A 66,801-nucleotide genomic window follows, 5' to 3' on the forward strand; every position below is an offset into this window, starting at 1 on the left:
TGGAGGTATTGTACGGGCGCTCAGGGGGCCCCCAGGGGTTGGGCTCCTGGAGCTGGTGTCGGGGCCCCCGGGAGTTAGGCTCCTGTAGCTATGGTTCAGGCGCTCAGGGGTTGGGCCTCAGCAGCTGGGGTTGGGGCCCCCAGGGGTTAGGCCCCTGGAGATATGGTTCGGGCGCTCAGAGGTTGGGCCCCTGGAGCTTGTGTTGGGGCCCCCAAGGGTTGGGCCCCTAGAGCTGGGGTTGTGGACCCTAGGGGTTAAGCCCCTGGAGCTAGGGTTCGGGCGCTCAGGGGTTGGGCCCCTGGAGACAGTGTTGAGGCCCCCAGGAGTTGGGCTCCTGGAGCTACGGTTCGGGCGCTCAGGGGTTTGGTCCCTGGATCTGGTGTTGGGGCCCCCAGGGGTTGGGCCCCTGGAGCTGGGGTTGGGATCCCCGGGAGTTAGGCCCCTGGAACTATGGTTCGGGAGCTCAGGGTTTGGACCCTTGGAGCTGGTGTTGGGGAGCCCAGGGGTTAGGCCCTTGGAGCTATGGTTCGGGCACTCAGGGGTTGGGTCCCTGGATCTGGTGTTGGGGCCCCCAGGGGTTGGGCCCCTGGAGCTGGGGTTGGGATCCCCGGGAGTTAGGCCCCTGGAGCTATGGTTCGGGAGCTCAGGGTTTGGACCCTTGGAACTGGTGTTGGGGAGCCCAGGGGTTAGGCCCTTGGAGCTATGGTTCGGGCGCTCAGGGGTTTTGTCCCTGGATCTGGTGTTGGGGCCCCCAGGGGTTGGGCCCCTGGAGCTGGGGTTGGGATCCCCGGGAGTTAGGCCCCTGGAGCTATGGTTCGGGAGCTAAGGGTTTGGACCCTTGGAGCTGGTGTTGGGGAGCCCAAGGGTTAGGCCCTTGGAGCTATGGTTCGGGCGCTCAGGGATTGGTCCCCTGGTGCTGGTGTTGGGGCTCCCAGGGGTTGGGCCACTGGAGCTGGTGTTGGGGCCACCAGGGCTTGGGCCCCTGGAGCTTTTGTTGGGGCCCCCAGGGGTGAGGTCCCTGGAGCTATGCTTCGGGCGCTCAGGGGTTGAGCACCTGGAGCTATGGTTTGGGCGCTCAGGGGTTGGGCCCCTGGAGCGGGAGTTTTGACCCCCAGGGGTTGGTCCCCTGGAGCGTAGGCGGGGGCCCCTAGGGGTTAGGCCCCTGGAGCTTTGGTTCTCGCGCTCAGGGGTTGGGCCCATGGAGCTATGGTTCGAGCGCTCAGAGGTTGCACCCCAGGAGCTGGTGTTGGGTCTCCCAGGGGTTGGGCTACTGGAGCTGGGGTTCGGGCCCCCAGGGGTTAGGCCCCTGGAGCTATAGTTTGGGCGCTCAGGGTTCGGGACCCTGGATCTGGTGTTGGGGCCCCCAGGGGTTGGGCCCTTGGAGCAATGGTTCGGGCGCTCAGGGGTTGGGTCCCTGGAGCTATGGTTCGGGCGTTCAGGGGTTGGGCCCCCGGAGCTGGGGTTGTGGCCCCCAGGGGGTAGGCCCCAGGAGCTATGGTTCGGGCGCTCAGGCGTTGGTCCCTTGGAGCTGGGGTTGGGGCCCCCGGGGGTTAATCCCCTGGCGCTATGGTTCGAGCGCTCAGGGGTTGGGCCCTTGGAGCTGGGGTTGGGGACTCCAGGGTTTAGGCCCCTGGAGGTATTCTTCGGGCGCTCGGTGGTTGGGCCCCTGGAGCTGGTGTTGGGGACCCAAGGGTTAGGCCCCTGGAGCTATGGTTCGGGCCCTCAGGGGTTGGCTACGGAGGTGGTATTGGGGCCCCCAGGGTTTGGGCCCATGGGGCTCGGGCGCCTGGGGGTTAGACCACTGGAGCTATGGTTCGGGCGCTCAGGGGTTGGGTCCATAGAGCTGGTGTTGTGGCCCCCAGGGGTTGGGTAACTGGAGCTGGGGTTAGGTACCCCAGGGGTTAGGCCCTTGGAGCTATGGTTCGGGCGCTCAGGGGTTGGGCCCCTGGTGCTGGTCTTGGGCCCCTGGGGCTGGTGTTGGGGCCCATCGATTAGGCCCCTGCAGCTATAGTTCGGACGCTCAGGGGTTGGGCCCCTACAGCTATGGTTCGGGGCGCTCACAGGGTTGATCCCCTGGAGATGGTGTTGGGGCCCCTAGGGGTTGGGTCCCTGGAGCTATGGTTCGGGCGCTCTGGGGTTGGGCCCCAGGAGCTGGTGTTGGGGCCCCCAGGGATTGGGCTCCTGTAGCTGGTGTTGGGGCCCCCAGGGGTTGGTACCCTGGAGCTGGTATTGAGGCCCCAGGGGGTAGGCCCCTGTAACTATGGTTCGGACGCTCAGAGTTGAGTCCTGGAGCTGGCCTTGGTGCCCCCAGGGGTTGGGCCCTTGGAGCTGGGGTTTGGGGCCCCGGGTGTAGGCTCCTGGAGCTATGGTTCGGGCGCTCAGTTGTTTGTCTCTTGGAGCTGGTGTTGGGGAGCCCAGGAGTTAGACACTTGGATCTATGCTTAGGGCACTCAGGGGTTGGGCCCCTTGAGCTGGTGTTGGAGCCCACAGTGGTTGAGCCACTGGAGCTGGTGTTGCGGCTCCCAGGGGTTGGGCCCCTGGAGCTTTTGTTGGGGCCCCCAGGGGTGAGGCCCCTGGAGCTATGGTTCGGGCGCTCAGGGGTTGGGCCCCTGGAGCTGCTGTTGGGGCCCAGGGGTTAGGCCCGTGGAGCTATGGTTCGAGCGCTCAGGGGTTGGGCCCCTGGATCTGGGGTGGTGGCCCCTAAGGGTTAGGCCCCTGGAGCCAGGGTTCGGGCGCTCAGGGGTTGGGCCCCTGGAGCTAGCGTTGAAGCCCCCAGGGTTTGGGCTCCTGGAGCTATGGTTCGGGCGCTCAGGGGTTGGGTCCCTGGATTTGGTGTTGGGGCCCCCAAGGGTTGGGCACTTGGAGCTATGGTTAGGGCGCTCAGGGGTTGGTCCCCTGGTGTTGGTGTTGGAGCCCCCAGGGGTTGGGCCACTGGAGCTGGTGTTGGGGCCCCCAGGTGTTAAGCACCTGGAGCTTTTGTTGGGGCCCCCAGGGGTGAGGCCCCTGGAGCTATGCTTCGGGCGCTCAGGGGTTGGGCACCTGGAGCTATGGTTCGGGAGCTCAGGGGTTGGGCCCCTGGAGCTGGAGTTTTGACCCGCAGGGGTTGGCCCCTGGAGCGTGGGCGGGGGTCCCTAGGGGTTAGACCCCAGGAGCTATAGTTCGGGCGCTCTGGGGTTGGGCCCCTGGAGCTGGTGTTGGGGCCCCCAGGGGTTGGGCCCCTGGAGCTATGGTTCGGGTGCTCTGGGGTTGGTCCCCTGAAGCTGGTGTTCGGGCCTCCAGGGGTTTGGCTCCTGGAGCTGGTGTTGGGGCCCCCAGAGATTGAGCCCCTGGAGCTGGGGTTGGGGCCCCCGGGGGTTAAGCCCGTGGAGCTATGGTTCGGGCGCTTAGGGGTTGGGCCCCTGAAGCTGGTGTTGGGGCCCCCAGGGGATGGGCCACTGGAGATGGGGTTGGGGCTAACGGGGGGTTAGGCCCCTGGAGCTATGGTTCGGGCGCTCAGGGGTTGGACCCCTGGTGCTGGTGTTGGGGCCCAGGGGCTAGGCCCCTGGAGCTATGGTTCGGGCGCTCAGTGGTTGGGCCCCTGGAACTATGGTTCGGGGGCTCAGGGGTTGGCCCCTGGAACTTGTGTCGAGGGCCCTAGAGGTTGGGCCCCTGGAGCTGGGGTCGGGGCCCCCGGGGGTTAGGCCCTAGGAGCTATGGTTCGGGCGCTCAGGGGTTGGGCCCCTGGAGCTGGTGTTGGGGCCCCCAGGGCTAAGGACCCTGGAGGTATTGTTCGGGCGCTCAGGGGTTGGGCTCCTGGAGCTGGTGTTGTTGCCCCCAGGGGTTGGGGCCCTTGAGCAGGGGTTGGGGTCCCTAGGGGTTAGGCCCCTGGAGCTATGGTTTGGGCGCTGAGGGGTTGGGCCCCTGGAGCTGGTGTTGGGGCCCCCAGGGGTTGGGCATGTGGACCCATGGTTCGGGCGCTCAGGGGTTAGGCCCCTTAAGCTATGCTTCGGGCGTTCAGGGTTTGGGCCCCTGGAGCTGGTGTTCCGGCCCCCAGGGATTGGGTCCCTGGAGCTGGGGTTGGGGCCCCCAGGGGTTAGTCCCCTGGAGCTATGGTACGGGAGCTCTGGGGTTGGGCCCCTGGAGATGGTGTTGGGGCCCCCAGGGGTTAGGCCCCTGGAGGCATTGTGGTGGAGCTCAGGGGTTGGGCCCCTGGTGCTGATGTTGGGGTCCCCAAGGGTTAGGCCCCTGGAGCTCTGGTTGGGGGGATCAGGGGTTGGGCCACGGAGGTGGTGTTGGGGCCCGGAGGGGTTGGGCCCCTGGAGTTAAGGTTGGGGTGCCCGGGTGTTAGGCCCCAGGAACAATGGTTCGGGCACACAGGAGTTAGGCCCCTGGGGCTCCTGTTGGGGCCCCCAGGGGTTGGGGCTTTGGACCTGGGGTTGGGGCCCCCAGGGGTTAGGCCCCTGGAGGCATTGTGGTGGAGCTCAGGGGTTGGGCCCCTGGAGCTGGTGTTCGGGCCCCAGGGGTTAGACCCCTGCAGCTATGGTTCGGGCGCTCAGGGGTTGGGCCCCTGGAGCTATGGTTCGGGCGCTCAGGGGTTGGGCCCCAGAGCTGGGGTCGAGGGCCCCAGGTTGGGCCCCTGGAGCTGGGGTTGTGGCCCCCGAGGGTTAGGCCCCTGAAGCTATGGTTCGGTGCTCACAGTTTGGGCCCCTGGAGCTGGTGTTGGGGCCCCCAGGGGTTGGGCTCCTTGAGCTGGGGTTGGGGCCGCTAGGGGTTGGCCCCTGGAGCTATGGTTCGGGTGCTCAGGGTTGGGCCCCTCGAGCTGGGGTTGGGGCCCCCAGGGGTTGGGCCCCTGGAGCTGGTGTTGGGGCCCCAGGGCTTAGACCCTTCGAGCTATGGTTCAGGTGCTCAGGGGTTGGGCCCCTCGAGCTGGTGTTGGGGCCCCCAGGGGTTAGGCCCCTGGAGGCATTGTGGTGGAGCTCAGGGGTTGGGCCCCTGGTGCTGATGTTGGGGTCCCCAAGGGTTAGGCCCCTGGAGCTCTGGTTCGGGCGCTCAGGGGTTGGGCCACGGAGGTGGAGTTGGGGCCCGGAGGGGTTGGGCCCCTGGAGTTAAGGTTGGGGTGCCCGGGTGTTAGGCCCCAGGAACAATGGTTCGGGCACACAGGAGTTAGGCCCCTGGGGCTCCTGTTGGGGCCCCCAGGGGTTGGGGCTTTGGACCTGGGGTTGGGGCCCCTAGGGGTTAGGCTCCTGGAGTTATGGTTCGGGCGCTCAGGGGTTGGGCCCCTGGAGCTGGTGTTCGGGCCCCAGGGGTTAGACCCCTGCAGCTATGGTTCGGGCGCTCAGGGGTTGGGCCCCTGGAGCTATGGTTCGGGCGCTCAGGGGTTGGGCCCCAGGAGCTGGGGTCGAGGGCCCCAGGGGTTGGGCCCCTGGAGCTGGGGTTGTGGCCCCCGAGGGTTAGGCCCCTGAAGCTATGGTTCGGGTGCTCACAGATTGGGCCCCTGGAGCTGGTGTTGGGGCCCCCAGGGGTTGGGCTCCTTGAGCTGGGGTTGGGGCCGCTAGGGGGTTGGCCCCTGGAGCTATGGTTCGGGTGCTCAGAGGTTGGGCCCCTCGAGCTGGGGTTGGGGCCCCCAGGGGTTGGGCCCCTGGAGCTGGTGTTGGGGCCCCAGGGCTTAGACCCTTCGAGCTATGGTTCAGGTGCTCAGGGGTTGGGCCCCTCGAGCTGGTGTTGGGGCCCCCAGGGGTTGGGCCCCTGGAGCTGGGGTTGGGGCCCCCGGGGTTTAGGCCCCTGGAGGTATGATTCGGGCGCTCAGGGGTTGGGCCCATGGAGCTGGTACTGGGGCCCCAGGGGTTGGGCCCCTGGAGATGGGGTTGGGGCCCCTAGGGGTTGGGTCCCTCGAGCTATGGTTCGGGCGCTCAGGGGTTGGGCCCCTGTAGCTGGTGTTGGGACCCCCAGGGGTTGAGTCCCTGGAACTGGTGTTGAGGCCACAGGGGTTAGGCCCCTGGAGCTATGGTTCGGGCCTTCAGGCGTTGGGACCCTGGAACTGGTGTTGAGGCCCCCAGGGATTGGAACCCTGGAGCTATGGTTCGGGTGCTCTGCGATTATGCCCCTGGAGCTATGGTTCGGGCGCTCAGGGGTTGGTCCCCTGGAGCTGGTGTTGAGGCCCCCAGGGGTTGGACCCCTGGAGCTATGGTTCGGGTGGTCTGGGTTTCGGCCCCTGGAGCTGGGGTTGGGGCCCCTTGGGGTTAGGCCCCTGGAGCTATGGTTCGGGTGCTCTGGGGTTCGGCCCCTGGAGCTGGTGTTGGGGCCCTAGGGGTTAGGCCCCTGGAGCTATTGTTCGGTCGCTCAGGGGTTGGGCTCCTGGAGCTATGGTTCGGGCGCTCTGGGGTTGGGCCCCTGGAACTGGTGTTGGGGTTCCCAGTGGTTGGGCTGTTGGAGCTGGTGTTTGGGCCCCCAGGGGTTGGGCTCCTCTAACTGGGGTTGAGGCCCCCGGGGGTTAGGCCCCTGGAGCTATGGTTCAGGCGCTCAGGGGTTGGTCCCCTGGAGCTGGTGTTGAGGCCCCCAGGGGTTGGACCCCTGGAGCTATGGTTCGGGTGGTCTGGGTTTCGGCCCCTGGAGCTGGGGTTGGGGCCCCTTGGGGTTAGGCCCCTGGAGCTATGGTTCGGGTGCTCTGGGGTTCGGCCCCTGGAGCTGGTGTTGGGACCCTAGGGGTTAGGCCCCTGGAGCTATTGTTCGGTCGCTCAGGGGTTGGGCTCCTGGAGCTATGGTTCGGGCGCTCTGGGGTTGGGCCCCTGGAACTGGTGTTGGGGTTCCCAGTGGTTGGGCTCCTGGAGCTGGTGTTTGGGCCCCCAGGGGTTGGGCTCCTCTAACTGGGGTTGAGGCCCCCGGGGGTTAGGCCCCTGGAGCTATGGTTCGGGCGCTCAGGGGTTGGGCCCATGGAGCTGGGGTTGGGGCCCCAGGGGATTGGCCCCTGGAGCTATGGTTCGGGCGCTCAGAGGTTGGGCCCCTGGAGCAATGGTTCGGGCGCTCAGGGGGGGCTCCTGGAGCTGGTGTTGGGGCCCCCAGAGGTTTCCCCCCTGGAACTGGCTTTGGGGCCCCCAGGGGTGAGGCCCCTGGGGCTATGGTTCGGGCGCTCAGGGGGTGGGCCCTTGGAGCTGGGGTAGGGGCCCCCTGGGGTTAGGCCCCTGGAACTATGGTTCGGGCGCTCTGGGGTTGGGCCCCTGGAGCTGTGGTTGGGCCCCCGGGGTTTAGGCCTCTGGAGCTATGGTTCGGGCGCTCAGGGGTTGGGCCCGTGGAGCTGGTTTTGGGGCCCCAGGGGTTAGGCCCCTGGAGCTATGGTTCAGGCGCTCAGGGTTTGGGCCCCTGGAGCTGGTGTTGGGGCCCCGATTGGTTGGGCCCCTGGAGCTATGGTTCGGGCGCTCTGGGGTTGGGCCCCTGGAGCTGGTGTTGGGGCCCCCAGGGGTTGAGCTACTGGAGCTGGGGTTGGGGCCCCCGGGAGTTAGGCCCCTGGAGCTATGGTTCGGGTGCTCAGGGTTTGGGCCTCTCAACTTGGTGTTGGGGACCCCAGTGGTTGGGCCCCTGTTGCTGGTGTTTGGGCCCCAGGGGTTAGGCCCCTTCCGCTATGTTTCGGACGCTCAGGGGTTTGTCCCCTGGAGCTATGGTTCGGGCGCTCAGGGGTTGGGCCCCTGGAGCTGGGGTCGAGGGCCCCAGGGGTTGGGCCCCTGTAGCTGGGGTTGGGGCCCCCGGGGGTTAGGCCCCTGAAGCTATGGTTCGGGCGCTCAGAGGTTGGGCCCCTGGAGCTGGTGTTGGGGCCCCCAGGGGTTGGGCCCCTGGAGCTGCGGTTGGGGCCGCTTGGGGGTTGGTCCCTGGAGCTATGGTTCGGGCGCTCAGGGGTTGGGCCCCTGGAGCTTGTGTTGGGGCCCCCAGGCGTTGGGCCCCTGGAGCTGGTGTTGGGGCCTCAGGGTTTAGACTCTTGGAGTTATGGTTCAGGCGCTCAGGGGTTGGGTACCTGGAGCTGGTATTGGGGCCCGCAGGGGTTGGGCCCCTGGAGCTGGTGTTGGGGCCCCAGGGGTTTGGCCCCTGGAGATGGGGTTGGGGCCCCTAGGGGTTGGGCCCCTAGAGCTATGGTTCGGGCGCTCAGGGGTTGGGCCCCTGGAGCTGGTGTTGGGGCCCCCAGGGGTTGGGCCGCTGGAACTGGTGTTGGGGCCCCAGGGGTTAGGCCCCTGGAGCTATGGTTCGGGCGTTCAGGCGTTGGGACCCTGGAGCTGGTGTTGAGGCCCCCAGGGATTGAAACCCTGGAGCTATGGTTCGGGTGCTCTGCGATTATGCCCCTGGAGCTATGGTTCGGGCGCTCAGGGGTTGGTCCCCTGGAGCTGGTGTTGAGGCCCCCAGGGATTGGACCCCTGGAGCTATGGTTGGGATTCTCTGGGGTTGGGCCCCTGGAGCTGGGGTTGGGGCCCCTTGGGGTTAGGCCCCTGGAGCGATGGTTCGGGTGCTCTGGGGTTCGGCCCCTGGAGCTGGTGTTGGGGCCCTAGGGGTTAGGCCCCTGGAGCTATTTTTCGGTCGCTCAGGGGTTGGGCTCCTGGAGCTATGGTTCGGGCGCTCTGGGGTTGGGCCCCTGGAACTGGTGTTGGGGTTCCCAGTGGTTGGGCTCCTGGAGCTGGTGTTTGGGCCCCCAGGGGTTGGGCTCCTCTAACTGGGGTTGAGGCCCCCGGGGGTTAGGCCCCTGGAGCTATGGTTCGGGCGCTCAGGGGTTGGGCCACTGGAGCTGGGGTTGGGGCCCCAGCGGTTTGGCCCCTGGAGATATGGTTCGGGCGCTCAGAGGTTGGGCCCCTGTAGCAATGGTTCGTGCGCTCAGGGGGGGGCTCCTGGAGCTGGTGTTGGGGCCCCCAGAGGTTGTCCCCCTGGAACTGGGTTTGGGGCCCCCAGGGGTCAGGCCCCTGGGGATATGGTTCGGGCGCTCAGGGGTTGGGCCCCTGGAGCTGGGGTGGGGGCCCCCTGGGGTCAGGCCCCTGGTACTATGGTTCGGGCGCTCTGGTGTTTGGCCCCTGGAGCTGGTGTTGGGGCCCCCAGGTTTTAGGCCCCTGGAGGTATTGTTCGGGCGCTCAGGAGTTCAGCCCCTGGAGCTCGTGTTGGGGCCCCTAGGGGTTAGACCCCTGGAGCTATGGTTTGCGCGCTCAGGGGTTGGGCCCCTCGAGCTGGTGTTGGAGCCAACAGGGGTTGGGCCCCTGGAGCAGATTTTGGGGCCCCAGGGGTTAGGCCCCTGGAGCTATGGTTCGGGCGTTCAGGGGTTGGCCCCTGGTGCTGGTGTTGGGGCCCTCAGTGGTTAGACCCGTGTAACTATGGTTCGGGCGCTCAGGGGTTGGCCCCTGGAGCTGGTGTTGGGGTCCCCAGGGGTTAGGCCCCTGGCGGTGTTGTTCGGATGCTCAGGGGTTTTGCCCCTGGAACTGGTGTTGGGGCCCACAGAGATTGGGCCCCTGGAGCTGGTTTTTGCGCCAACAGGGATTGGGCCCTTGCAGCTGCGGTGGCTGCCCGCAGGGGTTTGGGACCTGGAGGTATGGTTCGGGCGCTCAGGATTTGGGCCCCTGGAGGTGGTGTTGGGGACCCCAGGTGTTAAGCCCCTGGCGGTATTGTTCGGGCGCTCAGGGGTTGGTCCCCTGGAGCTGGTGTTAGGGGCCCCAGGGGTCGGGTCACTATAGCTATGGTTCGGGCGCTCTGGGGTTGGGCCCCTGGAGCGTTTGTTGGGGCCCCCAGGGTTTGGACCCCTGGAGCTGGTGTTGGGGCCCCAGGGGTTAGGCCACTGGAGCTATGGTTTGGGCGCTCAGGGCTTGGGCCCCTGGAGCTGGTGTTGCAGCCCCCAGGGTTTGGGCCCATGGAGCTGGGCTTGGGGCCCCGGGGGGTCAGGCCCCTAGAGGTATGGTTCGGGCGCTCAGGGGATGGACCCTTGGAGCTGGTGTTGGGGAGCCCAGGGGTTAGGCCATTGGAGCTATGGTGAGGGCTTTCAGGGGTTGGGCCCCTGGAGCTGGTGTTCGGGCCCCCATGGGTGAGGCCCCTGGAGCTATGGTTCGGGCGCTCAGGGGTTGGACCCCTGGAGCTATGGTTCGGGCGCTCAGGGGTTGGGCCCCTGGAGCTCGTGTTGGGGCCCCCAGGGGTTAGACCACTGGAGCAATGGTTTGGGCGCTCAGGGGTTGGGTCCATGGAGCTGGTGTAGGGGCCCCCAGGGGTTGGGCCCCTGGAGCTGGGGTTGGGGCCCCCGGGGGTTAGGCCCCTGGAGCTATGGTTCGGGCGCTGAGGGGTTGGACCCCTGGAGCTGGTGTTGGGGCCCCCAGGGGTTGGGCCCCTGGAGCTGGTGATGGGCCTAAAGCGGTTAGGCTCCTGGAGCTATGGTTCGGGCGCTCAGGGGTTGGGCCCCTGGAACTGGTGTAGGGTCTTCGAGGGGCTGGGACCCTGGAGCTGGTGTTGGGCCCCCAGGGGTTAGGCCCCTGGAGCTATGGTTTGGGCGCTGAGGGGTTGGGCCCCTGGAGCTATGGTTCGGGCGGTCAGGGGTGGGCCAGTGGAGCTGGGGTCGAGGGACCCAGGGGTTGAGCCCCTGGAGCTGGGGTTGGGGCCCCCGGGGGTTAGGCCCCTGGCGCTATGGTTCGGGCACACAGAGGTTGGGCCTTTTTTGCTGGGGTGGGGCCCCCCAGGGGTTAGGCTCCTGGAGCTATGGTTCGGGCGCTCAGAGGTTGGACCCCTGGAGCTGGAGGTGGGGCCCCCAGGGATTAGGCCCCTGGAGGTATTGTTCGGGCGCTCGGGTGTTGGGCTTCTGGAGCTGGTGTTGGAGCCCCAGGGGTTGGGTCACTGGAGCTGGTGTTGGAGCCCCCAGGGGTTGGGCCCTTGTATCTAGTGTTGGGGCCCCCAGGGGTGTGGCCCCTGGAGTTATGGTTCGGGCGCTCAGGAGTTGGGCCCCTGGAACTATGGTTCGGGTGGTCTGGGGTTGGGCACCTGGAGCTGGTGTTAGGACCCCCAGGATTTGGGCCCGTCGCGCTAGTTTTGGGGCCCCCAGGGTTTGGGCCCCTGGAGCTGGTGTCGGAGCCCCCAGGGGTTAGGCCCCTGGAGCTATGGTTCGGCGCTGAGTTGTTGGTCCGCTGGAGCTGGTGTTGGGTCCACAGGGGTTGGGCCCCTGGAGCCTGTGTTGGGGCTCCCAGGGTTTGGGCCACTGGAGCTGGTGTTGGGGTCCCCAGTGGTTGGGTCCCTGGAGCTGGTGTTGGGGCCTCCAGGGGTGAGGCCCCAGGAGCTATAGATCTGGCGCTCAGGGGTTGGGCCCCTGGAGCTATGGTTCTGGCGATCTCGGGTTGGGCCCCTGGAGCTGGTGTTCGGGCCCCCAGGGTTGAGCTCCCGGAGCTGGTGTTCGGGCCCCCGGGGTATGGTTCGGTCGCTCAGGGTTTGGGCTCCTGGAGCTGGGGTTGGGGCCCCCAGGGGCTAGGCCCCTGGAGGTATGGTTCGGGCGCTTAGGGGTTGGACCCTTGGAGCTGGTGTTGGGGAGCCCAGGGGTTAGGCCCTTGGAGCTATGGTGAGGGCGCTCAGGGGTTGGGCCCCTGGAGCTGGTGTTGGGGCTTCCAGGGTTTGGGCCACTGGAGCTGGTGTTGGGGTCCCCAGTGGTTGGGTCCCTGGAGCTGGTGTTGGGGCCTCCAGGGGTGAGGCCCCAGGAGCTATGGTTCGGGCTCTCAGGGGTTGGGCCCCTGGAGCTATGGTCTTGGCGATCTTGGGTTGGGTCCTTGGAGCTGGTGTTCGGGCCCCCAGGGTTGGGCTCCTGGAGCTGGTGTTCGGGGCCCCGTGTTTGGACCCCTGGAGTTGGGGTTGGGGCCCCCGGGGATTGGGCCCCTGGAGCTGGGGTTGGCGCTCCTAGGGTTTAGGCCCTTGGAGCTATGGTTCGGGCGCTCAGGGGTTTGGCACCTGGAGCTATGGTTCGGGCGCACAGAGGTCGGGCCCCTGGAGCTGGGTTTGAGGGCCCCAGGCGTTGGGCCCCTGGAGCTGGTGTTGGGGTCCCCGGGGGTTAGACCCCTGGAGCAATGGTTTGGGCGCTCAGGGGTTGGGCCCCTGGAGCTGGTGTTGGGGCCCCCAGGGGTTAGGCCCCTGTAGGTATTGTTCGGGCGCTCAGGGGTTGGGCCCCTGGAGCTGGTGTTGGGGACCCCAGGGGTTTGTTTTCCTGGAGCTGGTGTTGGGGCCCCAGGGTTTAGGCCCCTGGAGCTATGGTTCGGGTGCTCAGGGGTTGGGCCCGTGGAGCTATGGTTCGGGCGCTCAGGGGTTAGGCCCCTGGAGCTGGGGTCGAGGGTCCCAGTGGTTGGGCTGCTAGAGCTGGTGTTGGGGCCCCCGGGGGTTAGGCCCCTGGAGCTATGGTTCGGGCGCTCAGGGGTTGGGCCCCTGGAGCTGGTGTTGGGACCCCCAGGGGTTTGGCCCCTGGAGCTGGGGGTCGAGCGCTGAGGGTTTGGGCCTCTGGAGCTGGAGTTGGGGCACCTAGAGGTTTGGCCCTTGGAGCTGGGGTTGGGCCCCCAGGGTTCAGGCGCCTGGATCTCAGGTTTGGGTGCTCAGGGGTTGGGCTCCTGGAGCTGGTGTTGGGGCTCCCAGGGGTTAGCCCCTGGAGCTTGGGTTGGGGTTCCCAGGGGTCAGGCCATGTCAAGTATGTTTCGGGCGCTCAGGGGTTGGGCCTCTTGGAGCTGGGGTTGGGGCCCCCATGCGTTAGGCCCCTGGAGCTATGGCTCGGACGCATAGGGGTTGGGCCCCTGGGGCTGGGGTTGAGGCCCCCAGCGGTTAGGCCCCTGGAACTACGGTTCGGGTGCTCAGGGGTTGGGCTCCTGGAGCTGGTGATGGGGCCCACAGGGGTTAGGTCCCTGGAGCTATGGTTCGGGCGCTCAGGGGTGGGTTCCTGGAGCTGGTATTGGGGACCTCAGGGGTTAGGCCCCTGGAAATATGGCTCGAGTGCTCAGGGGTTGGGCCCTTGGAGCTAGGGTCGAGGGCCGCAGGAGTTTGGTCCCTGGAGCTGTGGTTGGGGCTGACAGGGGTTTGGCCCCTGGAGCTGGTGTTGAGGTCTCCAGGGTTTAGGCCCCTGGAGCTATGGCTCGAACGCTCAGGGGTTGGGCCGCTGGAGCTTGGGCTGGGGCCCCCAGGGGTTGGGCCCCTGGAGCTGGTGTTGGGGCCCCAAGTGGTTGGGCCCCTGGAGCTATGGTTCGGGCGCTCCGGGGTTGGGCTCTTGGAGCTGGGAACGAGTGCCTCAGGGGTTAGGCCTCTGGAGCTGGGGCTGGGGCCCCTGGGGGTTAGGCTCATGGAGCTGGTGTTGGGGCCCCCAGGGTTTGGGCCTCTGGAACCTCGGGTTTGGGCCCCCAGGGGCTGGGCCCATGGAGCTAGGGTTGGGGCCCCCAGGGGTTGGGCCCCTGGAGTTATGGTTCGGGTACTCCGGAGTAGGGCCCTTGGATCTGGGGTCGAGGGCCCCAGGGGTTGGGCCCCTGGAGTTGGTGTTGAGGCCCCCAGGGGTTAGGCCTCTGGAGCTATGGTTCGGGAGCTCAGGGGTTGGGCTCCTGGAGCTGGGGTTGGGACCCCCAGGGGTTGGGCCCCTAGAGTTGGGGTTGGGGCCTGCAGGGGATAGACCCCTGGAGCTATGGTTCGGACGCTCAGGGGTTGGGCCCCTGGAGCTGGGGTTGGTGCCCCCAGGGGTTGGGCCCCTGGAGCTATGGTTAGGGCTCTCAGGGGTTGGGCCCTTGGAGCTGGGGTTTTGGCGCCCAGGGGTTGGGCTCCTGGAGTTGGTGTTGGGGCCCCCAGGGGTTAGGCCCCTGGAGCTATGGTTCGGGTGATCAGGGGTTCAGAATCTGGAGTTGGGGTTGGGACCCACAGGTGTAGGCCCCTGGAGCTATGTTTCGGGCCCCCACAGGTTAGGCCCCTGGAGCTATGGCTCGGGCGCTCAGGGGTTGGGCCCTTGGAGCTGGGGTTGGGACACCCAGGGGATGGGCGCCTGGAGGTGGGGTTGGGGCTCCCAGGGGTTAGGACCCTGGAGCTATCATTCGGGCGCTCAGGGGCTGGGCCCCTGGAGCTGGGGTTGGGGACCCCAGGGTTTAGGACCCCAGGGTTTAGCTATGGTTCGAGGGCTCAGGGGTTGGTCCGCTGGAGCTGGGGTTGGTGTCCCCAGGGGTTGGGCCCCTGGAGCTGGGGTTGGGGCCCCCAGGGGTTGGGCCTCTGGAACTGTGGTTGTGGCCCCCAGGGGTTGGGCCCCTGGAGAAATGGTTCGGGTGCTACGGGTTTCGGCCCTTGGAGCTGGGGTCGAGTGCCTCAGGGGTTAGGCCCCTGGACCTGGGGTTGGGGCCCCCAGTTGTTAGGCCCATGGAGCTGGTGTTGGGACCCCCAGGGGCTGGGCCCCTGGAGCTCGGGCTTGGGCCCCCAGGGGTTGGGCCCCTGGAGCTGTGGTTGGGGCCCGCAGGGGTTGGGCCCCAGGAGCTATTGTTTGGGTGCTCAGGGGTTGGGTCCTTGGATCTGGAGTCGAGTGCCCCAGGGGGTTGGGCCCCTGGAGCTGGGGTTTGGACCCCCAGGGGTTGGGCCCCTTGAGCTGGGGTTGGGGCCCCCAGGGGTTAGGCCCCTGTAGCTATGGTTCGGGCGCTCAGGGGTTAGGCCCCTGTAGTTATGGTTTGGGCGCTCAGGGGTTGGGCCCCTGGAGCTGAAGTTGGCATCTTCAGGGGTTGGGCTCCTGTAGCTGGGGTTGGGGCCCCCAGGGCTTGGGCCCGTGGAGTTATTGTTCGGGCGCTCAGGGGTTGGGCCCTTGGAGCTTGGGTCGAGGGCCCCAGGGGTTGTGCCCCTGGAGCTGGGGTTGGGGCCCCTAGGAGTTAGACCCCTTGAGATGGTGTTGGGGCCCCCAGGGGTTTGGCCCCTGGAGCTAGGGTTGAGGTCCCCAGGGGTTAGGCTCCTGGAGCTATGGATTGGGCGGGCAGGGGTTGGGCCCCTGGAGGTGGGGTTGGGGCCCCCTGGGGTTGGGACCCTGAAGCTGGGGTTGGGGCCCCCAGGGGTTAGGCCCCTTGAGCTATGGTTCGGGCGCTCAGGGGTTGGGCCCCTGGAGCTTTGGTTGGGGCCCCCAGGTGTTGGGTCCCTGGAGCTATGGTTAGGGCGCTCAGGGGTTGGGTCCTTGGAGCTGGGGTTTGGGCGCCCAGGGGTTGGGCCTCTGGAGGTGGGGTTGGGGCCCCCGGGGGTTAGGCCCTTGGAGCTATGGTTCTGGCCCCCACGGGTTAGGCCCCTGGAGCTATGGTTAGGGGGTTCAGGGGTTGGGCCCCTGGAGCTGGGGTTGGGGCCTCCAGGGGTTAGGCCCCTGGAGCTATGCTTTGGGCGCTCAGGGGTTGGGTCTGTGGAGCTGGGGTTGGAACCCCCAGGGGTTGGGCCCGTGGAGCTGGGGTTGGGGCCCCCGGGGGTTAGGCCCTTGGAGCTATGGTTCTGGCCCCCACGGGTTAGGCCACTGGAGCTATGGTTCGGGCGCTCAGGGCTTGGGCCCCTGGAGCTCGTGTTGCAGCCCCCAGGGTTTGGGCCCATGGAGCTGGGCTTGGGGCCCCGGGGGGTCAGGCCCCTAGAGGTATGGTTCGGGCGCTCAGGGGATGGACCCTTGGAGCTGGTGTTGGGGAGCCCAGGGGTTAGGCCATTGGAGCTATGGTGAGGGCTTTCAGGGGTTGGGCCCCTGGAGCTGGTGTTCGGGCCCCCATGGGTGAGGCCCCTGGAGCTATGGTTCGGGCGCTCAGGGGTTGGACCCCTGGAGCTATGGTTCGGGCGCTCAGGGGTTGGGCCCCTGGAGCTCGTGTTGGGGCCCCCAGGGGTTAGACCACTGGAGCAATGGTTTGTGCGCTCAGGGGTTGGGTCCATGGAGCTGGTGTAGGGGCCCCCAGGGGTTGGGCCCCTGGAGCTGGGGTTGGGGCCCCCGGGGGTTAGGCCCCTGGAGCTATGGTTCGGGCGCTGAGGGGTTGGACCCCTGGAGCTGGTGTTGGGGCCCCCAGGGGTTGGGCCCCTGGAGCTGGTGATGGGCCTAAAGCGGTTAGGCTCCTGGAGCTATGGTTCGGGCGCTCAGGGGTTGGGCCCCTGGAACTGGTGTAGGGTCTTCGAGGGGCTGGGACCCTGGAGCTGGTGTTGGGCCCCCAGGGGTTAGGCCCCTGGAGCTATGGTTCGGGCGCTGAGGGGTTGGGCCCCTGGAGCTATGGTTCGGGCGGTCAGGGGTGGGCCAGTGGAGCTGGGGTCGAGGGACCCAGGGGTTGAGCCCCTGGAGCTGGGGTTGGGGCCCCCGGGGGTTAGGCCCCTGGCGCTATGGTTCGGGCACACAGAGGTTGGGCCTTTTTTGCTGGGGTGGGGCCCCCCAGGGGTTAGGCTCCTGGAGCTATGGTTCGGGCGCTCAGAGGTTGGACCCCTGGAGCTGGAGGTGGGGCCCCCAGGGATTAGGCCCCTGGAGGTATTGTTCGGGCGCTCGGGTGTTGGGCTTCTGGAGCTGGTGTTGGGGCCCCAGGGGTTGGGTCACTGGAGCTGGTGTTGGAGCCCCCAGGGGTTGGGCCCTTGTATCTAGTGTTGGGGCCCCCAGGGGTGTGGCCCCTGGAGTTATGGTTCGGGCGCTCAGGAGTTGGGCCCCTGGAACTATGGTTCGGGTGGTCTGGGGTTGGGCACCTGGAGCTGGTGTTAGGACCCCCAGGATTTGGGCCCGTCGCGCTAGTTTTGGGGCCCCCAGGGTTTGGGCCCCTGGAGCTGGTGTCGGAGCCCCCAGGGGTTAGGCCCCTGGAGCTATGGTTCGGCGCTGAGTTGTTGGTCCCCTGGAGCTGGTGTTGGGTCCACAGGGGTTGGGCCCCTGGAGCCTGTGTTGGGGCTCCCAGGGTTTGGGCCACTGGAGCTGGTGTTGGGGCCTCCAGGGGTGAGGCCCCAGGAGCTATAGATCTGGCGCTCAGGGGTTGGGCCCCTGGAGCTATGGTTCTGGCGATCTCGGGTTGGGCCCCTGGAGCTGGTGTTCGGGCCCCCAGGGTTGAGCTCCCGGAGCTGGTGTTCGGGCCCCCGGGGTATGGTTCGGTCGCTCAGGGTTTGGGCTCCTGGAGCTGGGGTTGGGGCCCCCAGGGGCTAGGCCCCTGGAGGTATGGTTCGGGCGCTTAGGGGTTGGACCCTTGGAGCTGGTGTTGGGGAGCCCAGGGGTTAGGCCCTTGGAGCTATGGTGAGGGCGCTCAGGGGTTGGGCCCCTGGAGCTGGTGTTGGGGTCCCCAGTGGTTGGGTCCCTGTAGCTGGTGCTGGGGCCTCCAGGGGTGAGACCCCAGGAGCTATGGTTCGGGCTCTCAGGGGTTGGGCCCCTGGATCTATGGTCTTGGCGATCTCGGGTTGGGTCCTTGGAGCTGGTGTTCGGGCCCCCAGGGTTGGGCTCCTGGAGCTGGTGTTCGGGCCCCCGTGTTTGGACCCCTGGAGTTGGGGTTGGGGCTCCCGGGGATTGGGCCCCTGGAGCTGGGGTTGGCGCTCCTAGGGTTTAGGCCCTTGGAGCTATGGTTCGGGCGCTCAGGGGTTTGGCACCTGGAGCTAAGGTTCGGGCGCACAGAGGTTGGGCTCCTGGAGCTGGGTTCGAGGGCCCCAGGCGTTGGGCCCCTGGAGCTGGTGTTGGGGCCCCCGGGGGTTAGGCCCCTGGCGCTATGGTTCGGGCACACAGAGGTTGGGCCTTTTTTGCTGGGGTGTGGCCCCCCAGGGGTTAGGCTCCTGGAGCTATGGTTCGGGCGCTCAGAGGTTGGACCCCTGGAGCTGGAGGTCCGGCCCCCAGGGATTAGGCCCCTGGAGGTATTGTTCGGGCGCTCGGTGTTGGGCTTCTGGAGCTGGTGTTGGGGCCCCAGGGGTTGGGTCACTGGAGCTGGTGTTGGAGCCCCCAGGGGTTGGGCCCTTGTATCTAGTGTTGGGGCCCCCAGGGGTGTGGCCCCTGGAGTTATGGTTCGGGCGCTCAGGAGTTGGGCCCCTGGAACTATGGTTCGGGTGGTCTGGGGTTGGGCACCTGGAGCTGGTGTTAGGACCCCCAGGATTTGGGCCCGTCGCGCTAGTTTTGGGGCCCCCAGGGTTTGGGCCCCTGGAGCTGGTGTCGGAGCCCCCAGGGGTTAGGCCCCTGGAGCTATGGTTCGGCGCTGAGTTGTTGGTCCCCTGGAGCTGGTGTTGGGTCCACAGGGGTTGGGCCCCTGGAGCCTGTGTTGGGGCTCCCAGGGTTTGGGCCACTGGAGCTGGTGTTGGGGCCTCCAGGGGTGAGGCCCCAGGAGCTATAGATCTGGCGCTCAGGGGTTGGGCCCCTGGAGCTATGGTTCTGGCGATCTCGGGTTGGGCCCCTGGAGCTGGTGTTCGGGCCCCCAGGGTTGAGCTCCCGGAGCTGGTGTTCGGGCCCCCGGGGTATGGTTCGGTCGCTCAGGGTTTGGGCTCCTGGAGCTGGGGTTGGGGCCCCCAGGGGCTAGGCCCCTGGAGGTATGGTTCGGGCGCTTAGGGGTTGGACCCTTGGAGCTGGTGTTGGGGAGCCCAGGGGTTAGGCCCTTGGAGCTATGGTGAGGGCGCTCAGGGGTTGGGCCCCTGGAGCTGGTGTTGGGGTCCCCAGTGGTTGGGTCCCTGTAGCTGGTGCTGGGGCCTCCAGGGGTGAGACCCCAGGAGCTATGGTTCGGGCTCTCAGGGGTTGGGCCCCTGGATCTATGGTCTTGGCGATCTCGGGTTGGGTCCTTGGAGCTGGTGTTCGGGCCCCCAGGGTTGGGCTCCTGGAGCTGGTGTTCGGGCCCCCGTGTTTGGACCCCTGGAGTTGGGGTTGGGGCTCCCGGGGATTGGGCCCCTGGAGCTGGGGTTGGCGCTCCTAGGGTTTAGGCCCTTGGAGCTATGGTTCGGGCGCTCAGGGGTTTGGCACCTGGAGCTAAGGTTCGGGCGCACAGAGGTTGGGCTCCTGGAGCTGGGTTCGAGGGCCCCAGGCGTTGGGCCCCTGGAGCTGGTGTTGGGGCCCCCGGGGGTTAGGCCCCTGGCGCTATGGTTCGGGCACACAGAGGTTGGGCCTTTTTTGCTGGGGTGTGGCCCCCCAGGGGTTAGGCTCCTGGAGCTATGGTTCGGGCGCTCAGAGGTTGGACCCCTGGAGCTGGAGGTGGGGCCCCCAGGGATTAGGCCCCTGGAGGTATTGTTCGGGCGCTCGGTGTTGGGCTTCTGGAGCTGGTGTTGGGGCCCCAGGGGTTGGGTCACTGGAGCTGGTGTTGGAGCCCCCAGGGGTTGGGCCCTTGTATCTAGTGTTGGGGCCCCCAGGGGTGTGGCCCCTGGAGTTATGGTTCGGGCGCTCAGGAGTTGGGCCCCTGGAACTATGGTTCGGGTGGTCTGGGGTTGGGCACCTGGAGCTGGTGTTAGGACCCCCAGGATTTGGGCCCGTCGCGCTAGTTTTGGGGCCCCCAGGGTTTGGGCCCCTGGAGCTGGTGTCGGAGCCCCCAGGGGTTAGGCCCCTGGAGCTATGGTTCGGCGCTGAGTTGTTGGTCCCCTGGAGCTGGTGTTGGGTCCACAGGGGTTCGGCCCATGGAGCCTGTGTTGGGGCTCCCAGGGTTTGGGCCACTGGAGCTGGTGTTGGGGTCCCCAGTGGTTGGGTCCCTGGAGCTGGTGTTGGGGCCTCCAGGGGTGAGGCCCCAGGAGCTATAGATCTGGCGTTCAGGGGTTGGGCCCCTGGAGCTATGGTTCTGGCGATCTCGGGTTGGGCCCCTGGAGCTGGTGTTCGGGCCCCCAGGGTTGAGCTCCCGGAGCTGGTGTTCGGGCCCCCGGGGTATGGTTCGGTCGCTCAGGGTTTGGGCTCCTGGAGCTGGGGTTGGGGCCCCCAGGGGCTAGGCCCCTGGAGGTATGGTTCGGGTGCTTAGGGGTTGGACCCTTGGAGCTGGTGTTGGGGAGCCCAGGGGTTAGGCCCTTGGAGCTATGGTGAGGGCGCTCAGGGGTTGGGCCCCTGGAGCTGGTGTTGGGGCTTCCAGGGTTTGGGCCACTGGAGCTGGTGTTGGGGTCCCCAGTGGTTGGGTCCCTGGAGCTGGTGTTGGGGCCTCCAGGGGTGAGGCCCCAGGAGCTATGGTTCGGGCTCTCAGGGGTTGGGCCCCTGGAGCTATGGTCTTGGCGATCTTGGGTTGGGTCCTTGGAGCTGGTGTTCGGGCCCCCAGGGTTGGGCTTTTGGAGCTGGTGTTCCGGGCCCCGTGTTTGGACCCCTGGAGTTGGGGTTGGGGCCCCCGGGGATTGGGCCCCTGGAGCTGGGGTTGGCGCTCCTAGGGTTTAGGCCCTTGGAGCTATGGTTCGGGCGCTCAGGGGTTTGGCACCTGGAGCTATGGTTCGGGCGCACAGAGGTTGGGCCCCTGGAGCTGGGTTCGAGGGCCCCAGGCGTTGGGCCCCTGGAGCTGGTGTTGGGGTCCCCGGGGGTTAGACCCCTGGAGCAATGGTTCGGGCGCTCAGGGGTTGGGGCCCTGGAGCTGGTGTTGGGGCCCCCAGGGGTTAGGCCCCTGTAGGTATTGTTCGGGCGCTCAGGGGTTGGGCCCCTGGAGCTGGTGTTGGGGACCCCAGGGGTTTGTTTTCCTGGAGCTGGTGTTGGGGCCCCAGGGTTTAGGCCCCTGGAGCTATGGTTCGGGTGCTCAGGGGTTGGGCCCGTGGAGCTATGGTTCGGGCGCTCAGGGGTTAGGCCCCTGGAGCTGGTGTCGAGGGTCCCAGTGGTTGGGCTGCTAGAGCTGGTGTTGGGGCCCCCGGGGGTTAGGCCCCTGGAGCTATGGTTCGGGCGCTCAGGGGTTGGGCCCCTGGAGCTGGTGTTGGGACCCCCAGGGGTTTGGCCCCTGGAGCTGGGGGTCGAGCGCTGAGGGTTTGGGCCTCTGGAGCTGGAGTTGGGGCACCTAGAGGTTTGGCCCTTGGAGCTGGGGTTGGGCCCCCAGGGTTCAGGCGCCTGGATCTCAGGTTTGGGTGCTCAGGGGTTGGGCTCCTGGAGCTGGTGTTGGGGCTCCCAGGGGTTAGCCCCTGGAGCTTGGGTTGGGGTTCCCAGGGGTCAGGCCATGTCAAGTATGTTTCGGGCGCTCAGGGGTTGGGCCTCTTGGAGCTGGGGTTGGGGCCCCCATGCGTTAGGCCCCTGGAGCTATGGCTCGGACGCATAGGGGTTGGGCCCCTGGTGCTGGGGTTGTGGCCCCCAGCGGTTAGGCCCCTGGAACTACGGTTCGGGTGCTCAGGGGTTGGGCTCCTGGAGCTGGTGATGGGGCCCACAGGGGTTAGGCCCCTGGAGCTATGGTTCGGGCGCTCAGGGGTGGGTTCCTGGAGCTGGTATTGGGGACCTCAGGGGTTAGGCCCCTGGAAATATGGCTCGAGTGCTCAGGGGTTGGGCCCTTGGAGCTAGGGTCGAGGGCCGCAGGAGTTTGGTCCCTGGAGCTGTGGTTGGGGCTGACAGGGGTTTGGCCCCTGGAGCTGGTGTTGAGGTCTCCAGGGTTTAGGCCCCTGGAGCTATGGCTCGAACGCTCAGGGGTTGGGCCGCTGGAGCTTGGGCTGGGGCCCCCAGGGGTTGGGCCCCTGGAGCTGGTGTTGGGGCCCCAAGTGGTTGGGCCCCTGGAGCTATGGTTCGGGCGCTCCGGGGTTGGGCTCTTGGAGCTGGGAACGAGTGCCTCAGGGGTTAGGCCTCTGGAGCTGGGGCTGGGGCCCCTGGGGGTTAGGCTCATGGAGCTGGTGTTGGGGCCCCCCAGGGTTTGGGCCTCTGGAACCTCGGGTTTGGGCCCCCAGGGGCTGGGCCCATGGAGCTAGGGTTGGGGCCCCCAGGGGTTGGGCCCCTGGAGTTATGGTTCGGGTACTCCGGAGTAGGGCCCTTGGATCTGGGGTCGAGGGCCCCAGGGGTTGGGCCCCTGGAGTTGGTGTTGAGGCCCCCAGGGGTTAGGCCTCTGGAGCTATGGTTCGGGAGCTCAGGGGTTGGGCTCCTGGAGCTGGGGTTGGGACCCCCAGGGGTTGGGCCCCTGGAGCTATGGTTAGGGCTCTCAGGGGTTGGGCCCTTGGAGCTGGGGTTTTGGCGCCCAGGGGTTGGGCTCCTGGAGCTGGTGTTGGGGCCCCCAGGGGTTAGGCCCCTGGAGCTATGGTTCGGGTGATCAGGGGTTCAGAATCTGGAGTTGGGGTTGGAACCCACAGGTGTAGGCCCCTGGAGCTATGTTTCGGGCCCCCACAGGTTAGGCCCCTGGAGCTATGGCTCGGGCGCTCAGGGGTTGGGCCCTTGGAGCTGGGGTTGGGACACCCAGGGGATGGGCGCCTGGAGGTGGGGTTGGGGCTCCCAGTGGTTAGGACCCTGGAGCTATCGTTCGGGCGCTCAGGGGCTGGGCCCCTGGAGCTGGGGTTGGGGACCCCAGGGTTTAGGACCCCAGGGTTTAGCTATGGTTCGAGGGCTCAGGGGTTGGTCCGCTGGAGCTGGGGTTGGGGTCCCCAGGGGTTGGTCCCCTGGAGCTGGGGTTGGGGCCCCCAGGGGTTGGGCCTCTGGAACTGTGGTTGTGGCCCCCAGGGGTTGGGCCCCTGGAGCTATGGTTCGGGTGCTACGGGTTTCGGCCCTTGGAGCTGGGGTCGAGTGCCTCAGGGGTTAGGCCCCTGGACCTGGGGTTGGGGCCCCCAGTTGTTAGGCCCATGGAGCTGGTGTTGGGACCCCCAGGGGCTGGGCCCCTGGAGCTCGGGCTTGGGCCCCCAGGGGTTGGGCCCCTGGAGCTGTGGTTGGGGCCCGCAGGGGTTGGGCCCCAGGAGCTATTGTTTGGGTGCTCAGGGGTTGGGTCCTTGGATCTGGAGTCGAGTGCCCCAGGGGGTTGGGCCCCTGGAGCTGGGGTTGGGGCCCCCAGGGGTTTGGCCCCTGGAGCTAGGGTTGAGGTCCCCAGGGGTTAGGCTCCTGGAGCTATGGATTGGGCGGGCAGGGGTTGGGCCCCTGGAGGTGGGGTTGGGGCCCCCTGGGGTTGGGACCCTGAAGCTGGGGTTGGGGCCCCCAGGGGTTAGGCCCCTTGAGCTATGGTTCGGGCGCTCTGGGGTTGGGCCCCTGGAGCTTTGGTTGGGGCCCCCAGGTGTTGGGTCCCTGGAGCTATGGTTAGGGCGCTCAGGGGTTGGGTCCTTGGAGCTGGGGTTTGGGCGCCCAGGGGTTGGGCCTCTGGAGGTGGGGTTGGGGCCCCCGGGGGTTAGGCCCTTGGAGCTATGGTTCTGGCCCCCACGGGTTAGGCCCCTGGAGCTATGGTTAGGGGGTTCAGGGGTTGGGCCCCTGGAGCTGGGGTTGGGGCCTCCAGGGGTTAGGCCCCTGGAGCTATGCTTTGGGCGCTCAGGGGTTGGGTCTGTGGAGCTGGGGTTGGAACCCCCAGGGGTTGGGCCCGTGGAGCTGGGGTTGGGGCCCCCGGGGGTTAGGCCCTTGGAGCTATGGTTCTGGCCCCCACGGGTTAGGCCCCTGGAGCTATGGTTCGGGCGCTCAGGTGTTGGGCCCGTGGAGCTGGGGTTGGTGCCCCCAGGGGTTTGGCCTCTGGAGCTATGGTTTGCGCGCTCAGGGTTTGCGCCCTTGGAGCTGGGGTCGAGGGCCCCAGGGGTTAGGCCCCTGAAGCTAGGTTTGGGGCCCCTGGAGCTATGGCTTGGGCGCTCAGGGGTTGGGACCCTGGAGCTGGGGTTGGGGCTCCCAGTGGTTAGGCCCCTGGAGCTGGGGTTCAGGGCCCCATGGGTTCGGCCCATAGAGTTGGGGAGGGGGCCCCAGGGATTGGGACCCTAGAACTATGGCTGGGGACTCCCAGGGGTTTTGCTCGTGGAGCTAGGGTTGGTGGACACCAGTTTTTGGGCCCCCGGAGCTACGATTCGTGCCCCAAGGTGTTTAGCCCCTGTAGCTGGGGTTGATTGCCCCAGGGGTTAGGCCGCTGGAGCTGGGGTTGGGGAACTCAGGGGTTGGATCCTGGAGCTGGGGTTGAGGGCCCAAGGGGTAGTGCCGCTGTAGCTACAGTTGGGGCTCCCAGGGTTTTGGCCCCTGGAGCTGGGCTTGGGGCCCCCAGAGGTTGGTTCCCTGTAGCTGGGGTTGAGGGCCCAGGGGTTGGTCCCCTGGAGCTGGGGTTTGGGCTCCCAGGGGTTGGGCCCCTGGAGCTGGGGTTGGGGCTCCCAGGGGTTGGGACCCTGGAGCTACGTTTGGGGCCACCAGGGGATTGGCCCCTGGAGCTGGGGTTGGGGCCCCCAGGGGTTGGGCCCCTGGAGATGGGGTTGAGGGTCCCGGGGTTGTGCCCGTAGAGCTGAGGTTGAGGTCCCCAGAGCTTGGGCCCGTGGAGCTACGTTTCGGGCTCCCAGGGGTTGGGCCCCTGGAGCTCTGGTTGAGGGCTCCAGGGGTTGGGCCCCTGAAGCTAGGGAGGGGGCCCCCACGGGTTGGGATTCTGGAGCTGGGGTTGAAGGCCCCAGGGGCTTGGCCCCTGGAGCTATTGTTGGGGCCCCAAGGGTTTGGGCCTCTGGAGCTGGGGTTCGGGCCCCCTGGGCTTGGGCCCCTGGAGCTGGGGTTGAGGGTCGCAGGGGTTGAGCCCCTGGAGCTGGGATTGGGGCCTACAGGGTTTTGGCCCCTGGAGCTGGGGTTGTGGGCCCTAGGGTCTGGGCCTTTGGATCTGGGGTTGGAGCCTCCAGGTGTTGGGCCCCTGGAGGTGGGGTTGGGGCCTCCAGGGGTTTGGCTGCTGGAGCTACCGTTGGGGCCCCTCGCGGTACGGTCCTTGGAGCTGGGGTGGGAGCCCCGAGAGTTCGGCTCGTTGAGTTGGGGTTGGGGCCCTCAGGGGTTGGGCCGCTGGAGCTGGGCCTGGGCCACTCAGGTTTTGGGCGCGTGGAGCTACCGTTAGGGCCTCGAGGGGTTGGGCCCCTTGAGCTGGGGTTCAGGCCCCCAGGGGTCGGGCTTGAGCATCTATGGTTGAGGGCCCCAGGGGTTGGGCCACTGGAGCTAGGGTTGTGGCTCCTAGGGTTGGGCCCCTAGAGCTGGGGTTGGGGCCCCCAGGGGTTGGGCCTCTGGATCTGGGGTTGGGGCCCCCATGGGCTGGGCCCCTGGAGCTGGGATTGGGGCCACCAGGGGTTAGGCCTCTGGAGCTATGGTTCGGACGCTCAGGAATTGGGCTCCTGGAGCTGGGGTTGGGGCCCCCACGGGTTGGGCCCCTAGAGTTGGGGTTGGGGCCCCCAGGGGATAGACCCCTGGAGCTATGGTTCGGGCGCTCAGGGGTTGGGCCCCTGGAGCTGGGGTTTGGGCCCCCAGGGGTTGGGTCCTGGAGCTATGTTAGGGCGCTTAGGGGTTGAGTCCTTGGAGCTGGGGTTGTGGCGCCCAAAGGTTGGGCCCCTGGAGCTGGGGTTTGGTTCCCCAGGGGTCATGACCCTGGAGCTATGGTTTGGGCCCTCAGGGTTTGGGTCCCTGGAGCTGGGCTTGCCGCCCCAGGGGTTAGGCCCCTGAAGCTATGGTTCGGGCGCTCAGGGGTTGGGCCCCTGAAGCTGGGGTTCGGGCCCCCAGGGGTTGGGCACCTGGAGCTGAGGTTGAGGCCCCCAGGGGTTAGGCCCCTGGAGCTGGGGTTGGGACCCGCAGGGGTTAGGACCCTGGAGCTATGGTTCGGGCGCTCAGGGGTTCAGCCCCTGGAGCTGGGGTTGGGGCCTCAAGGGGTTGAGCCCCTGGAGCTGGTGTTGGGGCCCCCAGGGGTTAGGCCCCTGGAGTTATGGTTCGGGCGCCCAGGGATCGGGCCCCTGGAGCTGGAGTTGGGGCCCCTAGGGGTGAGGCCCCTGGAGCTATGGTACTGGCGTTCAGGGGTTGGGCCCCCGGAGCTGGGGTTGGGGCCCCAAGGGGTTGGGCCCCTGGAGCTGGGGTTCGGGCCCTCAGGGTTTAGGCCATTGGAGCTATGCTTCGGGCGATCAGGGGTTTTGTACCTGCAGCTGGGGTTGCGGCCCTCAGGGGGTGCGCCCCTGGAGCTGGGGTTGGGGCCCCCAGGGGTTAGGCCGCAGGAGCTATGGTTTATGTGCTCAGGGTTTGGGCCCCTGGAGCTGGAATTGGGGCCCCCAGGGGTTGGGACCCTGGAGCTGGGGTTGGAGCCCCCAGGGGTTAGGCCTCAGGAGCTATGTTTTGGGCGTTCATGGGTTGGGCCCTTGAAGCTGGTGTCGATTGACCCAGGGGTTGGCCCCTGGAGCTTGGGTTGGTCCCCCAGGGGTTAGGCCCGTGGAGCTATGGTTCGGGCGCTCAGAGGTCGGGCTCTTGGAGCTGGGGTGGAGGGCCCCAGGGGTTGGGCCGCTGGAGCTGGGGTTGGGGCCCCCAGGGGTTGGGACCCTGGAGCTGGTGTTTGGGCCCCCAGGGGTTAGGCCCCTGGAGCTATGGTTCGGGTGCTCAAGGGTTGGGCCCTTGGAGATGGGGTCGAGGGCCCCAAGTGTTGAGCCCCTGGAGCTTGGGTTGGGGTCCCCAGGGGTTGGGCCCCTGGAGTTGGGGTTGGGGCCCCTAGGGGTTAGGCCCCTGGAGCTATGCTTCGGGTGGTCAGGGGTTTGGCCCCTGGAGCTGGTGTTGGGGCCCCCAGGGGTTAGGCCCCTGGAGCTATGGTTCGAGTGACCAGGGGTTGGGCACCTGGAGCTGGTGTTTGAGCCCCCAGGGGTTAGGCCTCTGGAGCTGGGGGTCGAGCGCTGAGGGTTTCGGCCTCTGGAGCTGGGGTTGGGGCACCTAGAGGTTGGGCCCCTGGAGCTGGGGTTGGGGCCCCCAGCATTCAGGCCCCTGGAGCTCAGGTTCGGGTGCTCAGGGGTTGGGCTCCTGGAGCTGGTGTTGGGGCCCCCAAGGGTTAGACCCTGGAGCTGGTGTTGGGGCCCCCAAGGGTTAGACCCTGGAGCTTGGGTTGGGGTCCCCAGGGGTCAGGCCATGTCAAGTATGTTTCGGGCGCTCAGGGTTTGGGCCCCTGGAGCTGGGGTTGGGGCCCCCACGCGTTAGGCCCCTGGAGCTATGGTTCGAGCGCATAGAGGTTGGGCCCCTGGGGCTGGGGTTGAGGCCCCCAGCGGTTAGACCCCTGGAACTATGGTTCGGGCGCTCAGGGGTTGGGCTCCTGGAGCTGGTGATGGGGCCCCCAGGGGTTAGGTCCCTGGAGCTATGGTTCGGGCGCTCAGGGGTGGGTTCCTGGAGCTGGTATTGCGGACCCCAGGGGTTAGGTCCCTGGAAATATATCTCGGGCGCTCAGGGGTTGGGCCCTTGGAGCTGGGGTCCAGGGCCGCAGGGATTGGGTCCCTGGAACTGTGGTTGGGGCTCCCAGGGGTTGGGCCCCTGGAGCTGGTGTTGAGGTCTCCAGGGTTTAGGCCCCTGGAGCTATGGCTCGAGCGCTCAGGGGTTGGGCCGCTGGAGCTTGGGCTGGGGCCCCCAGGGGTTGGGCCCCTGGAGCTGGTGTGGGGGCCCCAAGGGGTTGGGCCCCTGGAGCTATGGTTCAGGCGCTCCGGGGTTGGGCTCTTGGAGCTGGGAACGAGTGCCTCAGGGGTTAGGCCTCTGGAGCTGGGGCTGGGGCCCCCGGGGGTTAGGCCCATGGAGCTGGTGTTGGTGCCCCCAGGGTTTGGGCCTCTGGAGCTCGGGTTTGGGCCCCCAGGGGCTGGGCCCCTGGAGCTAGGGTTGGGGCCCCCAGGGGTTGGGCCACTGGAGTTATGGTTCAGGCACTCCGGGGTTGGGCCCTTGGATCTGGGGTCGAGGGCCCCAGGGGTTGGGCCCCTAGAGCTGGGGTTGGGGCCCCCAGGGGTTGGGCCCCTGGAGCTAGGGTTGGGGCCCCCAGGGATTAGGCCCCTGGAGCTATGGTTCGGGCGCTCAGGGGTTGGGCCTCTGGATCTGGGGTTGGGGCCCCCATGGGCTGGGCCCCTGGAGCTGGTGTTGAGGCCCCCAGGGGTCAGGCCTCTGGAGCTATGGTTCGGACGCTCAGGGGTTGGGCTCCTGGAACTGGGGTTGGGCCCCTAGAGTTGAGGTTGGGGCCCCCAGGGGATAGACCTCTGGAGCTATGGTTCAGGTGCTCAGGGGTTCAGCCCCTGGAGGTGGGGTTGGGGCCTCCAGGGGTTGAGCCCCTGGAGCTGGTGTTGGGGCCCCCAGGGGTTAGGCCCCTGGAATTATGGTTCGGGCGCCCAGGGATCGGGCCCCTGGAGCTGGAGTTGGGGCCCCTAGGGGTTAGGCCCCTGGAGCCATGGTACGGGCGTTCAGGGTTTGGGCCCCCGGAGCTGGGGTTGGGGCCCCAAGGGGTTGGACCCCTGGAGCTGGGGTTCGGGCCCTCAGGGTTTAGGCCCTTGGAGCTATGCTTCCGGCGATCAGGGGTTGGGTACCTGCAGCTGGGGTTCGGGCCCCCTAGGCTTGGGCCCCTGGAGCTGGGGTTGAGGGTCGCAGGGGTTGAGCCCCTGGAGCTGGGATTGGGGCCTACAGGGTTTTGGCCCCTGGAGCTGGGGTTGTGGGCCCTAGGGTCTGGGCCTTTGGAGCTGGGGTTGGAGCCTCCAGGTGTTGGGCCCCTGGAGGTGGGGTTGGGGCCTCCAGGGGTTTGGCTGCTGGAGCTACCGTTGGGGCCCCTCGCGGTACGGTCCTTGGAGCTGGGGTGGGAGCCCCGAGAGTTCGGCTCGTTGAGTTGGGGTTGGGGCCCCCAGGGGTTGGGCCCCTGGAGCTGGGGTTCAGGCCCCCAGGGGTTGGGCTTGAGCATCTATGGTTGAGGGCCCCAGGGGTTGGGCCACTGGAGCTAGGGTTGTGGCTCCTAGGGTTGGGCCCCTAGAGCTGGGGTTGGGGCCCCCAGGGGTTGGGCCCCTGGAGCTATGGTTCGGGCGCTCAGGGTTTGGGCCTCTGGATCTGGGGTTGGGGCCCCCATGGGCTGGGCCCCTGGAGCTGGGGTTGTGGGCCCCAGGGGTCAGGCCTCTGGAGCTATGGTTCGGGAGCTCAGGAATTGGGCTCCTGGAGCTGGGGTTGGGGCCCCCACGGGTTGGGCCCCTAGAGTTGGGGTTGGGGCCCCCAGGGGATAGACCCCTGGAGCTATGGTTCGGGCGCTCAGGGGTTGGGCCCCTGGAGCTGGGGTTTGGGCCCCCAGGGGTTGGGTCCTGGAGCTATGTTAGGGTGCTTAGGGGTTGAGTCCTTGGAGCTGGGGTTGTGGCGCCCAAAGGTTGGGCCCCTGGAGCTGGGGTTTGGTTCCCCAGGGGTCATGACCCTGGAGCTATGGTTTGGGCCCTCAGGGTTTGGGTCCCTGGAGCTGGGCTTGCCGCCCCCAGGGGTTAGGCCCCTGAAGCTGGGGTTCGGGCCCCCAGGGGTTGGGCACCTGGAGCTGAGGTTGAGGCCCCCAGGGGTTATCCCCCTGGAGCTGGGGTTGGGACCCGCAGGGGTTAGGACCCTGGAGCTATGGTTCGGGTGCTCAGGGGTTCAGCCCCTGGAGCTGGGGTTGGGGCCTCAAGGGGTTGAGCCCCTGGAGCTGGTGTTGGGGCCCCCAGGGGTTAGGCCCCTGGAGTTATGGTTCGGGCGCCCAGGGATCGGGCCCCTGGAGCTGGAGTTGGGGCCCCTAGGGGTGAGGCCCCTGGAGCTATGGTACTGGCGTTCAGGGGTTGGGCCCCCGGAGTTGGGGTTGGGGCCCCAAGGGGTGGACCCCGGAGCTGGGGTTCGGGCCCTCAGGGTTTAGGCCATTGGAGCTATGCTTCGGGCGATCAGGGGTTGGGTACCTGCAGCTGGGGTTGCGGCCCTCAGGGGGTGCGCCCCTGGAGCTGGGGGTGGGGCCCCCAGGGGTTAGGCCGCAGGAGCTATGGTTTATGTGCTCAGGGTTTGGGCCCCTGGAGCTGGAGTTGGGGCCCCCAGGGGTTGGGACCCTGGAGCTGGGGTTGGAGCCCCCAGGGGTTAGGCCTCAGGAGCTATGTTTTGGGCGTTCACGGGTTTGGCCCTTGAAGCTGGTGTCGATTGACCCAGGGGTTGGCCCCTGGAGCTGGGGTTGGGACCCCCAGGGGTAAGGCCCCTGGAGCTCTTGTTGGGGCCCCCAGGGGTTGGGCCCCTGGAGCTATGGTTCGGGCGCTCAGGGGTTGGGCCCTTGGAGCTGGGGTCAAGGGCCCCAGGAGTTGGGCCCCTGGAGCTGGGGTTGGGGCCCGAGGTGTTAGGACCCTGGAGATATGGTTCAGGCGTTCAGGCGTTGGGCCTCTGCAGCTGGGGTCGAGGGCTCTAGGGGTGGGCCCCTGGAGCTGGGGTTGGGGCCCCCAGGGGTTTGGCCCTTGGAGCTATGGTTCGGGCGCTCAGGGGTTGGGCCCCTGGAACTGGGGTTGGGGCCCCCAGTGGTTAAACCCTGGAGTTATGGTTCGTGCGCTCAGGGGTTGGGTCCCTGGAGCTGGCGTCGAGGGCCCCACAGTTTGGGCCCCTGGAACTGGGGTTGGGGCCCCCATAGTTTTGGTCACCTGGAGCTGCGGTTTGTGCACCCAGCGATTAGGCCCCTGGAACTATGGTTCGAGCGCTCACGGGTTGGACCTCTGGAGCTGGGGTTCGGGCCCCCAGGGGTTGGACCCTGGAGTTGTTGCTGGGGCCCCAAGGGTTTGGGCCCCTGGAGCTATGGTTCGGATGCTCAGGGGTTGGGCACCTGGAGCTGTGGTTGGGGCCCATAGGGATTGGGTCCCTGTAGCTGGGGTTGGGTCCCCAAGGGTTTAGGCCCCTGGAGCTTTGGTTCGGGAGCTCAGGGGTTGGGCCCCTGGACCTGGGGACGAGGGCCCCAGGGGTAAAGCCCCTGGAGCTGGGGCTCGGGCCTCCAGGGGTTAAGCTGCTGGAGCTATGGTTCGGGCGCTCAGGGGTTGTGCCCCTGGACCTGGGGATGGGGCCCCCAGGGGTTGGGCCCTTGGAGCTGATGTTCGGGCCCCCAGGTGTTGGGCCCCTGGATCTATGGTTCGGGCGCTCAGGGGTCGGACCCCTGGAGCTGGAGTCAAAGGCTCGTGGGGTTGGGCCCCGGGAGCTGGGGACGAGGGCCCCAGGGGTAAGGCCCCTGGAGCTGGGGCTGGGGCCCCCAGGGGTTAAGCCGCTGTAGCTATGGTTCGGGCGCTCAGTGGTTGTGCCCCTGGACCTGGGGATGGGGCCCCCAGGGGTTGGGCCCTTGGAGCTGATGTTGGGGCCCCCAGGTGTTGGGCCCCTGGATCTATCGTTCGGGCGCTCAGGGGTCGGGCCCCTAAAGCTGGAGTCGAAGGCTCATGGGGTTGGGCCCCGGGAGCTGAGGTTAGGGCCCCTAGGGGTTAGGCCCCTGGAGCTATGGTTCGGATGCTCAGGGGTTGGGCCCCTGGAGCTGGGATTGGGGCCCCCAGGGGTTGGGCCCCTAGAGCTGGGTTTTGGGGCCTCCAGGGTTTGGGCCCCTGGAGCTCGGTTTGGGGCCCCCAGGGGTTGGGCCTCTGGAGCTTGGGTTGGGGCCTCCAGGGGTTGGTCCCCTGGAGCTATGGTTCGAGCGCTCAGGGGTTGGGCCTCTGGAGCTATGGTTGGGGCCCCTAGGGGTTAGGCCCCTGTAGCTGGCGTTGGGGCCCCCAGTGGTTAGGCCCCTGGAGCTATGGTTCGAGCGCTCAGGGGTAGGGCCCTTGGAGCTGGGGTTCGGGACCCCAAGGTTAGGGCCCCTGGAGCTATGGTAGTGGCTCCCAGGGGTTGGGCCCTTGGAGCTGGGGTTGGGGTCCCCAGGGGTTAGGCCCCTGGAACTATGGTTCGGGCGCTCAGGGGTAGGGCCGTTGGAGCTGGCGTTGGGGCCCCCAGAGGTTGGGCCACTGTAGCTGGTGTTGGGGCCCCCAGTGGTTGCGCCCCTGGAGCTATGGTTGGGGTCCCCAGGGGTTAGGCCCTTGGAGCTGGTGTTGGTGCCCCCAGCGGTTAGGCCCCTGGAGCTATGATTCGGGCGCTCAGGGGTTGAGCCCCTGGAGCTGGTGTTGGGGCCACCATTGTTTAGTCACCTGTAGCTGGGGTTGGGGCCCCCAGGGGTTAGGCCCCTTGAGCTATGGTTCGGGTGCTCAGGGGTTGGACCTCTGAAGCTGGGGTCGAGGGCCCCAGGGCTTGACCCACTGGAGCTGGGGTTGGGGCCCCCTGGGGTTAGACGCCTGGAGCTATGGTTCGGGCGCTCAGGGGTTGGGCCCGTGGAACTATGCTTTGGGCCCCCAGGGGTTGGGCCCCTAGAGCTGGGGTTTGGGCTCCCAGGGTTTGGGCCCCTGGAGCTATGGTTCGGGCGCTCAGGGGTTGGGCCCCTGTGCTATCGTTGGGGCCCCCAGGGGTTGGGCCGTTGGAGCTGGGGTTCGGGACCCAAGGGTCGGGCACCTGGAGCTGGGGTTCGGGGCCCCAGGGGTTGGGACCCTGGAGCTTGGGTCAAGGGCTTCAGGGGTTGTGCCCCTGGATCTTGGGTTGGGGACCGCAGGGTTTGCGCCCCTGGAGCTAGCGTTGAGGCCCCTAGGGGTTCGGCCCCTGGTGCTATGGTTGGTGCCCCCAGGGGTTGAGTCCTTGGAGCTGGGGTTCGGGCTCCCAGGGGTTAGGACCCTGGAGTTATGGTTCGGGAGCTCAGCGGTTGGGCCCCTGGAGCTGGGGTCAAGGGCCCCAGGGATTTGGCCACCGGAGCTGGGGTGTTGGCCCCCAAGGTTTGGGCCCGTGGACCTGGGGTTTGGGCCCCAAGGGGTTGGGCCCCTGGAGCTGGGGTTGGGGCCCCTAGGGGTCAGGCCCCTGGAGCTATGGTTCAGGCGCTCAGCGGTTGGGCCCTGTAGCTGGGGTTGGGGCATCCAGGGGTTGGGCCCTTGGCGTTGGGGTCGAATACCCCAGGGGTTGGGCCCCTGGAGCTGGGGTTGGGGTCCCTGGGGGTTAGGCCCCTGGAGCTATGGTTCGTGCACTCAGGGGCTGGGCTTTTGGAGCTGGGGTCGAGGGCTCCAGGGGTTGGGCCCCTGGAGTGGGGGTTCGGGCCCCCAGGGGATGGGCTCCTGGAGCTCGGGTTGAGAGCCCCAGGGGTTAGGCCCCTGGAGCGATGGTTCAGGCGCTCAGGGGTTGGGCCTCTGGAGTTGGGGTCGAGGGTCCCAGGGGTTGGGCCCCTGGAACTTGGGTTGGGGCCCCCAGGGGTTAGACTCCTGGAGCTATGGTTCGGGGTCTCAAGGTTTGGGCCCTTGGAGCTGGTGTCGACTGCCCCAGGTGTTGGGACCCTGGAGCTGGGGTTGGGGCCCCCAGGGGTTGGGCCCCTGGAGCTGGGGTTGGGGCCCCCAGGGGTTAGGCCCTTGGAGCTATGGTTCGGGCGCTCAGGGGTTGGTCCCCTGGAGCTGGAATTCGGGCCCCCAGGGGTTGAGCCCCTGGAGCTGGGTTTGGGGCCCCCAGGGGTTAGGCCCCTGGAGCTATGGTTCGTTCGCTCTGGGTTTGGGCCCTTGGAGTTGGGGTCGAGGGCCCCAGGGGTTGGGCCCCTGGAGCTGGGGTTGGGGCACCCACTGGTTGGGCCCCTGGAGCAGGTGTTGGGGAGCTGAGGGGTTGGGCCCCTGGAGCTGGGGTTGGGGCCCCTAGAGGTTAGGCCCCTGGAGCTATGGTTCGGGCTCTCAGGGGTTGGACCCCTGGAGTTGGTGTTGGGGCCCCAGGGGTTGGGCCCCTGGAGCTGGGGTTGTGACCCCCAGGGGTTAGGCCCTTGGAGCTATGGTTCGGGCACTCAGGGGTTGGGCCCCTGGAGCTGGAATTGGGGCCCCCAAGGGTTGAGCCCCTGGAGCTATGGTTCGGGCGCTCTGAGGTTGGGCCCTTGGAGTTGTGGTCGAGGGCCCCAGGGGTTCGGCCCCTGGAGCTGGGGTTGGGGCCCCTAGGGGTTAGGCCCCTGGAGCTATGGTTCGGGCTCTCAGTGGTTGGACCCCTGGAGCTGGGATAGAGGGCCCAAGGGGTTGGGACCCTGGAGCTTTGGTTGGGGCCTCCAAGGGTTTGGCCCGTGGAGCTGGGGTTGGGGCTCCCAGGGGTTAGGCCCCTGGAGCTATGGTTTGGGCGCTGAGGGGTTGGACCCCAGGAGCTGGTTTAGGAGCCCCCAACGGTTGGGCCCGTGGAGCTGGGGTTGGGGCCTTCAGGGGTTAGGCCCCTGAAGCTATGGTTCGAGTGCTGAGCGGTTGGGACCCTGGAGGTGAGGTTGGGGTCCCCAGGGGTTAGTGCCGTGGAGCTGGGGTTGGGGCCCCCAAGGGTTAGGCCCCTGAAGCTATGGTTCGAGCGCTGAGGGATTGGGCCCCTGGAGCTTGGGTTGGGGCCCCCAGGGGTTGGGCCCATGGAGCTGGGGTTGGGGCCCCCAGGGGTTAGGTCCTAGGAGCTATGGTTCGGGCGCTCAGGGGTTTGGCCCCTGGAGCTGGAGTTGGGGCCCTCAGGGGTTGGGACCCTGGATCTATGGATCGGGCGCTCAGGGGTTGGGCCCTTGGAGCTGGGGTCGAGGTCCCAAGAGTTGGGCCCCTAGAGCTGGGGTTGGGGCCCCCAGTGTTTGGGCTAATGTAGCTGGGGTTGGGACCCCCAGAGGTTAGGCCCCTAGAGCTATGGTTCGGGCGCTCAAGGGTTGGGACCCTGGAGCTGGGGTTGGGGCCGCAGGGGTTGGGCCCCTGGAGCTGGGGTTTGGGCCCCCAGGGGGATAGGCCCCTGGAGCTATGCTTCGGGCACTCAAGGGTTGGGACCTTGGAACTGGGGTCGAGGGCCCCAGGGGTTGGGCCCCTGGAGCTGGGGTTGGGGCCCCCAGGCGTTAGACCCCTGGAGTTATGATTCAGGCGGTCAGGGTTTGGGACCCTGGAGCTGGGGTTGTGGACCCCAGGTGTTGGGTCCCAGGAGCTGGGGTTGGGGACCACAGGGGTTAGACCCCTGGAGCTATGGTTCGGGCGCTCAGGGGTTGGGCCCCTGGAGCTGGTGTTGGGGCTCCCAGGAGTTGGGTCCCTGGAGCTGGTGTTGGGGTCCCCAGGGGTTGGGCCCCTGGAGTTATGGTTCGGGCGCTCAGGGGTTGGTCCGTTGGAGCTGGGGTCCAGGGCCCAAGGGTTAGGCCCCTGGAGCTGGGGTTGGGGCCCCCAGGGGTTTAGGCCCCTGGAGCTGGGGTTAGGGTCCCCAGTGGTTGGGCCCCTGGAGTTGGGGTTCGGGCGCCCAGTACTTAGGCCCCTGGAACTTTGGTTCGGGCGCTCAGGGGTTGGGACCCTGGAGCTGGGGTTTGGGCCGCCAGGGTTTGGGCCCCTGGAGCCGGGGTTGGGGCTCCCAGGTGTTAGGCCCCCGGAGCTATGGTTCGGGCGCTCAAGGGTTGGGCCCTTGGAGCTGGGCTTGGGGCCCGCAGGGGTTGGGTCCCTGGAGCTGGGGTTGGGGCCCCCAGGTGTTAGGCCCCTGGAGCTATGGTTTGGGCGCTGAGGGCTTGGGCCCCTGGAGGTAGGGTGGGGCCCCCAGGTATTGCGCCCCTGGAGCTGCGATTGGGGCCCCCAGGGGTTAGGCCCGTGGAGCTACGGTTCGGGCGCTCAGGGGTTGGGCACGTGGAGCTGGGGCTCGGGCGCCCAGGGGTTGGGCCTTTGGAGCTGGGGTCGAGGGCCCCAGGGGTTGTGCCCCTGGAGCTATGGTTGGGGCCCAAAGGATTTGGGCCCGTGGAGCTGGGGTTGGGTCTACCAGGGGTTAGGCCCCTGGAGCTATGGTTTGGGCACTCAGGGGTTGGGCCCATGGAGCTGGGGTTGAGGGCGAAAGGGGTTGGGTCTCTGGATCTGGGGTTGGGGCCCCGAGGGGTTGGGCCCCTGGAGCTGCAGTTGAAGCCCCTAGGGGTTAGGCCCCTGGAGTTATGGTTCGGGCGCTCAGGGGTTGGGCCTCTGGAGCTGGGGTTGGGGTTGCTAGGGGTTAGGCCTCTGGAGCGACGGTTCGGGCGCTCATGGGCTGGGTCCCTGGAGGTGGGGTTGGGGCCCTCAGGGGTTTGGCCCCTGGAGCTGGGATTGGGGCCCCCAGGGATTTGGGTCCTGGAGCTATGGTTCGGGCGCTCAGGGGTTGGGCTCCTTGACCTGAGGTTGGGGCCCCTAGGGGTTGGGCCCCTGGAGCTATGGTTCGGGAGCTCAGGGGTTGGGCCCTTGGAGCTGGGGTCGAGGACCCCAGGGATTGAGCCCCTGGAGCTGGGGTTGGGGCACCCAGGGGTTAGACCCCTGGAGCTGGAGTTGGGGCCCCCTGTGGTTAGACCCCGGGAGCTGTGGTTCTGGTACTCAGCGCTTGGGCCCCTGGAGTTGGGGTTCGTGCCTCCAGGGGTTGGGCCTCTGGAGCTATGGTTTAGGCGCTCAGGGGTTGGGCCCCTGGAGCTGGGGCTGGGGCCCCCAGGGGTTAGGCCCCTGGAGTTATAGTTCGGGCGCTCATGGGTTGGGTCCTTGGAGCTGTGGTCGAGGACCCTAGGGGTTGGGACCCTGGAGCTGGGGTTCGGGTGCTCAGGGGTTGGGCCCCCAGAGCTGGGGTTGGGGCCCCTACGGCTTAGTCCCCTGGAGTTATGGTTCGGGCGCTCAGAGGCTGGGCCGCTGGAGGTGGTGTTGGGGACCCCAACGGTTAGGCCCCGTGAGTTATGGTTCGGGCGCTCAGGGGTTGGGTCCCTGGAGGTGGGGTTGGGACCCCCAGGGGTTTGGCCCCTGGATTTGGGGTTGGAGCCCCCAGGGATTAGGCCCCTGGAGCTATGGTTCGGGCTCTCAGGGGTTTGGACCCTGGAGTTCAGGTTGGGGCGCCCAGTTTTTCTGCCCCTGGACCTATGGTTCGGGTGCTCAGGGGTTAGGTCTTTGGAGCTGTGGGTCGAGGGCTCTAGGGGTTGGGCCCCTTGAGCTGGAGTTGGGGCCCCCAGGGGTAAGGCCCCTGGATCTGGTGTTTGGGCCCCCAGGGGTTGGGCCCTTAGAGCTTGGGTTGGGGCCCCCAGGGGTTGGGCCCTTGGAGATGGTGTTTGGGCCCTCAGAGGTTAGACCCCTGGAGCTATGGTTTGGTCGCTCAGGGGTTGGGTCCCTGGAGCTGGGGTTGAGGTCCCCAGGGGTTAGGCCCCTGGAGCTATGGTTCGGGCGCTCAGGTGCTGGGCCCCTGGAGCTGGGGTTGGGGCCCCCAGGTGTTTGGCCCTTGGAGATGGTGTGTGGGCCCCCAGAGGGTAGACCCCTGGAGCTATGGTTAGGGCAATCAGGGGTTGGGCCCCTGGAGCTGGGGTTGCGACCCCCAGGGCTTAGGCCCCTGGAGCTATGGTTCGGGCGCTCAGCCGTTGGGCCCCTGAAGCTGGTGTTGGGGCACCGAGAGGTTGGGCCCCTGGAGCTGGGGTTGGGGCACCAGGGGTTAGGCCCTTGGAGCTATGGTTCAGGCGCTCAGGGGTTGGGCCCCTTGAGCTGGTGGTTGGACCCCCAGAGGTTAGGCCCCTGGAGCTGGGGTTGGGGACCCCAGGGGTTGGGCCCCTGGAGTTATAGTTCGGGCGCTCATGGGTTGGGCCCCTGGAGCTGGGGTTCGGCTGCTCAGGGGTTGGGTCCCTAGAGCTGGTGTTGGGGCCGCCAGGGGTTAGGCCCCTGGTTCTATGGTTCGAGCGCTCAGGGGTTGGGCCCCTGGTGCTGGTGTTGGGGCCCCCAGGGGTTAGGCCCCTGGAGCTATGGGTAGGGCGATCAGGGGTTGGGACCCTGGAGGTGGGGATGGGCCCCCCTGGGTTAAGCCCCTGGAGCTATGGGTCGGGCGCTCTGTGGTGGCGCACCTGGAGCTGGGGTTGGGGCCCTTAGGGGTTGGGTCCCTGGAGCTGGGGTTTGGGCCCCCAGGGATTAGGCCCCTCGAGCTATGGTTCGGGCGCTCAGGGGTTGGGTCCCTGGAGCTGGGGCTGGAGCCCCAATGGGTTGGGCCCCTGGCGCTGGGGATGGGGCCCCCGGGGTTAAGCCCCTGGAGCTATGGTTCGGGCGCTCAGGTGTTGGGCCCTTGGAGCTGGGGTCGAGGGCCCCAGGGGTTGGGCCCCTGGAGCTTGAGTTGGGGCCCCCAGGGTTTGGGCTCTCTGGAGTTGTGTTTGGGGCCCCCAGGGGTTAGGCCCCTAGTGCTATGGTTTGGGCGCTCAGGGGTTGGGCCCCTCGATTTGGGGTTGGGGCCCAAAGGTGTTGGGACCCTGGAGCTGGGCTTGGGGCCCCCAGGGGTTGGGCCCCTGGAGCTACGGTTTGGGCCCCAAGGGTTTGGGCCGCTGGAGCTACGGTTATGGCCCCCAGGGGTTAGTCCCCTGTAGCTGTGGTTGATAAACCCAGGGGTTGGGCCCCTGGAGCTGGGGTTCGTGTCCCCAAGGGTTGGGCCCCTGGAGCTACGGTTGGGGCCCCCAGGGGTTGGGCCCCTGGAGGTGGTGTTGGGTCTCCCAGGGGTTGGGCCTCTGTAGCTGGGTTTGGTGCCCCTAGGGTTTGGGCCCCTGTAACTATGTTTGAAGCCCCGAGGGGTTGGACCCCTGGAGCTGGAGTTGAGAGCCCCAGGGTTTCGACCGCTGGAGCTACGGTTGGGGCCCCCAGGGGTTGGGCAATTGGAATTACGGTTGTGGCTCCCAGGGGTTGGGCCACGGGAGCTAGGGTTGGAGCCCCCAGGGGTTGGGCTCCTGGAGCTACGGTTGGGGCCCCCAGGGGTTGGGCCGCTGGAGGTGGGGTTGGAGCCCCCAGGATTTGGGTCTCTGGACCTATGCTTGGGGCCCCGAGGGGTTTGGCTCCTGTAGCTGTGGTAGAGAAACCTAGTGGTTGGGACCCTGGAGGTGTGGTTTGGGAGCCCCTGGGTTTGGGCACCTGGAACTACGATAGTGGCCCCCAGCGGTTGGGCCCTGGGAGCTAGGGTTGGAGCTCCCAGGGTTTGGGCCCCTGGAGCTACGGTTGGGGCTTGCAGGGGTTGGGCCCCTGGAGCTGGAGTTGGCCTCCCTAGGATTTGGGCCCCTGGAGCTGGGGTTGAGGGCTCCAGTAGTTGGGCCCCTGGAGCTGGGGTTAGGGCCCCCAGCGGCTGGGCTCCTGGAGCTAGGGTTGGGGCCCCCACGGGTTGGGCCCCTGGAGCTGGGGTTCACGCCCCAAGGGGTTGGGCTTATGAGCTCGGGTTGAGGGCCCCAGGGGTTGGGACCGTTGAGCTGGGGTTGGGGCCCCCAGGGGTTGGGCCCCTGGAGCTGACGTTTGGGCCCCAGGGTTTGGGCCCCTGGAGCTGGGGTTGGTGCTGCCAGGATTTAGGCCCCTGGATCTACGGTTGTTGCACCCAGATGTTCGGCCCCTGGAGCTGGAGATGGGGCCCCCAGGTTTTGGACCCCTGGAGCTGGGGTTGGGACCCCCAGGGGCTGGGCCCCTGGAGGTATGGTTGGGGCCCCCAGGGTTTAGGCCCCTGGGGATGGGGTTGAGGGCCCCAGGGGTTTGGACCCTGGAGCTGGGGTTAGGGCCCTAGGGGTTGTTCCCCTGGAGCTGGGGTTGGCCTCCATGGGTATGGGCCCCTGTAGCTACGGTTTGGGCCCCCATTGGTTGGGCTCCTGGAGCTGGGGTTGAGGGCCCTAGCGGTTGGGCCCCTGGAGCTGGGGTGGGGCCCCCAGGGGTTAGGCCCCTGTATAGACAGTTGGGGCCCCCAGGGGTTGGGCCTCTGGAGCTGGGACTGGGGTCCCCAGGGGTTGGGTCCCTGAAGCTGGGGTTGGGGCCCCCTGGGGTTTGGACCCTAGAGCTATGGTTTGGGTGCTCAGGGGTTGGGCCCCTAGAGCTGGGGTTGATGGCAACAGCGGTTGGGAACCTGGAGCTGGGGTTTGAGCCCCCAGGTTTTTGACCCCTGGAGCTGTGGTTGGGGCCCCAGGGGTTGGGCCCCTGGAGCTACGGTTGTAGCCCCCAGGGCTTGGGCCCCTGTACCTCGAGTTGGGGCACCCAGGGGTTGGGCCCCTGGAGATGGGGTTGGGGCCCCAGGGGTTAGGCACCTGGATCTACGATTGGGGCCACCAGGGGTTGGGCCCCTGGAGCTGGGTGTCAGGGCCCCAGGGTTTAGGCCTCTGGATCTTTAGTTGGGGCCCCCAGGGGTTGGGCCCCTGGAACTACGGTTGGGGCCCTCTGGAGTTTTGCCGCTGGAGCTAGGCTTCGGGCCCCCAGGGGTTGGGACCCTGGAACTGCGGTTGGTTCCCCTAGGAGTTGGGCCCCTGGAGATGGGGTTGGGTCCTACAGGGGTTGGGCCCATGGAGCTACGGTTGGGGCCCCAGGGGTTGGGTCCCTGGAGCTGGGGTTGGGACCCCAGGGCTTGGGCCGCTGGAGTTACGGTTCGGGCCCCTAGGGGTTGGGCTCCTGGAGCTGGGGTTGGGGCACCCAGGGGTTGGGCCCATTGAGCTGGGGTTAGCTCCCTTAGTTGTTGGACCACTGGAGCTGGGGTTGAGAGCCCCAGGGGTTGGGCCCCTGGACCTATTGTAGGGGCCCCCAGGGATTGGGCCCCTGGAGCTACGGTTCAGGCCACCAGAGGTTCGGCCCCTGGAGCTGGTGTTGGGGCCCCCAGGAGTTGGGCCCCTGGAGCTACGGTTCAGGCCACCAGAGGTTCGGCCCCTGGAGCTGGTGTTGGGGCCCCTAGGAGTTGGGCCCCTGGAGCTACGGTTGGGGCTCCCAGGGGTTGAGCTCCTGGAGCTGGGGTTGGGGCCCTCAGGGGTTGAGCCCCTAGATCTGAAGTCTGGGCACCCAGGGGTTGGGACTCTGGAGCTACTGTTCGGACGCTCAGGGTTTGGACCCCTGGAGCTACGGTTGGGGACCCCAGGTGTTGGGCCTCTGGAGCCGGAGTTGTGGCCGACAGGGGTTGGGCCCTTGGAGCTGGGGTTGAGGCCCCCAGGGGTTGGGCCGCTGGAACTATGGATAAGGTTCCCGGTGGTTGGGCCCCTGGAACTAGGGTTCGGGCACCCAGGGGTTGGGCCCATTGAGCTGGGGTTAGCTCCCTTAGTTGTTGGACCACTGGAGCTGGGGTTGAGAGCCCCAGGGGTTGGGCCCCTGGAACTATTGTAGGGGCCCCCAGGGGTTGGGCCCCTGGAGCTACGGTTCAGGCCACCAGAGGTTCGGCCCCTGGAGCTGGTGTTGGGGCCCCCAGGAGTTGGGCCCCTGGAGCTACGGTTCAGGCCACCAGAGGTTCGGCCCCTGGAGCTGGTGTTGGGGCCCCCAGGAGTTCGGCCCCTGGAGCTACGGTTGGGGCCTCCAGGGCTTGGGCACCTGGAGCTAGGGTTGGGGCCCCCAGGGGTTGGGCCCCTGGAGTTACAGTTGGGGCCCCAAGGGGTTAGGCCGCGGGAGCTGGGGTAGAGGCCCCTAGGGTTTTGGCCCCTGTAGCTACGATTTGGGCCCCCAGAGGTCGGGCCCCTGGAGCTGGGGTTGAGGGGCACAGTTGTGGGGAACCTGGAGCTGGGGTTGGAGCCCCCAGGTGTTGGACCCTTGGAGCTGGGGTTGGGGCCCCAGGGGTTGGACCCCTGGAGCTACAGTTTGTTGACCCAAGGGTTTGGGCCTCTGGAGCTGGAGTTGGGGCCCCCAGGGATTGGGCCCCTGGAACTACGGTTGGGGCCCCAGGGGTTTGAGTCCCTAGAGCTGGGACAGGGGCCCCCAGGGGTTGGGCCCCGGGAGCTATGGTTGCAGTCCCCAGGGGTTGAGCCCTTGGAGCTGGGGTTGGGGACCCCAGGTGGTGGGCCCCTGGAGCTATGGTTGGAGCCCCCAGGGCTTGGGCCCCTGTAGCTCGAGTTCGGGCCCCCAGGGGTTGGGCCACTGGAGCGGCGGTTGGAGCCCCCAGGGGTTGAGCTCCTGGAGCTACGGTTGGGGCCCCTAGGGGTTGGGCCCCTGGAGCTAGGGTTTGGGCCCCCAGGGATTGGGACCTTGGAACTGGAGTTGGTGCCCCTAGGGGTTGTGCCCCTGGAGGTGAGGTTGGGGCCCCCAGGGGTTGGGCCCCTGGAGCTACGCTTCGTGCCTTCAGGGTTTGGTCCACTGGAGCTGCGGTTGAGGCCCCCAGGGGATGGGCCACTGGAACTACGGTTCGGGCCCTCAGGGGTTGGGCCCCTGGAGTTGGGGTTGGGGCCCCTAGGAGCTGGGCCACTGGAGCTGAGGGTGGGACCCCCAGGGGTTGGGCACCTGGAGCTGGGACTGGAGTCCCCAGGGGTTGGGCCCTGGGAGCTAGGGTTGCTGCCCCCAAATATTGGGCCTCTGGAGCTACAGCTGGGGCTCCAAGGGGTTGGGGGCCTGGAGCTGGGATTGGGGCCACCAGGGGTTTGGTCCATGAAGTTACGGATGGGGTCCCCAGGGGTTGGGCACCTGGAGCTGGGTTTGGGGACCCCAAGTGTTGCGCCCCTGGAGCTAGAGTTGGGGCCCCGAGGGCTTAGGTCCCTGGAGCTATGGTTCGGGTGCTCAAGGCTTGGGCCCCTGGAGCTGGTGTTGGGGCCCCCAGGGGTTAGGCTCCTGGAGCTAGGGGTCGGGTGATCAGGGGTTGGGCCTCTAGAGCTGGGGTTTGGGAACCTAGGGGTTGGGCCCCTGGAGCTGGGGTTGGGGACCCCAGCGGTTAGGTCCCTGGAGCTCAGGTTCGGGCGCTCAGCGGATGGGCCCCTGGAGCTGTTGTTGGGAGAACCAGGGGTTGGCCCCTGGAGCTGGGGTTGGGGCCCCCAGGGGTCAGGCCATGGGAACTATGGTTCGGGCGCTCAGGGGTTGGGCCCCTGGAGCTGGTGTTGGGGCCCCCAGGGGTTAGGTCCCTGGAGCTATGGTTCGGGCGCACAGGGGTTGGGCTCCTGGAGCTGGTGATGGGGCTCCCAGGGGTTAGGCCCCTGGAGCTATGGTTGGGGCGCTCAGGGGTTGGGCCCCTGTAGCTGGGGTTGGGGCCCCCAGGGTTTGGGCCCCTGGAGCTGGGGTTGAGGACCCCAGCGGTTAGGCACCTGGAGCTGTGGTTTGGGGGCTCAGGGGTTGGGCCCCTGGACCTGGGGTTGGGGCCCCCAGGGTTTGGGCCCCTGGGGGTGGGGTTTGGGCTCCCAGGGGTTAGGCCGCTGGAGGTATGGTTCGGGTGCTCAGGGGTTGGGCCCCTGGAGCTGGTGTTGGGGCCCCCACGGGTTAGGCCGTTGGAGCTATGATTTGGGCGCTCAGGAGTTTCGCCCCTGAAGCTGGTGTTGGGGCCCCTGGGGGTTAGGCCCCTGGAGCTATGGTTCACGTGCTCAGGGGTTGGGCCCCTGGAGGTGGGGTTGGGGCCCCTTGGGGTTGGGCCCCTGGAGCTGGGGTTGGGGACCCCAGGTTTTAGGCCCCTGGAGCTATGATTCTGGCGCTCAGGGGTTAGACCCCAGGAGCTATGGTTCGGGCGCTCAGGGGTTGGACCTCTGGAGCTGGAGTTGGGGCTCCCAGGGTTTGGGCCCCGGGAGCTGGGGATGAGGCCCCAAGGGGTTGGGCCCCTGGACCTATGACTCGGGCACTCAGGGTTTGGGCCCCTGGAGGTGGGGTTGGGGACCCCAGGTTTTAGGCCCCTGGAGCTATGATTCTGGCGCTCAGGGGTTAGACCCCAGGAGCTATGGTTCGGGCGCTCAGGGGTTGGACCTCTGGAGCTGGGGTTGGGGCTCCCAGGGTTTGGGCCCCGGGAGCTGGGGATGAGGCCCCAAGGGGTTGGGCCCCTGGACCTATGACTCGGGCACTCAGGGTTTGGGCCACTGGAGGTGGGGTTGGGACCCCCAGGGTTTAGGACCCTGGAGCTATGGTTCGGGCGCTCTGGGGTTAGACCCCTGGAGCTATGGTTCGGGCGCTCAGGGGTTGGACCTCTGGAGGTGGGGTTGGGACCCCCAGGGTTTAGGACCCTGGAGCTATGGTTCGGGCGCTCGGGGGTTAGACCCATGGAGCTATGGTTCGAGCGCTCAGGGGTTGGACCTCTGGAGCTGGGGTTGGAGCCCCCAGGGTTTAGGCCCCTGGAGCTTTGGTTCGGGCGCTCAGGTGTTGGGCCCCTGGAGCTGGGGTTGGGGCCTCCAGGGGATGGGCCCCTGCAGCTGGGGTTAGGGCCCCCAGGGGTTGGGCTCCTGGAGCTATGGTTCAGGCGATTCGGGATTGGGCCCCAGGAGCTGGGGTTGAGGGCCCCAGCAGTTGGGCCCCTGGAGCTAGGGCTGGGACCTCCAGGGGTTAGGCCCCTGGAGCTATGGTTCGGGCGGTCAGGGGTTTTGCCCCTGGAGCTGGAGTTGGGGCCCCCAGTGGTTTGGCCAATGTAGCTATGGTTCGGGTGCTCAGGGGTTGGGGCCGTGGAGCTGGGGTTGGGGCCCCCAGGGTTTGGGGCCTTGGAGCTGGTGTTGGGGCCCCCAGGGGTTGGGCCCCTGGATCTATGGTTCGGGCGCTCAGGGGTTGGGCCCCAGGAGCTGGGGTCGAGGGCCCCAGGGGTTCGGCCCCTGGAGCTGGGGTTGGGGTCCCCAGGGATTAGGCCACTGGAGCTATGGTTTGGGCGCTCAGGGGTTGGGAAGCTGGAGCTGGTGTTGGGCCCCCCAGGGGTTGGACCCCTGAAGTTCGGATTGGGGCCCCTAGGGTTTGGGCCCCTGGATCTGGGGTTGGGACTTCCAGGGGTTAGGCCCCTGGAGCTGGGGTTGGGGACCCCAGGGATGGGCCCCTGGAGGTATGGTTCAGGCACTCAGGGTTTGGGCCCCTGCAGCTGGGGTGGGGGCCCCCAGGGGTTTGTCTCTAGATCTATGGTTCGGGCGCTCAGTGGTTGGGCCCCTGGAGCTGGGGTTGGGGCCCCCAGGGGTTAGGGCCTTGGAGCTATGGTTCGGGCGCTCAGGGACTGGGCCCCTGGAACTGGTGTTAGGGCCCCCAGGGGTTAAGCCCCTGGATCTATGGTTTGGCGCTCAGGGGTTGGGTTCCTGGAGCTGGTGCTGGTGATGGGGCCCCCAGGGGTTTGTCCCCTGGACCTGGGGTTGCGGCCCCCAGCCGTTAGGCGCCTGGATCTATGGTTCAAGCGCTCAGGGGTTGGGTTCCTGGAGCTAAGGTTGGGGCCCCCTGGGGTTAGGCCACTGGAGCTATGGTTTGGGCGCTCAGGGGTTGGGCCCCTGAAGCTGGGGTTGGGACCCCCAGGGGTTAGGCCCCTGGAGCTATGGTTCGGGCGCTCAGGGGTTGGGCACCTGGAGCTGGTGTTGGGGCCTCCAGGTTTTAGGCTCCTGGAGCTATGGTTCGGGCGCTAAGGGGTTTGGCCCCTGGAGCTGGTGTTGGGGCCCCCAGGGGTTGGGCCCCTGGAGATGGGGTTGGAGCCCACAGGGTTTGGGCCCATAGAGCTGGAGTTGGGGCCCCGAGGGGTTAGGCCCCTGGAGCTATGGTTCGGGCGCTAAGGGGTTGGGCTCCTGGAGCTGGGGTTGGGGCCCCCAGGGTTGGGCCCCTGGACGTATGGTTCAGGCACTCAGGTTTTGGGCCCCTGCAGCTTGGATTGGGGATCCCAGGGGTTTGCCCCTGGATCTATGGTTCGGGCACTCAGGGGTTGGGCCCCTGGAGCTGGGGTTGGGGCCCCCAGGGGTTAGGCCCCTGGAGGTATGGTTCGGGCGCTAAGGGGTTGGGCCCCTGGAGCTGGGGTTGGGGCCCCCAGGGGTTGAGCCCCTGGAGCTGGGGTTGGGGCCACCAGGGGTTAGGTCCCTGGAGCTATGGTTTAGGCGCATAGGGGTTGAGCCCCTGGAGCTGGTGTTGGGGCCCCCAGGGGTTAGGCCCCTGGAGCTATGGCTCGGGCACTCAGGGGTTGGGTCCCTGGAGCTGGTGTTGGGGCGCCCAGGGGTTAGGCCCCTGTAGCTATGGTTCGAGCTCTCAGGGGTTGGGTTTCTGGAGCTGGGATTGTGGCCCCCAGGGTTTAGGCCCCTAGAGCTATTGTTCGGGTGCTCAGGGGTTGGGCCCCTGGAGCTCGGGTCGAGGGCCCCAGGGGTTGGGCCCCTGGAGCTATGGTTCGGGTGCTCAGGGGTTGGTCCCCTGGAGCTGGGGTAGGGGTCCCCAGGAGTTGGTCCCCTGGAGCTGTGGTTGGGGCCCCCCAGGTTGAGCCCCTTGAGCTATGGTTCGGGTGCTCAGGGGTTGGGCCCCTGGATCTGGGGTTGGGGCCCCCAGGGGTTGGGCCCTTGGAGCTATGGTTCGGGCGCTCAGGCATTGGGCCCCTGGAGCTGGGGTTGTGGACCCTAGGGGTTGGGTCCCTGAAGCTGGTGTTGGGGCCCCCAGGGGTTTGGCCCCTGGAGCTGGGGTTGGGGCCCCTAAAGGTTGGGCCCCTGGAGTTGGGGTTTGGGACCCCAGTGGTTAGGCCCCTGGAGCTATGGTTCGGGCGCTTAGAGGTTTGGCGCTTGGAGCTGCGGTCCAGGGCCCCAGGGGTTAGGCCCCTGGAGCTGGGGTTGGGGTCCCCAGGGTTTGGGCCCCTGGAGCTGTGGTTGGGGCCCCAAGGTGTTAGGCCCCTGGAACTATGGTTAGGGCGCTAAGGGGTTGTGCTCCTGGAGCTGGTGTTGGGGCCCCCAGGGGTTAGTCCCCTGGAGCTATGGTTCGGACGTTCAGGGGTTGGGCCCCTGGAGCTGAGGTTGGGGCCCCCAGGGGTTAGGTCCCTGGAGCTATGCTTTGGGCACACAGGAGTTGGGCCCCTGGAGCTGGTGTTGGGGCCCCCAGGGGTTAGGCCCCTGGAGCTATTTCTCGGGAACTCAAGGGTTGGGTCCCTAGAGCTGGTGTTGGGGCTCCCAGCGGTTAGGCCCCTGGAGCTATGGTTCGAGCTCTCAGGGGTTGGGCCCCTGGAGCTGGGGTTTCGGCCCCCAGGTTTTAGGCCCCTGGAGCTATGGTTCGGGCGCTAAGGGGTTGGGCCCCTGGAGTTGGGGTCGAGGACCCCAGGGGTTTGGCCCCTAGAGCTTTGATTGGGGCCCCCAGGGGTTATGCTCCTCGAGCTGCAGTTGGGGTTCCCAGGGGTTAGGCCCCTGGAGCTATGGTTCGGGCGCTCTGGGGTTGGGCACCTGTAGCTGAAGCTGGAGCCCCAGGGGTTGGGCCCCTGGAGCTATGGTTCGAGCGCTGAGGGGTTGGTGCACTGGAGCTGGGGTAAGGGCCCCCAGGGGTTGGGCCCCTGGAGGTAGAGTTGAGGCCCCCAGGGGTTAGGCCCCTGGAGCTATGGTTCGGGCGCTCAGGGGTTGGGCCCCTGGAGCTGGGGTTGGGGCCCCTGAGGTTGGGCCCCTGGAGCAATGGTTCGGGCGCTCAGGCATTGGGCCCCTGGAGCTGGGGTTGCGGACCCCAGGGTTTGGGTCCCTGGAGCTGGTGTTGGAGCCCCCAGGGGTTTGGCCCCTGGAGCAGGGGTTGGGGCCCCCATGGGTTGGGACCGTGCAGCAGGGGTTGGGGCCCCAGGAATTAGGCCCCTGGAGCTATGGTTCGGGCGTTCAGGGGTTGGGTCCCTGGAGCTGGGGTTGGGGCCCCCAGGGGTTGGGCCAGTGGAGCTATGGTTCAGGCGCTCAAGAGTTGGGCCCCTGCAGTTGGGGTTGGGGCCCCTAGGAGTTGGGCCCCTGGAGCTGGTGTTGGGGCCCCTAGGGGTTAGGATCCTGGAGCAATGGTTTGAGCGCTCAGGGATTGGGCCTCTGGAGCTGGGGTTGGGGCCCGTAGGGTTTGGGCCCCTGAAGCTGGGATTCGGGCCCCCAGGGGTTAGGACCCTGGAGCTGGTTTTCGGGCCCCAAGGGGTTGGGGCCCTGGATCCGGGGTTGGGGCTCCCAGGGGTTAGGCCCCTAGAGGCATGGTTCGGGCACTCAAGGGTTGGGCCCCTGGAGCTGGGGTCGACGGCCCCAGCTGTTTGGCCCCTGGAGCTGGGGTTGGGCCCCCAAGGGTTTGGACCCCTGGAGCTAGGGTTGGGGCCCCCAGGAGTTAGGCCCCTGGAGCTATGGTTCGGGGGCTCAGAGGTTGGGCCTCTGGAGCTGGTTTTGGGGCCCCAAGGCGTTAGGCCTCTAAAGCAGTGGTTCGGGTGCTCAGGTGTTGGGCTCTTGGAGCTGGTGTTCGGACCCACAGGGGTTAGGCCCCTGGAGCTAAAATTCGGAAGCTCAGGGGTTGGGCCTTTGGAGCTGGGGTTGGGTCCCCCAGGGTTTGGGCCCCTGGAGCTGGGGTTGGGGTACCCAGGGGTTAGGCCCCTGGAGGTGGGGTTGGGGCTCCTAGGGGTTGGGCCCCTGGAGTTGGGGCTTGGGACCCCAGGGGTTAGGCCCCTGGAACTATGGTTAGGGCGCTAAGGGGTTGTGCTCCTGGAGCTGGTGTTGGGGCCCCCAGGGGTTAGGCCCCTGGAGCTATGGTTCGGACGTTCAGGGGTTGGGCCCTTGGACCTGGGGTCGAGAGCCCTAGGGGTTGGGCCCCTGGAGCTGAGGTTGGGGCCCAAAGGGGTTGGGGCCCTGGAGCTGGGGTTGGGGCCCCCAGGGGTTGGGCCCCTCGAGCTGGGGTTGGAACCCCCAGGGGTTAGGCCCCTGGAGGTATGGTTCGAGCGCTCAAGGGTTGGGCCCCGGGAGCTGGTGTTGGAGCCCCCAGGGGTTAGGCCCTTGGAGCTATGGTTTGGGCGCTCAGGGGTTGGGCCCCTAGAGCTGGTGTTGGGGCCCCCAGGAGTTAGGCCCCTGGAGCTATGGTTTGGGCGCTCAGGGATTGGGCCCCTGGAGCTTGGGTTGGGTCCCCTAGGGGTAGGGCCCCTGGAGTTGGGGTTTGGGACCCCAGGGGTTAGGCCCCTGGAGCTATGGTTCGGGCGCTCAGGGGCTGGGCCCCTGGAGCTGGTGTTTTGGCCCCTCTGGTTAGGCCCCTGGAGCTATGGTTCGGGCGCTCAGAGGTTGGGCGCTTGGAGCTGGGGTCGAGGGCCCCAGAGGTTAGGCCCCTGGAGGTGGGTTTGGGGCCCCCAGAGTTTAGGCCCCTGGAGCTGGGGTTGGGGCCCCCAGGGGTCAGGCCCCTGCAACTGTGGTTAGGGCGCTAAGGGGTTGTGCTCCTGGAGCTGGTGTTGGTGCCCTCAGGGGTTCAGCCACTGGAGCTATGGCTCTGGCGCTCAGGGGTTAGTTACGTGGAGCTGGGGTCGAGGGCCCCAGGGGTTGGGCCCGTGGAGCTGGGGTTGAGGCCCTTAGGTGTTGGGCACCTGGAGCTGGGGTTGGGGCCTTCAGGGCCTATGTCCCTGGAGCTATGGTTCGGGCGCCCAGGGGTTGGGCCCCTACAGCTGGGTTTGGGGACCCCAGGGGTTGTGCCCCTGGAGCTGTGGTTGGGTCCCCCATGGCTTAGGCCTCTGGAGCTATGGTTCGGGCGCTCAGGGTTTGGGTTGGGGCCCCCAGGGGTTAGGCCCCTGAAGCTGGTGTAGGGGCCCCCAGGGGTTGGGCCCGTGGAACTGGGGTTGGGGCCCCCAGGGGTTAGGCCCCTGGAGCCATGGTTCGGGCGCTCAGGGGTTGGGACCCTGGAGCCGGGGTTCGGGCCCCCAGGGGTTGGGCCCCTGGAGCTAGGGTCGAGGGCCCCATGGGTTGGGCCCCTGGAGCTGGGGTTGAGGCCCTCAGGGTTGGGCTCCTGGAGCTGGTGTTCGGACCCCCAGGGGTTAGGCCCCTGGAGCTATAATTCGGAAGCTCAGGGGTTGGGCCCCTGCAGCTGGGTTTGGGGCCCCCAGGGGTTGTGCCTCTGGAACTGTGGTTGGGTCCCCCAGGGCTTAGGCCTCTGGAGCTATGGTTCGGGTGCTCAGGGATTGGGCCCCTGGAGCTGGGGTTGGGGCCCCTAGGGGTTGGGCCCCTGTAGCTGGGTTTGGGGCCCCCTGGGGTTAGGCCCTTGTAGCTATGGTTCGGGCGCTCAGGGGTTGGACCCCTGGAGCTGGTGTTGGGTCCCCGAGGGGATAGGCCCTTGGAGCTATGGTTTGGGCGCTCAGGGTTTGGGCCCCTGGAGCTGGTGTTGAAGCCCCCAGGGGTTAGGCTCTTGGAGCTATGCTTCTGGCGCTCAGGGTTTGGGCCCCTGGAGCTGGGGTTGGGGCCCCCAGGAGTTAGGCCACTGGAGCTATGGCTCGGGCGCTCAGGGGTTGGGCACGTGGAGCTGTGGTCGAGGTCCCCACGGGTTGGGCCCGTGGAGCTGGGGTTGAGGCCCTCAGGTGTTCGACACCTGGAGCTGGGGTTGGGGCCCCCAGGGCCTAGGTCCCTGGAGCTATGGTTCGGGCGCCCAGGGGTTGGGCCCCTGCAGCTGAGGTTGGGGCCCCCAGGGTTTGTGCCCCTGGAACTGTGGTTTGGTCCCCCAGGGCTTAGGCCCTTGGAGCTATGGTTCGGGCGCTCAGGGGTTGGGCCCCTGGAGCTGGGGTTGGGGCCTCTAGGGGTTGGGCCCCTGGAGCTGGGTTTGAGGCCCCCAGGGGTTGGGCCCCTGGAGCTATGGTTCGGGCGCTCAGGCGTTGGGCCCTTGGAGCTGGGGTTAGGGCCTCCAGGGCTTAGGCCCCTGGAGCTATGGTTCGGGGGCTCAGGGTTTGGGCCTGTGTATCTGGGGTTGGGGCCCCCAGGGTCTGGGGCCCTGGAGCTGAGGTTGGGGCCCCCAGGAGTTATGCCGCTGGAGCTATGGTTCTGGCGCTCAGGGGTTGTGCTCCTGGAGCTGCTGTTCGGACCCCCAGGGGTTAGGCCCCTGGAGCTACGATTCGGACGCTCAGGGGTTGGGACCTTGGAGCTGGGGTCGAGGGCTCTAGGAATTGGGCCCCTGGAACTGGAGTTGAAGTCCCCAAGGGTTTGGCCCCTGGAGCTGGGGTTCGGGCCCCCAGGGGTTAGGCCCCTGGAGCTATGGTTCGGGAGCTCAGGGGTTGGGCAACTGGAGCTGTTGTCGAGGGCCCCAGGGGTTGGGCCCCTGGAGATGGATTTGGGGCCCCCAGGGGTTGGGCCCCTGGAGCTTAGGTTGGGGCCCCCAGGGGTTAGGCCTCTTTAGCTATGGTTCTGGAGCTCAGGAATTGCCCCCCTGGAGCTGTTGTTGGAGCCCCCAGGGGTTGGGCCCCTGGAGCTATGGTTCGGGTGCTCAGGGTTTGGGCCCCTGGAGGTTTGGTTCGGGCCCCCAGGGGTTAGGCCCCGAGAGCTATTGTTCGTTCGCTCACGGGTTGGTCCCCTGGGGTTGGGGTTGTGACTCCCAGTGGTTAAGCGCCTGGAGCTATGTTTCGGGCGCTCAGGGGTTGGGCCCCTGGAACTGTGGTTAGGGCCCCCAGGGGTTAGGTCCCTGGAGCTATGGTTCGGGCGCTCAGGGGTTGGGCCCCTGTAGCTGGAGTTCGGGCCCCCAGGGGTTGGGCCCCTGGAGCTGGGGTTGGGGCCCCCAGGAGTTAGGCCCCTGGAACTATGGTTTGGGCGCTGGGGGGCTGGGCCCTTGGAGCTGGGGTCGAGGGCCCCAGGGGTTGGGCCCCTGGAGTTATGGTTCGGGCACTCAGTGGTTGGGCCTCTGGAGCTGGTGTTTGGGCCCCCAGGGGTTGGGCCCCTGGAGCTATGGTTCGGGCGCTCAGGGGTTGGGCCCCTGGAGCTGGGGTTTCTACCCCCAGGGGTTATGCCCCTGGAGCTATAGTTCGGGGGCTCAGGGGTTGGGCCTCTGGAGCTATTGTTCGGCGGTCATGGGTTGGGCCCCTGTAGCTTTAGTTGAGGCCCCCAGGGATTGGGCCCCTGGAGCTGGGTTTGTGGCCCCCAGGGGTTAGGTCCATAGACCTATGTTTTCAGTGCTCACAGGTTGAGCCCCTGGAGCTGCTGTTGGGGTGATAGAAAAGGCCTGCATGGCCTAAAAAGTAAAAGGCCTGCATCTTCGGCTCTTGCTCTTTCTGCCTATAGCCAAAGGATGGGCCTAGGGATTTGAATGATGGACGGGACCAGGGAATCAAGGAGAGGGCATGCAATTAATCTTACATTTAACCATGTCAGCTATTCACTAATTGGCCCGCTTGGCACAAAAGTGTATGCAGCTGTTTTCTCATGTATCCTCAAAAGATATTTGATGCCAGGGGTTAAGACATGTACCTTATACTCCCTTCAAAATGATAAATGTATCCGCAACAGATGTATCCTGTATCCCCCTCCCCAAAATAATCCATGTATTCTGTGTAACCTGTTATCTATAGGTCAGTAAAATGACGTAAACTAAGTTGTTTGTTGCTGATTATAAAAGGGGCTCATGTCGCCCATGTAAGGTGTGTTCTTCTTCTCTGGCAGTAGTCGAGAAGAAACACCCGCTCAGCTGAACGAAAATAAAGGTGTGGTATCCGTCTTCTTGTCCTCCGTGCCTCCTTGGTGTAATTAGGTAAGCTCCAGGGGGAAACGGGCCCTATTTGGCTAACAATTGGCGACTCCGCCGGGACTTCTCTCCCTGTAGAGGGCGCTGACCGGCGACCGAGGGCGATTCCGGGGAGTGGCCACCTCGAGCCACTGGTTTGCTCGAGCCTCGAGTCGTTTCAATCGGTCGGGGCGGCTGCGTCCTCTCTAAAAGAGAACTCCTAACGACACGGAGGCGAGACGGTGCCAGAAGAAGGGGAAGGTCCAACAGCCGGACGCGGCCACTCCGGGTGGTAAGTGCGTTTTACCTCTTGGGTTTAAAGGATATAACGCCCCCGCAGTGTGGTTGGACCTCATAGGTAATCCTGGTGTGAAAAGATATTGATATTGTGGATGTTTGAAGGTTATGCTGAATAAGCCAGGCAATAGTTAATGAATAATACCACTAATTTCACAAGCCCGTGGGCTGTATTGGATAATTACTGGGACATAGAACAGCCCCAGGGCTTGTTTCTGTTTTTGGGGGGAGTATTGCTTTTCTTCATGTTGATGTTGTATTGGAAGCCAAAATTGTGATAACCAGGTCTAGGACTTAAACCGACTCTAGCCGCCCTGAGACTCCTGCGAGGGGAAACCCCGTGACCAGGATATCTTAATCGCAAGGGGGGTCGGTCGAACCCGTGACCAGGTTTAATTACACACAAGCAAAATGGGGTCCGGACAAAGCATTTATGCTGGGACGCCCTTAGAATGTATGTTAAATAATTGGAAGGCGTTTAGACGTCAGGCTGATTATGGAATGCCATTATGTAAGGATGATTTGATAAAATTCTGTACCATAGAATGGCCAACATTCGGGGTAGAGTGGCCCGCTGGGGGAACACTGAAGTTAAAAACTGTACAAGCTGTGCATAACGTTGTAACTAGGGATGGACATTGGGACCAGTACCCCTATATAGATATCTGGCAGGATCTTACAGCTAATCCTCCCCCCTGGTTGCGAGAGTGTAGAGCCCAAGCCATTAGGGCTTTAATGGCTCAGACCCCTGGTCAGCGTCAGGGTCGTCCCCCCGTGAAAAAGCCCTGTCCACCAGCTGTGATTCCTACTGCCCCTGATCCTATGCCCCCTCCTCCAGTGTATCCTGGCCTCCCGGCCTCCCCGGCACAACCCCCTCCCCCTGTATCGACGACCCCAGAAAGCAGTCCGCCCCCCCTCACTTCAACGACCCCAGAAAATAGCGCAGGAGACAGTAGCGGGGAGAACTGGAGCGGCCAGGAAATCGGTACCCCATCTACAGACTCCAGGGACTCCCCGATAGCCAACCGCCTGAGGAGTTGTGCTAAGCTTGCTGGGGAGGGATGGAAAGTAGTAGGCGCCCCAGGAGACACAAAATTTGCTCTTACCAAAAGCCCCGCAGTACACAAGACCGTAGCCGAAGTAGCACCGGTGCGTGAACTGCCCTTAAGGGAAACTGTGGGCCATGATGGTGGACTCACTATGATATATGTTCCCTTCACCACAAGTGACCTATATAATTGGAAGCACCAGAACCCCTCGTTCTCGGAAGATCCCGCCCCGTTAACAGCAGTTTTTGAGACCCTGGTCTCGGCCCATAACCCTACTTGGGGCGACATGAAAATCGCTCTCAATACCTTACTAACTGCAGAAGAAAGGCGCTTAGTCCTTTCAAAGGCCAAGGAGGGACTAGTAGCAGGGGGAGAGGACGCAGCTGACATACCCGCACTGCTCCCTGAGGCTGCGCCCAATTGGTCACATACAGTTCCAGCGGTTCGAGATCTTCATCACAAATATGCCTTAGCTATAGTACAAGGGATGAAACGCTGTATTAGAAAGACCCCAAACTGGGCCAAGCTGTATAGTATTCGACAGGAAAAGAATGAGAACCCAGCCGCTTTCTACGAGCGCCTGTGTAATACCTGTAAAAGATACACAGACCTCGACCCAGAGGATGCTAATGGGAAGCGAGTGCTCATCCCCCTCTTCATTGGGCAGTCCTATGAGGACATTCGGAAAAAACTGCAAAAATTAGACGGGGCATCGGGTAAAAATATAGAGGAGCTCTTAGAGATTGCGCTAAAGGTTTATGACCGCAGAGACGATGAGGAACGGAAGAAGGGGGCCCGCCTACTGGCAATGGCCCTGAAGGGGGAGAGTGGGAAAGGGGGGGACAACACGAAGGGACGAACAGGATTACAGGGAAAGGGAAAAGGCTCCCGTTTGGGACGAAATCAGTGTGCTATCTGTAAGGAAGAGGGGCACTGGAAAAATGAATGCCCCCAGCGACATAACAGGAGGGAGGGAAGCAGGAATAGGACCCCGCCTGCGCCCGTTTTTTATAACGAGGCGCACGAAGAGTCATTTGTATAGGGAGGCCGAGGGACCCAGCGGCCCCTCCTGGCGGCACAGCCCGCTGGCCTGGATCCCACGGTGATAATTGAGGTAGGGGGCCGCCCAATTGAAGCCCTGATTGATACAGGGGCCACCCTTAGCTTGCTTCCCCTTGCAGAGGCTCCCCGGGGGAGGGCTCAAGGGTGTGCTGTAGTCCAAGGGATAGAAGGACAAAATATAAAATTGGAAAAATCTCTTCCCCTCCTAGTAAAAGTAGGAGACTGTCATATAACCCACCAATTTGTTTGTAGCCCCTCCTGTCCCATTGCGCTGCTAGGACGAGATCTGCTTACTAAACTGCAAGCGGAGATCTCGTTCAATAATAATGGGACCATGGAAGTTAGGCTCCCTAAACAACAAATTTCTAACTATCAAATGGCCCTTTTAAATGTTAAAAATCCTCCCCCGGCACAGCCGGAGAGCGAGAGGAACCAACTGCCGGGGGTTAACCTTGAGGTCTGGGCTGAGGAGGGAGGTTTTGCTCGGGCTCGAAACGCTTTACCAGTACACATTTCCCTTAAGGAGGGAAGTCACCCAGTCCGAATTCGACAATACCCCCTTAAGTTAACCACTCGGATCGGACTTAAACCTCTGATTCAAAAGTTTTTGCAGTGCGGTTGGTTAAGGGAAGGCACCTCCCCATATAATACTCCAATAATGGGAGTGCCTAAGCCTAATGGGCAATATCGATTAGTCCAAGACCTGAGGCAGGTTAATAAGTTAATAGAAGCCCCTTATCCAGTTGTCCCAAACCCCCATACTATCTTGAGCCAAGTCCCCAAGAGCCACGGGTGGTTCTCCGTGATAGATTTAAAAGACGCTTTCTTTTCCATACCCCTTGATCAGGAATCTCAGAAACTGTTTGCCTTTGAATGGGAAGATCCAGATACCCATTACAAGGCTCAGTACCTCTGGACTGTTGTCCCTCAGGGACTGACTTGTGCACCCGAGATTTTCGGCAGCCAGCTAAAAAGAGACCTTGCCCCGTTCCTAGCTGAACATCCCTCGTGTAACATAGTTCAGTACTGTGATGATTTACTCTTAAGTACTGAAACAGAGACAGCTTGTAAAGAACATACGATAGAACTCCTCAACTTTCTTGGAGCCCAGGGATACAAGGTTTCCAGGGAAAAAGCCCAATTGGTTAAACAACAGGTTACTTTTCTCGGATATCATCTTCGTCAGGGACGTCGTAGCTTAGGTAAAGATAGGATCCAGGCGATACTCGAAAGTCCTCAACCCCGAAATCCCAGAGAGCTAAGGGCTTTCTTGGGACTGACCGGTTTTTGCCGGCTTTGGATCCCCGACTACGGAGGGAAGGCTAAACCATTATACGAGTCCCTCACTAAGGAGGGTCTGCTTAACTGGGAATGGACCAAGGAAAAAGAAAAAGCATTTCAAGAGCTTAAAGAAGCCTTGGTTCAGCCTCCCGCCCTGGCTCTCCCGGATCCCCGGAAGCCGTTCACTCTATACGTCCATGAAAGGAGAGGGGTGGCATCCGGGGTTCTGTGCCAGAGATCGGGACCAGCCTGGCGACCTGTGGGTTACTACTCCAAGGTGTTGGACCCAGTCGCCAAGGGCTGGCCGGCTTGTTTACGGGCCGTGGCTGCAACCGCTCTCCTCGTACAGGAGGCTGAGAAACTAACCCTGGGAGGGGATACTGAGGTTGTGGTACCCCATGGAATACCCCAGGTACTGGGAACAGGAGCCGGGGAAAAGCATTTAAATCCCAGTAGACATACTAGATATGAGGTGGGACTTTTGTTGGCCCCTAACCTAACTTTTAAGACAGTTAGTTCCCTCAATCCAGCTACCTTACTGCCAGACCCCCAAGTCCCTTATGGGGCTAGTCCCACCCATGATTGTGTTGAAGTTTTACAACAAGAAACTAAACCCCGCCCTGACCTTTCAGATTTACCCTGGCCCAACCCCGATATTGAAATGTATGTAGATGGATCCAGTTATGTAGAAGAAGGGAAGCGATTTACAGGAGCAGCCGTCATAGTTAAAGGAGAAAAAGTGTGCAAGTTTAAGCTTAGCCCCAACCTATCTGCCCAGGCGGCGGAACTGGTGGCTCTTATTGAGGCTCTCCGGATGGGAACTGGAAAGACTATTAATGTATATACTGACAGTCGTTATGCATACATGGTGGTGCATGCCCACGGAACCCTATGGAAGGAGAGGGGTTTCATTACAGCCTCAGGCCAAAGAATAGCCCATGGGGCCCTTATTAAGTCATTACTTGAGGCCCTGATGCTTCCCCTCCGGGTCGCAGTGATACACGTGCGTGCACATGGGAGGGCCCCTGAAACTGAACAGCGAAAGTATAATCGATTGGCTGATCAAGCAGCGAAAGAAGCCGCACAAGAAGGGGCCATATGGCTTCTCTGGGTCCAAGATACGGAAGCCAAAACCCCTGCTCCCCACTACACAGCAGAGGAGGTGTCCCACGCCCAGGCTGCAGGGGCCCAACCAACTCCCACTGGGTGGTGGAAGTTGCCGGGAGGGGAGATATTTGTGCCTAGACCAGTACTTCAGGAGATTCTCCGATCCCTACACAAGGAGGGACATTTGGGGTCAGGAGCTATGGTCGATTTAATCACCCGATCTATTCGGGGATTAGGTGCACATATGGAAGCCCAAAGAATTGTAAATAACTGTTCCGTTTGTCAGCGAACAAACCAAAAGGGGTGCGGTCCGCCTGCCCCAATGGGAGGTCGGCCCTGGGCTGCCTACCCTTTTCAAAGATGGCAGGTGGACTTTGCTGAAGTTCCCCTTTGTAGGGGTTATAAGTACTTGCTTGTCTTTGTTGATCAGTTTACTGGATGGGTGGAGTGCTACCCTACACGACATTGTCAGGCACGAGCCGTTACCAAAGCCCTGTTACATGAAATACTTCCCCGCTTCCACCTCCCGGAGGTGATTGAGTCGGACCGGGGAAGTCATTTTATCTCCCAGGTGGTTCAGCAGGTGTCACGAGCCCTTGGGATCCAATGGAAATTGCATACGCCCTGGAGACCACAGAGCTCGGGCCAGGTGGAAAGAATGAATAGGACTCTTAAGGACACTCTCACAAAACTGTGTATAGAGTCCGGGTTAAAGTGGCCCGACGCCCTACCACTCGCCCTTACTCGCATTCGAAGGGCCCCACGTAAGGGTCTGAAACTTTCACCCTTCGAACTGGTCTTTGGGTTCCCTCCCCGAGTACTCATCCCGGGGTACCGAGAGAACATAAGCTGGGAAGTGGGGAATGACTCTTTATGGAAACAGGTTTCTGCGCTGCAATCTGTTTTGTTACAGTTACATCGATACGCAGCACCTTTCCAGACCCTTCCCTTGGAACAACCGGTGCATTCCTTCCAGATCGGTGATCAGGTCCTTGTTAAAAAGTGGAAGCGTGATCCACTCACACCCCGGTGGGACGGTCCGCATACTGTATCGCTCATCAGCCAGGCCGCTGTTAAGGTCCTTGAAAGCGACAAGTGGACGCATCATTCCCGAGTAAAGCGGTTCCTAAGCCCTGACCCAGAGGACAGCCTAACTGAAGAGGACATCAGCCCTCTGTCTCCTCCGGCTCCGGAAGCCCGGAGTGACACAGGCGAAGACTCTACCTGGGAGTACCAAGGATTGGAAGGACTAAAAGGACTGTTTAAAAGACAGAAACAATGAAACTATCCTTTGTATTTCTGGTCTGTATGTTTAGCTATTCATACGGTTGGGAAAATAAGTTTCTGCAACTAGGGGAAATAATAGCAGATTCTTTTAACCTTACTAATTGCTGGGTATGTGGCGGTCCGGGAGAATTAAATGAATGGCCCTGGGTAGCTCAGCCAGTACAACCTAAGTGGTGGCTAAGTAGCTTGAGCATAGTACATAAGGGAACGGGAAGGTGGACTGAAAACCATGGCCCTTGGCGACTCTACTCTGCTGGAGTAGGTGTCTTTTGCCTTAATCGAACAAGACGTGAGGGAAAATATATGGGGGAAAGCAAGTGTGAGTGGACCTTATCTCTGGGCTTTGATTGCTGGGATCCCCACTGTCGCCCGTATGATTGTTTTAAGTACTAAGGACGATGGAACCTTACCCATGTAAAGCTAACTAACAATAGCTGGGTAAAATGTTCCTACTGGAATCACAGGGGCGATGGCTGTAAAGCAGTAGGACTAGATGGGTACTTTGATGCCCTCTTCCTAAGCTGCCAGCGAGACAATACCACTGACAAACACCATGTGGTACGGTGGTATCAGTGGGCATGGCAACATCTTAATGGAACCCGAGTTACCCATTTTCGACAATTTTGGGCTAGTACCAATAATCCAAAATTTGGTTGCAACTGTGTATGGAAGGCAGGGGCTGGAGCGTGGAAATGTGACTACTGTAACCCAAATGTAGACAACTTCCTGGGGGGACCCATAGAGTCAGGCAACGCTTTATATTATGAAGAACCGGGCCCCGCCGATTCTCCTGAAACCTGGGATGGCCCCTTTGCCAATGGAATCTGGGCACTGAAAGGCCACTATTGGATCTGTGGATCCTATGCATATCGTAGATTGCCCCCAAACTGGTCGGGAATATGCTACATAGGGTATATTAGACCTCTATTCTTTCTATTGCCTCAAGCCCAAGGAAATAAATTGGGAGTTAAAGTTTATGATGATTTAGTTAGGGAAAAACGGTCTTTAGACTCCACTTTAACCGCCGGAAGTTCCCAAAATTGGGGAGCTCAAGAGTGGCCCCCTGAAAGGATTATCAAACATTATGGACCAGCCACCTGGAATCCCAGTGAGCTTGTAACCGGGGCCAGAGAACCAATTTACAATCTAAATCGAATTATTAGGCTACAGGCTATCTTGGAAATAATAACTAATCAAACAGCTGCAGCACTAGACCTCTTGGCCGATCAATCAACTCAAATGAGACATGCAATCCTCCAGCACCATATAGCTCTTGACTATTTGCTAGCAGAGGAAGGGGGACTTTGTGCAAAATTAAATGAGTCTAACTGCTGCTTACAAATAGACGATAATGGCCAGGCAGTAAAACAGTTAACCAAAGAAATGAGAAAAATAGCCCACGTCCCAGTACAGACCTGGGGCGGTTGGGACACAGATTGGTTTACCTCCTGGCTACCACAGTGGGGATGGTTGCGGAAAGGTTTCCTCCTTTTTATACTCTTTATTACCATCCTACTAACAATTGCTTGCTTCACCCCGTGCTTAATTACAGCGGTTCGCAAGCTGGCTGGTCAAATTACATATCAGCAAATGATGATATTGTATAAGCCTGAAGGAACTGAGGTGCAAAGCCCATAAGCTCTTAAAATGTTTTTAAGGGGGGGAAACTTGATAGAAAAGGCCTAAAAATTAAAAGGCCTGCATGGCCTAAGAAGTAAAAGGCCTGCATCTTCGGCTCTTGCTCTTTCTGCCTATAGCCAAAGGATGGGCCTAGGGATTTGAATGATGGACGGGACCAGGGAATCAAGGACAGAGCATGCAATTAATCTTACATTTAACCATGTTAGCTATTTACTAATTGGCCCGCTTGGCACAAAAGTGTATGCAGCTGTTTTCTCATGTATCCTCAAAAGATATTTGATGCCAGGGGTTAAGACATGTACCTTATACTCCCTTCAAAATGATAAATGTATCCGCAACAGATGTATCCTGTATCCCCCTCCCCAAAATAATCCATGTATTCTGTGTAACCTGTTATCTATAGGTCAGTAAAATGACGTAAACTAAGTTGTTTGTTGCTGATTATAAAAGGGGCTCATGTCGCCCATGTAAGGTGTGTTCTTCTTCTCTGGCACTAGTCGAGAAGAAGCACCCGCTCAGCTGAACGAAAATAAAGGTGTGGTACCCGTCTTCTTGTCCTCCGTGCCTCCTTGGTGTAATTAGGTAAGCTCCAGGGGGAAACGGGCCGTATTTGGCTAACAAGGGCCCCCAGGGGTTAGGCCCATAGAGCTGTGGTTCGGGCGCTCAGGGGTTCGGCTCCTGCAGCTGGTGTTCGGGCCCCCAGGGGTTATGCACCTGGAGCTATGGTTTGGGTGTTCAGGGACTGAGCGCTTGGAGCTGGGGTCGAGGGCCCCAGGGGTTGGGCCCCTGGAGATGGGGTTGAGGCCCCCAGGGGTTGGGCCCCTGGAGCTGGGGTTGGGGCCCCCAGGGGTTAGGCCCCTGGAGCTATGGTTCGGGCGCTCAGGGGTTGGGCCCCTGGAGCTGGTGTTGGGGCCCCCAAGGGGTTGGACCCCTGGAGCTGGGGTTGGGGCCCCCAGGGGTTAGGCCCCTGTAGCTATGGTTCGGGCGCTCAGGTTCTGAGCCCTTGGAGCTGGGGTGAGGGCCCCCAGGGGTGAGGCCCTTGTAATTATGGTTCAAGCGCTCAGGGGTTGGGCGCCTGGAGCTGGTGCTGGGGCCCCCAGGGGTTAGGCCACTGGAGGTATTGTTCGGGAGCTCAGGGCTTGGGCCTCTGGAGCTGGTGTTGGGGCTCCCAGGGGTTGGGCCCCTAGAGCTGGGGTTGGGGCCCCCGGGGGTTAGGCCCCTGGAGCTATGGTTCGGGCGCTCAGGGGTTGGGCCCCTGGAGCTGGTGTTGGGGCCCCCAGGGGTTGGGCCCCTGGAGCTTTGGTTCGGGTGCTCTGCGGTTGGGCCCCTGGAACTGGTGTTGGGGCCCCAGGGGTTAGGCTCCTGGAGCTGTGGTTGGGGCGCTCAGGGGTTGGGCCCCTGGAGCTATGGTTCAGGCGCTCAGGGGTTGGGCCCCTGGAGCTGGTGTTGGGGCCCCAGGGGTTGGGCTCCTGGAGCTGGGGTTGTGGCCCCCAGGGGTTTGGCCCCTGGAGCTATGGTTCGGGTGCTCAGGGGTTGGGCCCCTGTAGCTGGAGTTGGGGCCCCCAGGGATTGGGCTCCTGGAGCTGGGATTGTGGCCCCCAGGGGTTAGGTCCATGGACCAATGGTTCCGGGGCTCACAGGTTGAGCCCCTGGAGCTGCTGTTGGGGCCCCCAGGTGTTAGGACCCTGGAGCTATGGTTCGGGGGCTCAGGGGTTCAGCTCCTGCAGCTGGTGTTTGGGCCCCCAGGGGTTGTCCCCTGGAGCTACGGTTGGGGCCCTCAGGGTTTGGGCCCCTGAGCTGGGGTTGAGGTCCCTAGGGGTTGGGCCCCTGGAGCTGGGGTTCGGGACCCAGGGATGGGCCCCTGGAGCTGGCTTTGGTGCCCCCAGGGGTTAGGCCCCTGGAGCTATGGTTCGTGATCTCAGGGGTTGGGCCCTTGGAGCTGGTGTTCGGGCCCCCAGGGGTTTGCCCCTGGAACTATGGCTCAGGTGCTCAGGGGTTGGGCCCCTGGAGCTGGGGTTGGGCCCCAAGGAGTTAGGACCCTAGAGCTATGGTTCGGGCGCTCAGGGGTTGGGTCCCTGGAGCTGGGGTTGGGGCCCCTAGGGGTTGGGCACCTGGAGCTGGTGTTGTGGCCCTCAGGGGTTGGGCCCCTGGAGTTATGGTTCGGCCGCTCAGGGGTTGGGCCCCTGGAGCTGGTGTTTGGTCCCCCAGGGGTTAGGCCCCTGGAGCTATGGTTCGGGCGCTCAGGGGTTGGGAACCTGGAGCTGAGGTTGGGTCCCTCAGGGTTTGTCCCCCTGGAGCTGTGGTTGGGGCCCCCAAGGGTTACGCCCCTGGAGCTATTGTTCGGGCGCTCAGGTGTTGGGCCCCTGGGGCTTGGGTTGGGGCCCCCAGGGTTTAGACCCATGGATTTATGGTTCGGGCGCTCAGGGGTTGGGCACCTGGAGCTGGTGTTGGGGCTCCCAGGGGTTAGGCCCCTGGAACTATGGTTCCGGCGCTCAGGGATTGGGCCACCGGAGCTGGGGTTGGGGCCCTTAGGCGTTAGGCCCCTGGAGCTGCGGTTGGGGCCGCCAGCAGTTAGACCCCTGGAGGTATGGTTCGGGGGCTCAGGGTTTAGGCCTCTGGAGCAGGTGTTCGGGCCACCAAGGTTTAGGCCCCTGTAGCTGTGGTTAGGGCGCTCAGGGGTTGGGCCCTTGGAGCTGGGGTCGAGAGCCCCAGGGGTTGTGCCCCTGCAGCTGGGGTTGGGGCCCCCAGGGGTTGGGCCTCTGGAGCTGGGGTTGGGGCCCCCAAGGGTTAGGACCCTGGAGCTATGGTTCGGGCGCTCAGGGGTTGGGCCATGGGAGCTGGTGTTGGGGCCCCCAAGGGTTAGGACCCTGGAGCTATACTTCGGGCGCTCAGGGGTTGGGTCCCTGGAGCTGGGGTTAGGGCCCCTAGGGGTTGGGCCTCTGGAGCTGGGGTTGGGGCCCCCAGGGGTTAGGCCCCTGGAACTATGGTTCGGGTGCTCAGGGTTTGGGCCCCTGGAGCTGGGGTTGGGATCCCCAGGGGTTAGGCCCCTGGAGCTGGGGTTGGGGCCCGCAGGGGTTTGGCCCCTGGAGCTGGGGATGGAGCTCCCATTGGTTAGGCCCCTGTAGCTATGCTTCGGGCGCTCAGGGGTTGGGCCCATGGATCTGGGGTTGGGGACCCCAGATCTTGGGTTGGGCCCCTGGAGCTATGGTTCGTGCGCTCAAGGATTGGGCCCCTGGAGCTGCGGTTGGGGCCCCCATGCGTTGGGCCCCTGGACCTGGGGTTGGGGCCCCCAGGGGTTAGACCCCTGGAGCTATGGTTGTGGCGCTCAGGGGTTGGGCCCCTGGAGCTGGGGTTGGGGCCCCCAGGGGTTAGGTCCCTGGAGCTATGATTTGGGCGCTCAGGGGTTGGGCTCCTGGAGCTGGGGTTGAAGCCCGAATTGGTTAGGCCCCAGGAGCTGGGGATGGGGCTACCATTGGTTAGGCCCCTGTAGCTATGGTTCGGGCTCTCAGGGGTTGGGCCCCTGGAGCTGAGGTTGGGGCCCCCAGGGGTTGGGCCCCTGGAGCTGGGGTTGGGGCCCCCAAGGGTTAGGCCCGTGGAGCTATGGTTCGGGAGCTCAGGGGATGGGCCCCTGGAGCTGGTGTTGGGGCCCCCAGGGGTTAGGCCCCTTGAGCTATGGTTCGGGCGCTCAGGGGTTGGGCACCTGGAGCTGGCGTTGGGGAACCCAGGGGTTAGGCCCCTGGAGCTATGGGTCGGGCGCTCAGGGGTTGGGCCCCCGAAGCTGGTGTAGGGTCCCCCAGGGATTGGTCCCCTGGAGCTGGGGTTGGGGCCCCCAAGGGTTAGGCCCGTGGAGCTATGGTTCGGGCGCTCAGGGGTTAGGCTCCTGGAGCTGGGGTTGGGGCCCCCAGGTGTTAGGCCCCTGGAGTTATGGTTCGGGCGCTCAAGGGTTGGGATCTTCGAGCTGGGGTCGAAGGCCCCAGGGGTTGGGCCCTTGGAGCTGGGGTTGGGGCCCCTAGGGGTTGGGCCCCTGGAGGGGGATTTTAGCCCTCAGGGGTTAGGCCCCTGGAGCTATGGTTCGGGCGCTCAGGGGTTGGGCCCCTGCAGCTGGGGTGGGGGCCCATAGGGGTTGGGCTCCTGGAGCTTGTGTTGTGTCCCCCAGGGGTTAGGCCCCAGGAGCTATGCTTCGGGCTCTTAGGGGTTGGGCTGCTGGAGCTCGTGTTGGGTCTCCCAGGTGTTAGGCCCCTGGAGCTATGGTTCGGGCGCTCAGGGGTTGGGCCCCTGGAGCTGGGGTTGGAGCCCGAAGGGGTTAGGCCCCAGGAGCTGGGGATGGGGCTCCCATTAGTTAGGCCCCTGGAGCTATGGTTCGGGCGCTCAAGGGTTGGGCCCGTGGATCTGGGATTTGGGCCCCCAGGGGTTGGGCCCCTGAAGCTATAGTTCGGGCGCTCAGGGGTTGGGCCCCTGGAGCTGAGGTTGGGGCCCCCAGGGGTTGGGCCCCTGGAGTTATGGTTCGGGCGCTCAGGGGTTGGGCCCTTCGAGCTGGGGTCGAAGGCCCCAGGGGTTGGGCCCTTGGAGCTGGGGTTGGGGCCCCCAGGGGTTGGGCCCCTGGAGCGGGTATTGGGGCCCTCAGGGGTTAGACCCCTGGAGCTATGGTTCGGGCGCTCAGGGGTTGGGCCCCTGGAGCTGGGGTGGGGACCCACAGGGGTTGGGCTTCTGGAGCTGGTGTTGTGTCCCCCAGGGGTTAGGCCCCTGGAGCAATGGTTCGGGCGCTCCGGCGTTGGGCCCTTGGAGCTGGGGTTGGGGCCTCTAGTGGTTGGGACTCTGGAGCTGGGTTGGGGCCCACAGGGGTTAGGCCCCTGGAGCTATGGTTCGGGCGCTCAGGGGTTCGGCCCCTGGAGCTGGTTTTGGGCCCCCTTAGGGTTGGGCCCCTGGAGCTGGGGTTGGGGCCCCCAGGGGTTAGGCCCCTGGAGCTATGCTTCGGGCGCTCAGGGGTTGGGCTCCTGGAGCTGTTTTTGGGACCTGAGGTGTTACGCCCCTGAAGTCATGGTTCGGGCGCTCAGGGGTTGGGCCCTTCGAGCTGGGGTCGAGGGCCCCAGGGGTTGGGCCCTTGGAGCTCGGGTTGGGACCCCCAGGGGTTGGGCCCCTGGAGCGGGGATTGGGGCCCTCAGGGGTTAGGCCCCTGGAGCTATGGTTCGGGCGCTTAGGGTTTGGGCTCCTGGAGCTCGTGTTTGGTCTCCCAGGTGTTAGGTCCCTGGAGCTATGGTTCGGGCACTCAGGGGTTGGGCCCCTTGAGCTGGGGTTGGGGCCCCATGGGTTAGACCCCTGGAGCTATGGTTCGGGTGCTCAGGGGATGGGCCCCTGGAGCTGCAGTTGAGGCCTCCAGGGGATGGGCCACTGGAACTATGGTTGGGGCCCTCAGGGGTTGGGCCCCTGAAGCTGGGGTTGGCGCCCCTAGGCGTTGGGCCACTGGAGCTGGGGTGGGAAACCCCAGGGGTTGGGCCCCTGGAACTGGGATTTTGGCCCCCAGGGGTTGGGTCCCTGAAGCTACGGATGGGGTCCCTAGGGGTTGGTCCCCTTGTTAGGCCTGAATAAAGATATAGCAGACAAAACCAGGTATGCCAACCTGACCAAAGTCAGGCTAACAGAGGTTTGTGGGTAATCCCTGAGTGGAAAACACTGAGAAGCAGCAGCATGTCTCACAAGCCCTGGGAAAAAGTGAGATAAGAGAGAAGCTGCATTCCTGGCATAGTACCAGATGTGCTGTGTTCGGGCAGCTCCTTCGAAAAACTGATAAGAGTCCTAGTTTCGCAGCCTCCTTGTTTTCACTCCCTGGTTTTGTTCTTTGTTTGTTTTTAACTCCCCTACATTTCTAACTTTAGGCATGCCTGTATACTAAAGGTGTCTAGTTTCTAGTTGTTAGAAGAAGGGGGTGGGTTGCTCCAGTGAATAATTTATGACGCGACGGAACTGTCTATATAGGCTTATACTAAGATGTAAGAGGGGGCTGGTTCTCTCTGGAGACGAGCTGCTCTCTATTGATGCGTGCACTTGTCAATAAAGAGCTTTTGATCGGACCTTGCTGGTGTTGCCTGTCTCTCTCGCGGTCAGACAACGAACTTTGCCGTCGGGGTTAGAGTCCCTGACACCCTGGAGCTGGGGTTGGGGCCTCCAGGTGTTGCGCTCCTGGAGCTACATTTGGGGCCCCCAGGGTTTGGCCCCTGGAGGTACATTTGGGGCCCCTAGGGCTTGGGCCCCTGGAGCTCGAGTTGGAGCCACCAGGGGTTGGGCCCCTGGGACTACTGTTGGGGCCCCCAGGGGTTTCGCCCCTGGACCTAGAGTTCGGGACCCCAGGGGTTGTGTCCCTGAAGCTGGGGTTGGGACCCCAGAGGTTGATCAGCTGGAGCTACAGTTGGGGCCCCTGGGGGTGGGCTCCTGGAGCTGGGGTTGGGGCCCCCAGGGGCTGGGCCCCTGGAGCTGGGGTTCGGGACCCAAGGGCTTGGGCCCCTTTAGCTACGGTTGGGGCTCCCAGGGGATGGGCCCCTGGAGCTTCGGTTCGGGCCCCCGGGGTTGGGCCCCTGGAGGTACGGTTGGGGCCCCAGGGGGTTTGGCACCTTGAGTTGGGGTTGGGGCACCCAGGGGTTGGGCTCCTGGAGCTACGGTTGGGCCCCCAGCTTTGGGCCCCTGAAGCTAGGGTTGTGACCCCAGATGTTGGACTCCTGGAGCTGAGGTTGAAGGCCCCAGGGCTTGGGCACCTGAAGCTAGGGTTGGATCCGCCAGAAATTGGGCCGCTGGAGCTGGGGTTGAGGGCCCCAGGGGTTGGGCCCCGGGAGCTTTGGTTGTGGCCCTCAGGGGTTAGGCCCCTGGAGCTGCGGTTGGGGCCCCCAGGGGTTCGGCCCCTTGAGCTGGGGTGTGGCCCCCAGGGATTGGGCCCCTGGAGCTATGTTTGGGCCCCCAGGGGTTTGGCCCATGGACTTCGGGTTTTGTGCCCAGGGTTTGGGCCCCTGGAGCTGGGGTTGGGGCCCCCAGGCGTTGGGCTTCTGGCGCTGGGGTGGGGGCCCCCACGGGTTGGGCCCCTGGAGCTGGGGTTGAGGGCCCGAGGGGTTTGGCCCCTAGAGCTGGGGTTCGGGCAACCAGGAGTTGGGTCTCTGGAGCTATGGTTGGT

The sequence above is a fragment of the Gopherus evgoodei genome, unplaced genomic scaffold (assembly GCF_007399415.2).
Source record: "Gopherus evgoodei ecotype Sinaloan lineage unplaced genomic scaffold, rGopEvg1_v1.p scaffold_89_arrow_ctg1, whole genome shotgun sequence".
Taxonomy (NCBI): Eukaryota; Metazoa; Chordata; order Testudines; family Testudinidae; genus Gopherus; species Gopherus evgoodei.